The sequence below is a fragment of the Pieris rapae genome, chromosome 22 (assembly GCF_905147795.1).
Source record: "Pieris rapae chromosome 22, ilPieRapa1.1, whole genome shotgun sequence".
NCBI classification, from domain to species: domain Eukaryota; kingdom Metazoa; phylum Arthropoda; class Insecta; order Lepidoptera; family Pieridae; genus Pieris; species Pieris rapae.
The window spans coordinates 4,294,664-4,366,752 of record NC_059530.1 but is presented as its reverse complement, the minus strand read 5'-3'; the positions used below and the strand labels follow the sequence as shown (position 1 = coordinate 4,366,752).

The 72,089-nt window shown below is 32.8% G+C and overlaps 1 protein-coding gene across 4 annotated transcripts; it reads right to left on the bottom strand.

Moving 5' to 3' along the window:
- Positions 1-35,401: 35,401 nt before the first annotated feature.
- LOC110997017 (vascular endothelial growth factor receptor 1) lies at positions 35,402-70,661 on the bottom strand. Of its 4 annotated transcripts, XM_045633053.1 has the most exons (24): positions 70,288-70,661; positions 54,439-54,777; positions 54,177-54,289; positions 53,823-53,967; positions 52,950-53,089; positions 51,754-51,913; positions 51,044-51,161; positions 49,013-49,191; positions 48,724-48,872; positions 47,612-47,897; positions 46,767-46,910; positions 46,161-46,288; positions 45,417-45,597; positions 44,882-45,133; positions 44,081-44,305; positions 43,637-43,793; positions 42,791-42,882; positions 42,016-42,170; positions 41,550-41,672; positions 40,049-40,218; positions 39,334-39,478; positions 38,545-38,722; positions 37,745-37,794; positions 35,984-36,087 (listed from the first exon to the last, which is right to left on the bottom strand). In XM_045633053.1, the coding sequence occupies exons 1-23, from the start codon at positions 70,352-70,354 to the stop codon at positions 37,769-37,771; spliced, it is 3,672 nt and encodes a 1,223-aa protein (XP_045489009.1). In that variant the 5' UTR covers positions 70,355-70,661; the 3' UTR covers positions 35,984-36,087; positions 37,745-37,768. The 4 variants fall into 4 exon arrangements, with proteins under 4 accessions (XP_022120640.2, XP_022120641.2, XP_022120643.2 ...); XM_022264948.2 differs by lacking the exon at positions 37,745-37,794 and having other exon boundaries at positions 35,402-36,087; positions 70,288-70,659; XM_022264949.2 differs by lacking the exons at positions 37,745-37,794; positions 53,823-53,967 and adding an exon at positions 53,529-53,661 and having other exon boundaries at positions 35,402-36,087; positions 70,288-70,659.
- Positions 70,662-72,089: the final 1,428 nt, after the last annotated feature.

The window sequence follows — 72,089 nt, the reverse complement described above, 5'->3', positions numbered from 1 at the left end:
GAAATCTGAGGCCAAGCCACTGATTTATTTATAATAATAATAATAAGAAATTTCTTCCTTAGAATTGTCACTGGTCATCGCCGGAACGCCTGAATACATGAAGACTTATAATAATTAACGTAAAAAAATGCGAACGCCAGCAGGATTGTTATTAAATTTATTATTCAATAATTGGACACCTAATTTGAGGGCATTTAACAAAGCTAAAAAAAGCATAACACTATAGATATCTTCGCAACAGAATAAAAAATGTGAGCCGTAACGGGACGCCTGGCAGATGTGAAACATCGACATTATTTTGTAAAAGTAATATGCAGAAAAGAACAGACTGTGATGGGAACCAGGTGAAAGAAAGGAAGAAGAAAGAAAGAAAGAATCTTATTAGACACAAAATACATTAATGTTTCTATAAAGTAGAGTGCACTGGCCCCCACACTAGGATTCCCTGTGTTGTGGGCAGCCAGTCTCTTCCTTTTACATCTAAACGTTATTTAAATAATTAATTTTTACTTAACAAATTTATATCTATACTATTTTTGTACAATAAGAATGTTTTCTGTATCAGTATAGGACAGCTTAACAAGATATTGATTGAGTTTTTAGTAAAAGTATGTAAAGGTAAAAATGTCATAATGATAAAATAAAATATTACGATTTTTTTTCCAGATAACGATGACTATTTGTTGAACAAACATTATTTCAATTAAATATTTTTAATGTGAAATTTACTACTGCATTTAGACTGTATATCATATAGCGTGGCGACGCGTCGCCACGGCATGCGTCGCCACGCCAGAAATCGGTTTTAGATGTTTCACATCAAAACTAAATTTTACAATAGTAATTTTATTTCTTTAATTATAACATAATGAATTCAAAATTTAATATAACACGGCACACTATGACTCTAAGCGTCCAAAACAAGTGTCCATATTATATTTATATTCAAAGATTGAGGGTGAAATTTCGTGTGAAGTGATCCATAGCTTTGATAAATATTAATGAGCAAACCGATTGACCCTCGACTGTGCAAAGGCGCGGAAGTCGTGTGAACTGACAGCGCTATTCTGACAGAAATCGTTTGCTAATCGCACAGTTTATTGGCAAGAGTTGATATATAAAGATACTTTGTAAATGAAATGAAATCATTTATTTGCTAAGATAGTGGTTCAATTGGACAATTGGTCTGATTCCCAATGTATAGGTAAAGTACCAAATATCTATGCTACACATAAATTAGTCGGAAAATGAACGTTCCGAATAAGAAACTCTGCGTTTCATGACGAATAGTTTTATCTGACAGTCGTAAAACGCAACAATAGTGCTTATTCTATCAATAAGTATTAAATAGCTTATTTAAAACCTATCCGGACATTGTGAAACAGTCAAAACTTAACAAGAAACCCGTATAATCCGCTATATATAAATAGGCATGCAAATTACTACTATATATAGTACAAACATAAATTATTTATTTATTTGGAAACAAAACAGATACATAACATATAAAATAAACATATTGGATGTATCCACAATAGGTTTCACTAATATTAACAAATACTTAACATAACATGATAATAATAGGTACTTACCTATTATTATCATAATATGTTAAGTAATTTAGAAGTGGTGTCAAACTTATGATCTAGATACTCGCCCACGCTAAATTTAACACACGTCTTTACTTCACCTAGACATATTTAAAGTTCACATTACTCGTATTAAAAGCCTAATATTTTAAATCATCTGTCTTATTCTTCACAAGCACTATTATATAGATTTTTTTAATAAGGAAGTGTGCAATTGTGCATGGGTTAGTGCTGTCTTTTTTTATACAGAACTAAACAGATGCTTGGCCCCAATCTCACCTGATTTTGAGTGAGAGGTGGCCTATTTGGACGAAACGCCTGTCCATATGCCTGTTCAAACACCCTTATATATCGTTACTATAACATTATTGTCATAAGTATATGATCCCTTTGTAACATTTTTGAGAGTAAAAATAAAATAAATAATGGACAACAATAGAAACTTTCCAAATGCAACCATTTCTGTTTCTATGCGTCCACTGAAATACGAATTCATTATTAAATCGTACGATTGTGTTTCCATTTTAGATCCGTAATAAGCCGGTCCATTAGCACATGGCGTTTGCGGAGAGGAAACCTTGTTAGCGCCCGCGCACCACACGTCTCTGTTATGAAAAAGGAAAATCCATTTTCCGTTCATATAATATTGTTTTGTTTCTACACGTTGATTACTTTTTCCTTTTGCCAATACACTGTAATTTTATTTCGCTGTTATTGTTAGTAGTACGTGCGCTGAGGAATATTATGTAGAAGTTGCGGTGTCAGGATCGTAATTTGTACGCCATTGCACATGATCAAACGTGTGTAAATCTTAGTGAATTAATTATTAATTGTCAATTGTCTTTGAATACCAAAATATAAGTTAATAAAGATATAAATATATGTAAGCCTGGTGAGAGTGCTAACTCACTAGCACTAAAGTTTTGCTAAGCACTAGATTGCGTGCTATATGTGCAAGATAGGGATGTAATTTGTTCACTTAGGCTTTTTTAGTTTTATAAGTGAGGCGATTATCTAAATTGGCTTGATAACGCCCCGAGAGTAGAAGAAAGTTGGTTTGGTTGATCTCGCTTGCCTCGTCAACACTGTACGTGTCATTCTAATTTAAAAAAATAATAAATGCTAAATGCTTCTAATTTTCAAGAACGAACGAGAATGACAATGGCTATGGAGAAGCAATAAACTCTCCGCCACTCAATCAATCAAATCAAAAATCATTTATTCATATAGGTAATATAATGTACACTTATGAACGTCAAAAAAAAAGAAATATACATTACATGATTCTAATTTTACATTTACTGCCAGTTCTCAAATCAAGAGCGTAGAACGGAAGAGAAGAACTGGCATTAAACTCTCCGCCACTCTTTTTAATCGCCAAGTTTTATTTACACAATGTTTGTAAGGAGCTGCAACCATTACACCATGTACCATATGACATCTTGAGTAATAAAGAATAATAAAATAAATTAAAAACAAAGATTTGTCCTCTCCAAAGGAGCACGCACTTACATACTCGTGAGAACAACATGCAAACTCGTAGTATAAACTATTTCTCATTCTTTTTATTTATTTATTTAGTTTTGATTGCTAAGTATTTTTTATTATTATATTTGTAAAGCTGCAACCTTACTTCCTAAATAAAAAAAAAATACTTCTCAAATGTTGACAACGCAATCACAAAACTGGATGTCCATACGCTGCGATGACAGCCTTTTTTGGTTATTTTATTTAAAAAAAACATATGTGCAATTCACACATAGTAGAAGTGAAACCTTCAAAAACAAAGTTTTTATAATTAATCAAATATAAATTAATCATTTTCCACTATCGAAATGTGTGTGTTCTTTAAAAACAGTATATTTTAATGATACATTTTAATATAAATCTTTAATTTGGCAAAAACTAAAACAACGAAAGTTTAAAATTCGATCAAATGAAAAAGCGGCAGTAAAGAGAGGCTGTATAATGCCTCCTATCTCATTTTCTCCCACGTTAAATCTTATGAATTAATGTTTCTGTCTCTCTTTACCGCTGCATCCGGTTTGTAATCACGACGATTCTAAAGAAGTTTATCTATCTCATTTTCTCCCACGTTAAATCATATGAATTAATGTTTTTGTCTCTTTTTACTGTCGCTTTTCCGTTGCAACCGGTTTGAAATCACAACGATTCTAAAGAAGTTTCACTTCAAAAACCAGACGCCGACACTCTCTTAACAATATAAGTATAGCATACGATTTCACCTGATTAATTGGAATTTATCCTTTTGTTAGACTCGAGTGGAAAATATCAATAGTATATACTAATGTTTGGAGCCCGTTAACCAAGGAACCATAGACTATATACATACCATGGTCGTGATATCTAACAATGGCTACATTATCAAAGAAAAGATGAGTAGTATGCATGACTACTGCATTGCATTTTTACCAGCATAAATCTCATCATAAGTCCTACGTGGCGATATCAGATTGTGAAGAAGGGATCATTCAACCTAAAGGATTTATCTTGACCTTCTGGGGTCCACAGAGTGGCCCGAAGGCGCCAATTAGAAGAGAGAAGTTCTATATATCCTTATCGACCGATTATTAGCGATAGATTTGTAACCGCCTATAATAGATGCGAGAAGCTCTTTGCTACCAACCAGGTCATTAAAATATATACCGTTTTAATAACTACCTCCTTTGGTTTTATCCGGTTACAACTGAACTTAATATATAATTGTTAGCAAATATGTATTGGCGTATATGCACGTTACAAAAATAATTTTATATCAAAGTTTTATACGTTTGAACATGTGTTGCAATGGTTTCCATATTTTCAGTTTTATGTCTGAATTGCCTTTGCTCGTGAAATCATTCGCATGAATATTTTTAAGCAAAATGGAAGCAACAGATACTTTTACGATTAGTATACGGGTGCGCAGATTTAACATTTAAGTATCAATAACATTTTTACATCTATTAAGTTATTTTTTTATAGAACAGGGGTTAACGTGCAGGAGGCTTTTCTGATGTTAAGTGATACCGCATGAACACTCTCAAGGGGCCGGCTACGTGAAGAACACCACCATAGCGCGAGACTTGCGGATGGAGTCCATCTACGAGTTCGAGCACGAAGGGGATGTTCGATCGAGCCTCTCATTTTTCCCATCAAGTCAGTCGCTCTCCTAACTCTTATCCGAGCAGACATATTTTTTAATTGTTCTATTTCGTGCTATTTCCATTGTGAATTTATAATATACCTATATTGAAATCAATAATTTGCTTATCTTGCCGAAGTCGCGTACAAATTATTTGAAGATGTCATTAGATATGAGGGTGTGCAATTATTTAATCAATTACCATCTCAAATTCGCGATATTGGAGTGTTTGACAAATTCCAAAAAGGCAGTAAAGATGCATGTTAGAATGAACACAGTTGACTAAAATTAAGACGGCTTATGGCGACGTGTATCTCAAATATAGGTAATAACAAACAATAATTTTTCTCATGTATAATATTTTTTTTTTGTAATAAGAAAAAAAGTTCTTTAAACATTATCTCGTGTTTTACTTCTGATGTCTGGGCCTATTCCGACATATATATTGTTTTGTATTTTGATATCAATGTAAACAGTTATCGCATTGTAGTAACCCTTAGTTTGTTAAATAAATAATAACGTTGAGTACTGGGCCTCAGTTGTTTTGATTGATTTTCGATTATAAATGTACTACTTCAAACTAATCTTTAATTAAATTTGTACCATACAAATTACTGTGAATTCAAAATTAATACTTTCTACTCCATTTGTCATACTTAGACATTTCTTAATTAAAATTATAATTAATTAAAGGGAGCTAGCTTTATATATGTATGTTTACTACTGTAAATGCTTCTCTGTTATATTAATAGAAGGCAAAAGAAGTAAAATGCAATCAGCAAAGATTGAAGATGGATAGGATCCCTCTACAAACTTTCGCGTGAATTTACGCGACGCACCCACCAAATCGTCGCTACCTAACAAGCGGCCTCGCGAGGCGGACGCGCGCGGTAACCCCAAGCCTCCAAAGTGCTTAAAAACGGTACACAAATGAGGCGCCTTTGAGTAAACCAAAAGCCAACAGTCGATAGCTAGGGCACTCGATAGCTCGTCCGCGATTGCATTGTGGCTGCTCGCTCTGTGTGGACGCGCCTAATCAATCTACCCTAGCTTTTACTACAAAAGCGTACGACAATAGGCGTGGCACCTAGGGGTTTTAGGGGTTATGCGCAATAGCGAGTGCCAGATAACACTAGGCAGTCGTGCCACAGGGTATCCGCAATTTATTTATTTATTTATTTATTTACACTTCGTTGCTAAAGAATTACAAATAACACAATATATATAAATTACAAGGGATGCGACGGGCGGCCTTATCGCTAACAAGCGAATTTCTCACAGTAAAAAGTTGGTACAAGGATAATCTACATACAGTTTCTCTTTCAATGTAAAAAGGTGCTTCTTGCGAGAAATGCATTCGAAAAAAACATTCACTGATAGCTATAAAATCGATTCGCAATTGAATGCGTGACTTATTACCTAAATGTGTAATTAAAATAGACCTAAACCCATAATTGATTCAGAACTGGGCAAGCCTTTCATTTCTATAAAAAGTCTAACTAAAAGCCTGTCCGGAAGTCAATCAAACACTTGACATTTTTAAAATTGGAATCCGCTTCAAGCTTTATGAAAGAAAAAGATCGAAAGCACAACCAACAAAATGAAATTTCACATAAGCCGTTTAATACTTCAAGGATTGTAAGTGATGTTTTAACGTTTTCCGCTTTTAGAAAAGCTCAATTTCCTGAACTAAATACCCACTGAGGAATATCCACTTAATTACTTTGTTGAAAGAATTTTCGCCGTGCTTGCCACCATTAGTTTGTACGTGCGAAACTAGTTTATGAGTATGAATTATGAACAGTTTTTACCGTCGGGGAATATTATAGCAATTATTTTGACGTTGTGAAATTATTGTCTTTTTATTAATTTATATATATTAATTTTTATTTATCGTTGCATTTAATTTTGATCTTTTTTAAATCTTTTTTCTTCTATTGTATAATTATGAAAATGACCTGATTGTACGCGTTCCGGTACCGTGGTGGAAGGGCTGGCTATCTGTCACTCAGGTCTCCTGTTACAGAGACCAATCTCTCACATACACTTTCAAATGTTATCATCTTAGTTTTAGTCATTAAAAAAAATAAGTTCAGTGGTCTGTTCACACAAATCGAATTCCCTGTTACTTTATTTACTTTTGCTTACTTACTTTATTGAAATTTTATGTATGAAAACTTTTAATGTGTCCTTTTGTACATATGAAGGAAGCTTAAAATATATATGCTTTTATCTCTATTTGAATTTTCTATTCATAACGTTACTTTGTTAATTTAATTTGAGAAAACACGTTGAAGTCCCACATACACAGGGAAGCCAGCAGTGTTTGTTCTTTTTTCTTAACGTAAGTAGATGATAAAGGTTCTTTGCCAAACCTAAGATACCTAAGACCGAACCAAATTTTAAAAGGCTGGCTACACAGTCGCGACAGACCCTCTGGCATTGTCAGGTGTTATATATAATATATATACTCTGATTGAGTTTTTAGTACTTCTTTTTAGTTACTTCGTAGCTGGTTGTTTAATTTGTTCCCTTGCTAGCTTGCTTATGTGCTAATAAAATTAAAGTGTGTGTAAAATTTGTGGTGTCATATTTTCTTGTATATTTTATGCACACACGTTGTTTTAAAACTTATAAATAAAAAAGACAGCTAAAAGCTTTAAAAAAAGATAAACTTTCTTATCTTATTAAATTAAATTATTATAAAATATTAAAACATTTATTATAGTCTTAATTGTTTTTAAACAAATTAGGACTATAATAAATTAATAATATAATACTGGTATATAAGAGCTATATTACCGAAAAGCATTACTCCATTGGTTTATAGTTTTTCCGAACTATCAGTTTCCTGTTAAATGTTTGGAACTAGTTTGCTCTCTCCTCTTGTTTCACGATTACGCGGCAATTGCTTTTTGACTTATCGTATATATATATATCCTATTGTACATACGATAAACTATTAAAAGAATCAGTGGCGTAACCTATTTAGGTCCGGGCCTCAGATTGTATCTAATTCATAATCATAATATTGTCAATCTAATAGACATGTAGGTGATCAGCCTCCTGTGCAATACGTATGTGTGAAATACCTCAATACCTGTTTTTATCAAAAGAATTGGGTTCTATACAAGAACCTTTGCGATCGCATGATCCTTTAACCAGATAAATTTGTATGGAAATGATCATGTGACCTTCATAAGGATGTTCATTACATTGCCTGTCACAAAAGAAAGTCTGATAATGTCTTGATAGTGTTCAGTAGGGCCTTGAGCTCAGGACAATATCGCATGGACTCACAGTAAGTGCATAAGTGTGGATTATCAGTAAATAATCTTTCGAAGGAGTTCTACAATCGAGAGTACTATTTACGAACAGTCAGTCTGTTTGTTAATGGGAAATGCATATGACCAAGATTCGTTCGATTAGGGTGACAATTTGTCTAATAAGCCTTGCAAATAAATTCAGTGTTCAACTATTAACCAAAGGTCACGACTAAAGGTCATATGTACGGGATTTTATTAGACACAATACAAGTAATTAGACTTAGGTACTTCAAGAAAAGAGCGTACCAATTATTAAAAGGCTGGAGCACACTGGCAAGCCTTTAGGCAATGTGTTATGACTTAACATCTTGTAAAATTCCTGCCCCTTTCCCTACTGATACATCTAAAAAACATGCTATTTCCATCGCTAAAATCGTGTGTTTAAGACCGGCTATGCACCAGTTGATTTCATTACCCAAACAGGTAACTCCAAAGTTCAACCCTTCAACGAAAAACGAAACGTCATCATTAATTCTGGTGACTGGGTTGACGTGGTCCGAAGTTAAGTGGCTCGTAATAGAATGCAATAGTGAATCGTTATGGTTGTTCTCTGTTCCACTTAGGGCATACATAAAACTAAAGCACTACTATTTTTCTAAATTCTAATAATAATAATAGTATAAAGGAGAAATAGACGACATGGTAGAGTTGGCGCTAATTTCCGAATTTGAATTAATTTAGATCAAGCGATGCATGATATCTAATAGAATTTGTTTTTATTGAACCATATTATATGTAGTTGTGTAACCTGTTGGATTGATGATATGGTGATCCTAACATAAGCTCGGATGCGTTGTAAAGTGTTGACAGCGAGCAACATGTTTGCAGTGATCTCAAACAGCTGTCAAATAGTGTCTGTGTCACTCATATTATATTACACTAGCTTCGATCGACTTGTCTCTTGATATAATTTAATATAGAGTAGATAAACGGAACGCACGCACAAATCAAATCAATCAAATGTCCATTTTAGTAGGTACTATTTTTTGTATTCAAGTAAATCAAATCAAAAATCATTTATTCATGTAGGTAACATAATGTACACTTATGAACGTAAAAAATACATTAAATCCTTCTAATTTTACATTTAGTGCCAGTTCTCAAACCAAGGGCGTAGAACGCAATAGAAGAACTGGCAATAAAACTCTCCGCCACTCTTTTTAATCGCCAAGTTTTTTCTTTTACACAACGTTTGTAAGGAGCTGCAACCATTACACCATGTTCCATACGACATCTTAAGTAATAAAAAAATAAATTAAAAGCAAAGATTTATCCTCTATCAGTGGCAGTGGAGGCATCGTAAAATAGGCACTTACATACTCGTGGGATCACGCTAATACTTAGTTTCTACTATTATCACCGCATACACGAATTCAAGTACGGCCAGTCACCACAAGTAGCACCCGTTCACGAGCATTACGCATGGCCAGCCATCGGCCCCCTCGTGAGGCACGCGCCTATAACATACATAAAAATACAAGCCAATTAAATTCGCCGGCTATGACTTATAAGATATATATGATAAGTAATTGAACAAAAACTGACATTGACTATGCACCTGCTTCAGCTGTCAGTATGTGATCGCAATAAATGTGTAAACTTTATTAGGTACATAGATAATTAAGTATCCCAAATTATTAGCTTGTGTGGAAAAAGAACTGTGACTCATTGACGTTCTTTATGTTTACGATACGAAAGGAATCATTTTGATACTTTGTGAAAAGAAAATGAGAATATATATAAAGTCTTGAGGGGGATAGTGTGTAACCCGAGTGTACTCCAGGAACTGGGCTTCTTAGTACCTACGGGATATGTGCGACAGCGAAGGCCTAGGTTATTTCCGATACCAAAGGCAAGGACCAGTCTGTTGCACAGATCCCCGTTATCCAGGACGTTGCGACTACTAAATGCTGTCTCCGACACTATCGACATATTTGTATTTTCGCAGAGTGAATTCACAGTAGCGATATTGTGTAAATTATGTGTCTAATTTTTATGTACATTATTATATTTTTATTAAATGTTCCTCCGCATTGTCGTATTGGCATAGGCTGTAAAGATGATGTGTGTTTGTTTGAAATAAATAAATATTTTCTCTAAATTAATGCAGAAACCGAATACAAGACCCACGTAGATTTAATAAATGTCGACAACTGTAGTAGTTAGTAGTAAGTACCTACTCGATATTATTTGTTATATTCGATAAAATTCCTACAAGTATTAAGACTAAACGCCACTGAACAATTGTGTGCTAGCCCGTTAACAACGCGCGCGAAATATGTACCCTCACCAATTTAGGAGATGCTGGCTTGAAATGGACTACTGAACCATTCACAACACATCGTAAAACGTTTAAAAACACATAAAATATTCTCGTACACTTTTTGCAGGAAAGTAGAACATTTATATCGATCAATTATAAATCTGCACAATCAGTCAACACCAAAATAGGCATGCAAATGTCACATTCATTTTCATTAGTCATATAATAAATCATGTCTTAATAATTAGGAACATAGCCTTTTACTCAGAGATAATGAACGAATAATCGAACTTGTATAGTTTACATTTATATCATTATATTATATAATATATATTATGTCTGTGTGAGGTTGCTGCGTTTTTTATGCCGGCAGAATTGAATATTAGACATTTCATAAAGCTTTTCCGGTATAAAGTTTCATTATCAGCATTGCATAAAAGTGGGTCGAAGTATAAGGCAACATTCTGAAACGGCTTTCATGTGTTACATTCTAATACGTTTTTTGTATTGAAAATAAATTAATTGAATTATCATTGCAGAAGATATACTTAGATCTAAGTCTCGACTCTTAGTTAACTCAGTTTTTGATCAAACGGGGCAGATGGGCAAGAGGCTCCCTATTAAGTGAAACCGCCGCCCATTGACTCGGGCTCGCATGTTCGATGCCGGCCTTTTAAGAATTGGTACGCTCTTTTCTTGAAGGATGTCAATGCGAATTGCTTCTGAAATGCATCGCTGAAATGCAACGACGGCTGTCGAGGTAATACGGATGGAATTTCGTTTTCCGCCTCGATGTCTGATGATGAAACTTGAGTTGGCTGAACCTTAAGTTTTTACAAGAAAATAAGTAAGTCTGAACGTTGTAAGTATTAAAGGCCCGATAAAGTTCACGGGAGTGAGTGAAAAATAGATGAACGTTCGGCCCATTTATATATCTATACAAAAGTGTTATGTGTTAGACATAGGTTGACATTTAGATTGTGCGGTTGAAATGTGTATATTCCACATAATAAACTTCGATAGTCAGATAATGTCGTACCTGACCCAAAAACTTTTCACTGAGAAACTAAACTTGGAAACTCTGAGAACGTTAAGTATATTACTTCATTGAAACACTCAGCTAATTAAAAAAAGTTAAGCGTTTATTTTCCTAACTACACACTAGCGGGCACTTGGCGCTGAAACTTATGAATTTATTTAGACACAAAATTTTACCCAGAGCATTCATTTTTTGAATATTCTATTTTTGAAATTCTGTTATAGACTGCACTAGATTTTCTATTGTTTCTTTGCGAGATAAATTTCTAAATGTACCATTTGGAACCTACCTAGTTAGTAGTGTCAAATGTAGTTATTAAAACTACAGTTATATTTACATCCAAGTTAACATCATTTCTAAGTCTTGAACTTATGCAGTTTATATAGTTGTGTTTTGTTTTGCTTGGTGTTTTCTTACTGTTTAGATTATTTACGTCCGGGTCTGTTTGCCTTTCTTTATTTTCTTTATTTTCTAAACAAACATTTATTATTATTTTATAGATATAACCAGTCGTTTTCTTTTATAAAACCTCCATCTTAAACGTAGTTATATCAATATATTATTTCAAAACACCACAAAACTAACTAAATCAAAACTATTTAAATATTTTATTTTGTCCCTTATTAGGACAGGGGATTTCGACACTCTCCTGCTGCTTAGCCACTCGATTACAAATCTGCCTGATTGCGTGCCTGATAGGCTAGGATGTAGGGGACGTAAAATAAAAAAAAATATTTACAAAATTTATAGAACCTCGATAGACGAAATCGCGAATGATCTTTGATGTATCATTTTTAAAACAAGATTACTTTGATTACTTTAATGAACGTCATTTAAATTGTACCTAACATCTAACAATTGCTGCCTTAATGTATGACTCAGATTAGTTAGTTGTACACGTAACGGTTATATATAAGAAACAAATTCAAGTTGGTATGAGATTGACAGCGCCTCCAAAAGTTCATCAGGTAAGCCTCCTCCTTTCTCCTGCAGCACTTAAAAAAAGCGTATGAACCAGATCTCGGGAATACTTTTGCGAAAGCGACTTTTTACGAACTTTTAATTATACACATAAAGCTATTCATTCGGAACAAACACCGAAGTTTGATGGAAATCTTTAAGTGAAACAGTTCTTAGCTAAGTCCGCACTCAATCCATCACTTATAAAGTTATGACGTTACCAAGACGTTACCTATTTAATAGACAACCCTTTAAAACTTAAATTGCTTATTTATTTACTTTGAACGAGGTGAAATGTCCGTGAGACAGCGATCAATACCGACTTGGTGAACCGGTATAGTTTTTATTAAGACGAATAAAACTTTAAATAGATTCATAGCAAGCTTAGGTCGTAGAAAACCGTCTATTAATTTTCAAGTTTCATAACAGGACTTCGATTCTATGACATGATGATTAATGTTCTATAGTTTTTTTTCTACTCTTAAACGTCTCACATGTTAAAACCACGATGCTTAACTTAACAAATAACTTAACGAAATATATGTATTAGGATATTATTATGACCTAACCTAGCCAGATTTTTTTTTGGGCAAACGGGCAGGAGGCTCACCTGATATTAAGTGAAACCGCCGCCCATGGATATTCTCAATACCAGAGGGCTCGCGAATGCGTTGCCGGCCTTTTAGGCATTGGTACGCTCTTTACTTGAAGGACCCTAAGTCGAATTGGTTCGAAAATATATAATCCATGCAACTTCCTCACTGCGAGGGGATATTTTGTATCAAAAACGTCGAATGATTCTTCGAATACACCGTTTAATACAACGTTAATACAATTAGCAATTATCTAGGAATAGAACAAGGGTAAAGAATCACTGCAATTAAAATGACTCGTCGATTAATTAATTAATTATGAACTTGGCTCAAACATAGTTCAAGTAGAAGAGAATCTTAGAGATCTAATTATAATAAACTTTACTCGAAAGAGCAAATTATAGCATCATTGTCATCCCCAAATGCATGAAAGAACCTCAAAGTACTTACGCTCCTGGTGGCAAGAGAAAAGCTGGTAGACCGAGGCTGTGCTGAAGAAGCAGAAGATTGTTGGCTTTGCTGAGGCTTAGGCCCATAAGGAGCTGTACAGCCATTTGTGATGATGATTAGTATTCCTGGTGAAACCTTGGAACCTAAAATCTTATGAATCTTTATTTCTATGAAATATCGACGATATGTATGTAGACATATTCTGTATGTGGTTTATGTTACATAACAATACTTTCCGTTTCTAAATTGTTAATCCTTTTTGGACACAAGCGACCCCTTAATCTCGACAGTACAGGGTTGAACAAATTATATTTTGTAAAACATAGTTTTTAGTCCGTAAAGCCCGCTATTAAACGTTGTCAGAGGATTTTCAGTAAAAAGTGAGGACGTAAATTGTGCAACATGCCCGCAACAGCTCACAACTATAGTTTTGTCAAGCATACATAACTTGTATAATAAGTTTTTACTTAAGTGTCGTTATTTTTATTTATTATAACAGTCTATTGATCCACAGCGTTTTTAATATACATCCATAATGTGTACTGTATACGAAGAACAAAGACACTAATAATTTATTGGTTGAGGTGTGTGTGAGGTTGTGTAAGTTTGTGTATGCGTTTTTACAACTTAAAATCCAATGCCGCATTTAGATTCAGCCTTAGTGAGCAGGGAAGTGGGCAGGACGAGTGTGTAAGTATCGCGTTATATACTTCGTCGTTAGTATCGCGTTTACACACTCGTCCTTCGGCTGAATGTAAATGCGGCATATGTTAGAAAATATCTTATTGAATGCGCCATATTAAAGTTTACCGTGCGACTCTCATAAACGTAGTCGATCGGTGGATAGGTGGACGTAGGTTCGATCCCCTGTTCTGAACCAATTGATTTTCTGTATATATTTACGTACGGTGAAGACATCCATCGTAAAGAAACCTGCATGGCTCAAATTCAAAATCTATGATATCTGTCAGAAAGATGGCTGACCTTGTGTATAAAAATGATCTAAGAAACGGATGCAAAACCAAGACACACAGGGTCCCACTAGATTATAATTATTGGCTTAATTTACAGTTAATTAAGTCAGTAAGTTAATTAATTTAAAATATAAATCTATCGAATCGGTATTTTGTTCAAACACGTACAAACAATACTCTTTATCTTACAATGATAACATAGATTTTTAATATCAGTTTGAGTTTGTTCAGAAAGCAAAATAATTTAAAGGTTATTTTAATGTAACAAAAAGTGCTTAGCCTAATAATGATTGCTTAACGAAGTCGCCTTTATTAGTTAGATTTCTTTGTTTTGTTATTCTTTCTATGTGGTATTGACACGCCTAGATATTAAGATTTACAACCTGGTTTCTATATCGTTTATCGATCAAAATGGTTTTATTACTCATTTTTTCTACTTATGCTACAAGTGATAATAGTATTGTGATCAACTTGTGACATATATGGCGTTACGAGTCGCGTTAATATAAGTAAGTAATATAAGTTATAAATTGTCAGATTGTATATTTAAGACAAAGTTTAACAAAGTGACAAATAATTGTATTTTTTATACATGTTATAATAATAATGATAATGTAATGATAATTTAAACATTTGTGCAACAGTAGTTTAATAATGAAATCTAATCATTAATATGTCAATTGGAAGAGACTCGCTCACGACACAGGGTAGCAATCAAGCATAGTGTGAAGGCTAGTGCATATTTTTTTAACTATACATCCGTTTTACTGTGTAATAAAGACTTTTCTTTCTTTTCGTCGTTCCTATATTTTGACGTGTTACAAAAGAATAAATTCTTAAAAATTAAAATCTATGAATGCTAAATAATATGCAATGATATGCGTATAATGCTGCAGAAAGCATTGTTGCTCTTACGATGAAGAGACCTCTCAGGAAGAATGGGCCGCCTGCTTTATTCGGTTGGTCCATCGATGAACGATGAGCAGAGAGGAACGGAGATTACTTCCAAAAACAATAAAAGTATTGGGCAACTTTCTAAATAATCTAAACATATTTTGTTCTTCATTTTCCAAACATTTCCAGTGTTATCTAGGTATTATTTTGTTTAATAATTTTCATGAAATCATAATAAATAATCGTTTTACTGAGACCTGAGAGACCTGTTTCACAAAAGCTATTATATTTTTAGTCTGAAAAATCTCTTTGAATAGTGAATGAATAATCCAATCAACGATAATGAATTGTATTCAGAAAAATTTCATTGAAATTAAGTTAATAGTCACAGGTGGAGGTCGAACCGCGATCTATAAGGCTTTACAACAAGCGTTTTAGTACTTTTATTAAAGTAATTAATTAAGTAGTGGTAAATATACCCTAAAAAGGCCAAATAATAGTAAGCCAATATTGAAAAAAATCGCGATAACCGTGTGCTGGAAGAAGAAATCTTGGGCTCAGATTTCTGCATCTGTTACGTCGTCATTTGTTTTTCTAATAGGCAAGTAGGTGCTCTTTCTGTCCTGCTATATGCCGTCGACTTTTGTTCTCTTTGCGATGTTTCTTTCATCGTACGTGCAACTCTTAATTGTTACAGCTCTAAGGACACGTCTCTGAATCTATACAGCCCTGATAATATAAAAAATTAAAATAAATTTTAAAACTATTATTGTTTTTTGTAGTGCTATTTTGACCGTGCACTACGTTATTATAAAATAAAAATCGAAATGGTAATCTTGTCTAGAGGTCCTAATTATATTGATGAAAAATCATCGTTAATATTAAAAAACATTTAAAAAAAACATTAAAAAACCCCCCATTCGCTTCAAAATAATAAAAAATAATAATGCTAATTAAATAAATCTAAAATACCAGACAAAAAACTTTTAAAATAAGAATCACGTTCGAATTTCAAAATAATCCCTTATAGCCAATGGGTAATGAATTTTAATAATTCACACCGTTATTTGCGTCTAAGAGGAATATAACCTCGATATTAACATTTGCATTGTGAATTTTGGCAAGCTTCCCGCGGCGACGCAATTTTGAAATTCACTAGATATGCAAAAGATTACGTGCAGAGGCATCTAAGAAGTCATTCGGCTCTTCAACTTTGAACCAATGATTAGACTTTCTGAGGTGAGATACTCCCCAAACGTATTAATATTATAATGATCTGAATATGTTGATATGTGTGTGAACTCTTTGGTAAGTTAGATTAAACATGTATTGTAGAATCGTGTTCGAATTTTGAATTACGATTCTCATGTGTTGCTGGCAATTTGGATAACCATTTTTTTTATGTGTAGGGGCACGAACTAGCATAAGGGAAGCCCAAAAGAGCCAGTCATCGAGGCCCATGGACACCCATTTGAGAAGGTGCATTGCCGTCATTTATGGGAGGTGTGTACTCTTTCTTTAAACAATTGGAGGCCGTATCTCAGGGAAGGGAGCTACCGGGAGTCGATCCACAATTCGCTAGTTCGCAAATGAAATAAAGCCAGCCATCAAAGTGATGCTGACTATATAAGTACAAGTGGATTTCGTCAATCTAACTGATCGGTGAGTGAGATATTCAACAGACACTTTTCCTTATAAGTCTTCCTCTAGTCAATAATTTTGACAGATTTAGGGTCTGTTTCACAATGTCTGGATAAGTTCCAAATAAGCTATTTATTACTTATTTGTAGGATAAACAGTATTTTTGTGTTTCACGACTGTCAGATGCCAGATACGTCATGAAATTCGAAGTATCTTATTTGGAACTTTTATCTTTCGAATAAAAGAATGTGTTGCAACTTGCATAGCTATTTGGTACTTTATCCATAAATTGTGAAACATGCCCTTAATTTCGTATATATTTTTTTTGTATGCAAAAAAATAATTGTTACCCAGAAATTTATTTTATTGGTTATAAGTTTACTATATATAATAAGAAATACAATAAATCAACCAATTCTGCTTTAAGTGACTTTCAAATTATAATTCGAAGATTTCGCATATTTCGTGGGCGCAATAAAGAATAAATGTAGTCGTTGGGTTCACAGATCGCTGAGCTGTCCCAACACCTGTTTCGTGGGCGGCCGCCCGCCCGCCCTTTCCTACAATTCACTAATTTCACTTACTCCGCGTTCCTTGTGTTATATTAAAAACGTGGTTTTGTCTTGCTAATTGACTGTCAGGTAGTATTAATCAGAGCTTAGTATTTTATATAGCACATAAGGCAAAGTTGATTTGCTACTAATGGTTAAAAAATCTCTATAAAGTCGTTACATTGTTTTTTCTTAGGTTAATACAGTTCAGCTCAGCTGTGGTGACTGGTCGTACTTGAATTTACACGGTTTAAAATATGTCTTAAGTTTATTTTTTGTTTCAATTGATAAACAAATAGATACAGAAGTTTTTATTCTACTGATTTTAACTATCCGCCATAGATAACATGCAATCAAAGACACAAGAGTGGAGAGGAGGAGAGAGGCTAATGAACATATACAGAACTTGAGAACTAATTGCAAGTCATGAAATAATTCAATAAACGGAAGGCTGCAAATGCCTAGGCTTTCATTAATGTATGAACTATTCACCTCTATAATGCTGATTACGACCTCGAGTACCTATACACGCGTCTGGGCTATCGATTTTTTATTTGGAAGCTGTAGATAATGGAGGCTTTTATGCAAATGCATCCGCAGTGCATCATATGCCGCAAAGAAATAGAATGAACTATATTAATGGATACGGAATTTTTTTGCCTGTTTCCAGTCGGTAACTTTTTCTATGGCTTTCTGTGTGTGTTTGACAAAATAATTCATTATAAAGAGTTTTTTATTATTTTTTTTTTATAGAACAGGGGGCAAACCGGCAGGAGGCTCATCTGATGTTAAGTGATACCGCCGCCCATGGACACTCTCAATGCCAGAGGGCTCGAGAGCGTATTTGAGCGCTATCAGGAATTTATGTTATTACGCATTTATGACGGCTATAACGGTGTTATTAAAAATAAAAATAAATCAGTGGCGTTTCAACCTACTTAGATTTTTGTGTTTCGTGAACATGTGTTATTCTATTTGATGGATTGTAATAGCCATCCGTCGATACAAGCTATCCATGGTCGGATCGGTGTATGTGGATAGACCTTTTGTATGAAAATAACAGTTCAACTGTGCCAATATCCGATCTTAATATTTTATTTTCCACCAGTTTTTAAAATATTTAAAAAACCATTTGATATGTTTTAACATTATTTGTATGGTTTTATTTACTTTATTTGGTTTATATTGATTATCAAACATGAGTGTAAATAGCGAGGATTGCATTCTAACCATCGCCAAAAACATGACAGGTAGGAATAATCTAAGGCAAAGAAAAACAACGCACAGCGTAGTAAAAACATAATAAGCGAAAAGGTTTCATTATAAAAAGTTTTATTAGCATGACACTTGAAACAAATTTTGTATTCCATTCTCAGTTACAGATTATATTAAATACAAATTAAAAACGGGTAATTAATTCATCACCCGTCGCCTCATTTAGAAGGTGCCAGTCGTTTGCAAATTAAAACGAATTAAAAAGCTAGGACAGCACAATAAAGTTCCAAACGAAAAGTCTTTTTATCTTATTAAAGAAAGAAATGTGTACTTGCTCTTATATAGAACAAATACTTTCTTTTACATATATACTAGCAATACCCCGCGGTTTCTCTCGCGTAGATACGTAGTATCTATCGCGTATATATGTCTGCTAAGTTGGACTATAGATGTTTTTATTATCATTAAAATTTTATTTTACTTAGTTTTTCATAATTAATCTAATCAATACACAAATTTTACATCGAATATATCTAATACATTTTTAACTTCGTAACCTAATGTACATATAATGTCTATACAGGTATTAAAAAATTCTTGATTGCAACTATTTTTTTTAATCAGCCCAGGAATTTTTAACTTCATTATTACATGGTTAAAAATAAAAATTCAAAATACAAAACTTAACAACTAACTAACTTATAATACAAGTCTTACAACTTGTGTGTAAGGACACAAAGCATGTGACGTAGTTTTGTTTTGTTGTCATAATAAACAAAGCCTACGTCTATGGTTTCAAGTCAAAAGCACTTAAACGATACACACTTCAATACTAAGTTCTAATCTACTAATGAGATTCGATCTGTGTTGCGCCCTAAATACCAACTGTAATTGATACAAGACATCGAGTATATAGAAATATCTATGTGTTGACAATGCACTCGACACTTACTGAACACTGGTGTTACATGAATACTTATCTTTTCAAGGAGAGAAGGAGAGAGGAGGAGAAGGATTGGTGATGAGGATGGAAGTGGAAGAGTTTTGAGAAGGCTTCCGAATAGCATGGACTTAATGTAATCTTAATTTAGATTATTTATCATCATTACATTTTTGTTTTTGTTTCTGTTATGTATGTTTTTTCCTTCTTAATAGATTTGTAATATGTATTTTTGCCCTTTTTGCCTACCTTATGTAATTTAATCCATGTTTTTTTTCCTTTACTCACAGTGGTTATCTGGAATAAATCGCTCGAAAGCAATAAGGCTTTACATTAAATTAAATTATGTTTAATATTTTTTGTGTTAATAAATAAATAAATTATAAAATAATCCTAATTATATAGTACAGGAATATATGCTTTTATTTGTTATTCGCACTACATAATACCTACGTTAAAGATTTTTACAGCTCGTATAGATTTCCCATTGTGTTTATCGAATACTACTCAAATGATGTGTTCGTGCTTCTGTTTGCTTCAGTTCAGCTATGTGCTGCTTAAGCTATACCTTTTTTTATTAAATAGTTTTTATTTAGAAGTCAAATCAATTAGCCAATACACAAATAAGAAATGAATCATATGATTTATTCAACCATAAGAGTGATACATAAAGAACAATTTAAAAATGTAGCATAATCTATGGAAAACTGAAACATAACCTGTTCAAAACTTAATAAAATCACTTATTACAATATGTTTCGAACTACTTACTACAAGAAAAAAAGGACGGCAACCTAAGCATTGTGACAAGACAAGTGTCTATAAGCGGCAGATTTTTTATTTTTTTTTTATAGAACAGGGGGCAAACGGGCAGGAGGCTCACCTGATATTAAGTGATACTACCGCCCATGGACACTCTCAATGCCAGAGGGCTCGCGAATGCTTTGCCGGACTTTTAATTATAAATTATTTATTTAACTATTTTAATAATAAATTAGTTTACATAATATATACAACTTTTACAAACAAAAAATCCAACAAAATTTGTTCTCATATATATATTTTTTTAATTATATTTCTCCATTATTCAATGTTCCTACTGAGTTATTTTCACATTAGCAGCTTAGTTTATGTTTGAGGATTATAATTATTTCGAGTCTGGCAGACAATAGATCAAATGCCAAAAGCAACGCCGCGGATATAACCGTGAGACATTTAATTTTCTACGTGAAAGGATAAGGCAAGTAGATTTTCCCGAGCATCCTGGAGTCAAATTGTGTTAGCCGTAGGGTGACATTATAATCTACTGATGCGGTGAGTTAATCTCGTGATTTCCTTAATGTATTATTAAAAGGCTCTTAAAAAAATAATACATAACACTAAATTTAATGTTTTTTGCTAATATCATTAGCAATTATTATAATTGTTTTGTGGGGAGGACAGAAGTGGTTGAGAGTCTCATTTGATGTTATGTGATACCGTACATATATACCCACACTGCCCGAAGGCTTGCAATGTATTGACGGCCTCAATATCGAATTGTTCTAACTGAGCATTATCCTAAATATTGTATTAGTATGTTAGCTTTAAAGTATGATACACCCTGTAGAAAAGCCTTTTTTAAATTAGTATATTACTCAAGTTTTTACTGCGAACAAAAAAAAACATAAATACAACATCTATTGTATCTATGTTCCTTGTGCCCCTTTGTCTAATTCATATCCAGAAGGCAGGTTAATCACTTCACTATAAAAATATATAGGATCAGAAAAAAAACAAAACGTACATTTTAGTACCAATGCAAAATTTTACAATTAATGTTTAAAAACGCCTCATTGCTGATACAATGTCTGTCTTGTATTGATTATATATTTGTTACTAGGGGCTCGTTCCACCTTCATACTTCATACGGGGTGAACATTTTTTGGATATTGATATGTTATTTGATATTGTGGAAGATTTTTTTCGCAGCAAATTATTGTAGTTTTAAGAAGGATCCTTATTTTTTTCTTGCAAATAAAATAGCCTTTATTTACCTGTGTGAAGCATTCGAATGGTGAAAGAATTTTTAAAATCAGTCCAGTAGTTTTTGAGCCAATTCGTTACAAACATACTAAACATACAAATATTTCCTATTTATAATATTAGTATAGACATGTAACTATCATGTTACACAACACAAAGTAACGAACCAATATTTTATTTATAATTTTAATTTTTAAATAAAAACCTTTATGGCCTGTTTCACAATGTATGGATAAAGTGCCAAATAGCTATGCAACACATAAATTATTCGAAAGATAAAAGTTCCGAATAAGATACTTGGCATTTCATGACAAATAGCGCTATCTGACAGTCGTGAAACGCAAAAATACTGTTTATCCTACAAATAAGTAACAATTAGCTTATTTGGAACTTATCCGGACATTGTAAAACAGGCCCTTAAGTTAACAACCTTCTGACAACTGACAACAAATGTTCTGAATATATATCGGATGAATAAAAGTTATATATTGTTTCCAGTTCAGTATGTTAACAAAATTTAAAAAGACCATATATACAAAATGATGTTTGTCGGAGCAATGATGTTACTATCAGCTGCTATTGTCTAGTTTAAGAGATTATTAAACCTTAATTTAGGCCTAAAGGTTAAAGGCGGAAGAATCTTTAGAGATTCTTTCGCTAACTATTAGTAGTTACAGAATATAATAGCCAGAGACTAGAATGCAACCTGAATTTCTGTGGCTTCAAAACTCAATGGTCGAAGAAACTCAACTTTCTTTAGAAAACAAGTTTCAATCGGCTTCAACTTGAAGATTATTTGCAGTTGCTTTTTTATAATCGTTTCGTGCACAAGGGGCTTATCAGCTTTTACCTTTTAAATGTCTATAGTTTTTAATATTTATTTATTTATTTATATGGGTATACATTCTAAAACAATGTGTACACATACACATCAATTAGGTACTTTAGAACTTAAGCAATATAAACAAAAAATAAAACAAAAACAAATTATTAATAATAACAAAATTAAAACTTAAACCACATAAGCCTGCAAAAACAAAGTTACGGAATGTTGGTAGACTGTTGTAAAACACATGAATATTTTCATCAATTTTTGTAATAAAGTTGTAAGAGCGAGATAGCCTATTCACTGGACCTTTAAAACTAGCAGATAATGAAATGTTTAAAAAGTTTTATTATTAATATAGGCTTTGTATAAATTTTAAAACATCTTCATAAAGTGTTTTATGAATTAACTACTCCTATGATGATCCAACGCAAGGTGGCTGATTCGCACGGAGATTTCCAGCAAGGTTCCGGAATAATTTCTATATCCCACATAAGCTGATGCATTTAAAGGCTATATACTCTGTGCATTATACAACTGCAAATGTAAACGGATCTATCAGATCATGGATACGCTTACGGCAAATAATATAAAATTAGTTTGTATATTTGGTCTTATCGGAATACCATGTAACATTTATTTTTCATTTCTTTATCAATATATACATACTAGCTGACCCGGCAAACGTTGTTTTGCCATGTATATTATTTCTAGGAAACATATTTTGAATTCTACTAAAATTAAATTATAATATTTCATTGCAACTCTATTGCGGATCTGTGGATAGATTAAAAAAAATAAAAATAGGGGTTGATCGTATAAGATTGAAAATTGAGCGAGATATGCATTTTTAATAAAATAAATTAATGTTTATAATTAACAAATAAAAATAGGGGTTGGTCGTAGAGGAGTAAAAAATTCAGGGTCATATGAATTTTTTATTCTAAGTCATAACAAAATTTGAAAAAATCTTTGAAAAAAATAAAATTTTTAATTAACAAATAATAAATAAGGGTTGATCGTAGAGGGGTGAAAATTTAGGGTTACATGTATTTTTGTATACAGTATCTTAAAAAATGATAACGAAACATTTTGTCAAAAAAATTATTAAAAAAATATAGGGGTGGACCCACCCTTAACATTTACTAATATTTCATTTTACACAAAAAATCTCTTAAATCGTTACGAATAAGCGTAAAGTGCTTTTTGTCTTACATATCTTTGTGATTATGTATACGAGTCCATTAACTTGTGTGATTCACAAAGGCATTAAGAGTTCAAAGGTCAAAGGCTGTTTCAGAAATTAAAAACCGTGTAGGTTTTCCAATGGATTTTCCGCGAAGGAAAATTAATAATCTCTTTTAAGTCAATTTTGTTTGTATTTTATTTCGCGGATGGCACCTTTTTTAGTGATAAAAAAAAACATCTGAACCATTCAAAACATTTATTTTTTTTATAGAACAGGGGGCAAACGGGCAGGAGGCTGACCCGATGTTAAGTAAAAAACTTGAGAACGGCTTGACAGATCTTGATCGTCTATTTGTCCTTAATTCCCAAAATATAGAAATAATTGTTAACATGTCATATATGCCGGAGGTGGGAGGGAGAACGTAACGCTTCGCTATCGCATTCTTTCTTCAGCCGCACACTTTACTTCGGACCACGTGAACCCAATGGCTCGGGCCTGAACTGAGTATCGTCAGAATCACTACATAGTATAAAACAAAGTCGCTTTCTCTGTCCCTATGTCCCTTTGTATGCTTAAATCTTTGAAACTACGCAACGGATTTTGATGCGGTTTTTTTAATAGATAGAGTGATTCAAGAGGAAGGTTTGTGTATAATAACATCCATTAAATAGTGGAAAAGTACTGTTATTTTTGATGTTTCTAATCTGATGTCGTAAATAATTACAGTTTTTCTGTAGTGTATTTAGTATCGGCATTGCACCCGTGCGAAGCCGGGGCGGGTCGCTTGTTGTTTATAACGGCTACGTTTCCTTCGTTGAAGAGTCCAATCTAGTGCCTGTTGTGCCAGCAACATTCTGTAATTGTTCATTAGAAATCGTCTCGGGCCAGAAGATTCCCAGGATCTATCTCAGGCATCGGTCACCAAAGACCTGGATTCATTGCGTGATAAAAAACACAGGAACCTTAACATACACAAACTAATATCGTTTATCAATTCAAAGTGAATAAAATGAGAACTGCAAAGACGTCAATCATACGACCAGCGGAAGAACCATATTTCACGAAGACAAAGCCATTATTATTTAACTCCAGGACCAATAATAATAACCATCGAAAGCGATGATGTGTAGAGAGGAACGGAGATTACTTCGAAAAACAATAAAAATATTGGCAACTTTCTTCATTAAGCCGTTTTTCACTTTCTAAACACTTTCAGTGTTACATAGCTATGTAACATATATACGTACGTACTTACATACGGGCAGGATGTAAACCTGATGTGAAGTGATAGCCCTTTGACATTCTCAATATTAGAGGGCTGGCGTGTGCCTTACTGGCATTTATGAACGCTCTTTTTTTTTATAAAACAAAGGGCAAACAGGCAGGAGGCTCACCTGATGTTAAGTGATAACCGCCGCCCATGGACACTATTAAATACAATATTTTTATTATAACTATAATATACATACGTTTATTTTGGAACATAAGATCATCATGTTATCACTTATTCCACGTCATTAATTTCGAACCTGTTGGCATTCCTACTCATCGGCAAAGAAGACAGAGGTTGTTGGCCGAGAGAAAAAGCCGGCGTAAAAAAACTCTCTCACGGCTCGCGAGTGCGTTGCCGGCCCTTAAAGAATTTGTACGCTCTTTTCTTGAAGGACCCTAAGTCAACTTGGTTGGAAAATAATTCAGTGGTTCCACAGAGAAGTGGTGCATAGCAAAATCTTAAAAATGGTATGGTATACATAGGATCGCTTATTAGCCATACCATCGTTATGGCATTTAATTGTTTTTATAATAAATAAACCAATAGGAAATAAAAATTCAACAAATTACTATCGAATGTTAGTAATTTGTTGAATAACTATCATTAGATAGTAATAATGTATCCTAAATAATAATGATAAAAGGTCGTACAAATGTCTTCATAACACAAAGATACTTTCAAATAAATGATGTCGAATTTGTTATTTCAATAATAAATAAGTTTACTCGATTATATGAATCATTTTCCTTAAGATACAAGTAAATACCCGCGGGTGATCCCTGAGTCCAATTTATTAATGAATTTAAAATAAGAAATATCTATTACAGCCTTGCTAAATGCTATTTATATACTCTTGGGCTGACGTGGGCAGACGCTAATTAAATATTTAAGTTCTCTGTTTATCAATTATTATTATTGTTGATTAAAAATATTGTAAATACTATATACTTGTGTTTTTAAAAAATAAATAGATTTTTATTTTAATTTTTAATAATATAAAAAATATAAACTAAGGCATATGATATAAAATGTTGTACTTTTATGTACCCCCATGGGTAACAGCCTCCTCCTAGAACAACAATTATCTATTTTTTGCTACCGAGCCATCTTTTTCCCGGCGTTATCTCAATTTTGTTTGTACATCTGACACAAATACAAAACAAAATTATAAAACAACTGTTAAATTATTTCTTTTGAATTAACGCCTTAAGCGAATCGATTACAAGTATTATAAGTACAGATATCAATGGAAAGAAGAGTAATAAAAATAAGAAAATTAGAAGCGTAAAAATCAGACGAAAAGCAAAAGTGATAGAAGCCTGACAATATGCCCTAAAACAGAAGTGGCAATGGGCGGGATAATAAAGCAAGATATACTGATAAATCCTGGTCTATGGTCCTTCAAGAAAATATTGTATTAATTCTTAATAGGCCGGAATCGCACTCGAGAGCGCTCTGGTAGTGAGAGTGTCCATGGCCGACGGTAACAATTTGTACTTAAAACTCGATTTATAAGTGGCGGAGAGTTTCTTGACAGTTCTACTTGACTTCCCTTGACTTGGGAATTGGTTATAAATGTCAATTTAGAATTAATATAACTTTTCCGACATTCATAAGTGTACTTGCTTACCTATATGAATAAAGTTATTTTGACTTTGACTTTTCATATAACATCAGATAAGCCAGGGTTGTTGCCAGCCCTGTTTTATTGTTAGACTAAATGTCATATCCAAAATCGTGGGTGTATGTCAGCCATAGGATAGACATCAACTTCTTGACTTAAAAAAACTAACATAGCAAGGGCGAACACAGTTTAATCCAGGAACATAATATACGTCTTTTAAACAAAATACTTTTTGCGACAAACTATCTGCGCTACTGTCTACCAAAGCTACAAATGAATACTATAAATTTATCTTAGCAAATTACATTCCGTTAGAAAGCTGTATCCTGAGTCTAATTTTTAAAACACACAGAGCGCTCCCGTTTGATATTAGGCTGGTCTTAAAAAGAAATAGGGATGTTGTCGTCGGTCAGACCGTAAGGACCGACTTCGCTAGACGCAATATGCAAGCATACTATACCTATAATAAATTAAATAGGCTGCTTAATATCTACCCGCTCACCGCCTACAACCTTAAAACCCTAATAAAGGACTGGCTTATGAACACGCCTTATGCAGTGTTAGAGCTTACTCATTCCTCACTCACTCACTCATTAACTCACTCACACATTTACACCCACACACTTACTCATGCACATAGGTGTGATGATAACGGTTCAAAAAAGAAAAATAAAAAGGAAACGGTTCAAAAAAATAGGTTAAATAATGTCATTATTTTAAGTAATTAAGTTTGTTATGGAAAGCTGGGAACCCTGACACAGGTATTTTTTACTTAAAAGGGTTTCCAAATCTTTCACTTTGAAAAGAAAATATGCTTAAAATGAATAAAAACTGTTATTATTATTATTATAATACGGTTTTATCAAATTCATTATCAGCACATAACTCAGGAAACAAGCATGACGTATCAAACTAAAATTACTATGAGAATCCATCAAAAATATTAAAGCGTTTGACACAGTACCTTCGAGATTCTTACAAATTTGTATTGTTTATCCAAGCACACGTTGACCAAATAATGAATATTCATAATGAAATTACAATATCTGAAATAAATTAGCATCTCATTACAATAGTGATTATTTGGTTCAGGACATACAATGGATGGTTACGGCTATCATATTCTGTATATATATAGCGAAAAACATGCGAAATAAATCAGTAAAATTTAAAATGTCTCGTTTAACATTGTTGCTTCTATTCGCGCTTTTTGCGATGGCTTTCGCAGAGGACGCATCTTCGGCTGCTCCGTCATCAACATCACCAGCTCCAACATCAACGACGCCAAGCCCGGCCACACCAAAAACCACTCCAAAACCGGATAAAGCGCAAGTATGTTATTCGTTTCCGGTTTAGATAATTCTTGTAATTTAAATTCTTAACCTTTCTATAGAGAGATATTAAATACCAGTTATTAGTTATCATGGAGCGCCAATCTATCAGCCTTAACAAAAATTATAAAATATCTTTTTGTAGTTTATATTTGTAAATGAGGTAAACAGGCAATATATCACTTTGAATTTGGGATCTCCTAATCCAATGTGATATATACATTGCCAGAGGGCTCGCTAGTGCATTGCCGATTAAAAGGCCGGCAACGCACTTGCGAGCCACTTAAGTAACTTCCTTTATTACCGAAAGCATTATATTTTCCTTATTATGTATGTATATCTGTGATCTTTGATATAAATAATCAGGAAAATATAGTTCTTTAGTCTGCGTTGGAGTACCTACGAGTTACTATGATAAGCGATAAGTTTGCCCCTAGTTATGCATAAATGTCGCAAAAGTATATTTGAGGTTTGGATAAGGATTTAATAACATTCTTCTCTTTACAGAATATAATAACAGGTCTGGTGAAAGCTGCTTATGATATACCTAAAGGTTTTTTTGACGCGTGCTCAGATGTAAGTATGGCAAATTGTTTTCCCTTTTTATCTTTCATCTTTCGCTTTTGAAGTATTTAAGTATCGTTCTTTAGACATATTATATAAACTACATATTTGCGTGTTGTTCTCACGAGTATGTAAGTGCGTGCTCCTATTTCACCATGCCTCCTGCTGATAGAGGACAAATCTTTGTTTTTATTTATTTTATTATTCTTTATTACTCAAGGTGTCATATGGAACATGGTGTAATGGTTGCAGCTCCTTACAAACATTGTGTAAAAAAAATTTGGCGATTAAAAAGTGTGGCGGAGAGTGGCGGAGAGTGATTGAGAACTGGCAGTAAAATTAAAATTAGAATCATTAAATGTATATTTCTTTTTTTTTGACGTTCATAAGTGTAAATTATGTTACCTATATGAATAAATGATTTTTGATTTGATTTGAATACAAAAAATAAAGATTTAAAACTATCAATATACATAGCATCGTACTAAAATGGACATTTGATTATGCGAAATTTTGTCTTAATTGGTGGTTTTATTGTTAACAAGTTTGTTTATAACTACGTCAAAAATACACATATACAAAAGACAAATAATGCTTTTACATATGTTCATTAAATACTTCGTAATCTATTTGATGTTGTTTACAGTTCAAGAAGGCAGTGTTTGGTGGATTCTTCTAATACAAAAGGAAACAAAGAAAAAAGACGCGCAGAAAATCAACTACACAATTGTTAATTTTCATATTTAAGACGTAATAAAGACTGTTTACGAATATGATTTTATTTAAATTTAAAACCTTGAATTATATTTGTAATATACAATAAAAGAATATTAATTAACATTCAAGATTACTCTAGTATTTTATTACACTTCTCCAGTTACAAAAATCAATTTTTAAAACAAATATAGAAATGTTCTTCAACTACCTAGTACTTCTATTTAATAATCTTGGATTTTTTTATGGAAAAGAGGCCGAACAGAAGCTTATTGGCTATTAAAAAGAAGTGCTTACTGGCTACCATGGACACATACCAACACCAAGAGATTTAACAGTGTAATCCGTACAAAGGCTTCATAATCATAAAGCTAAGAAAAAACACCTCGCCTGGAGATGATGAAGGATGTAAATTGAAGGAGTAATTGATGGTTGACGGGATATTGCTTGCTGACTTCCGCAACTGATTCCTTTTGTACTGCAGTGATTAGATGTAGCTGACGTGTAAACAGTTTATTTATTTTTATCTAATCTATATATTTATTTAGTTAGGCGTATTATATGCTTTAAGAGGATATATAAGGTGGCAGGAGCCACATGGATTAGGAAAGCAAGAGATCTTTGTGGAGAACACTTGGGGAGGCTGAAAAGCAAGACGATCAAGAAACCGGTGTCTAATAGGAAATAATACCTATGATAATATTAATATTTACCTTAACTAAATTTAGTTAATAGGTATATAGAGTAGAAATAAGATGAAATGTAACTTAACAAGATTGTCAATAAAGGCGATATTTTTTTTTATAAGCTTTAGGTAATGGTCCTGTTCTATTTTTTCAATTACGTGAGAGTTACTAATAAGATTAGGATAAACTATTTGATTTGATTGCGCACATCGGAGTACCAAGGTAGGAAAACTAGAATAGCGGTCTATCCTCCTTTCTGAACTTTTTAGACCTTTTTCTATATCCAGACCAAAAAAAATACTATCGCAACACATCATTAGGAATTGTTTTTTAAATAAAATAACATATGAATTATTATAGCCTCTTTTTTTATCTGAAGGTACTTACCCTTAATTTATTCAATAATTAAGGTCAGACAAAGACAGCCACACGTCTTTTTGTAAAGGTAAAATTGATTGAGTAGGTAATCTTGATATCTTTTTTATATTTAATAAATCATATACATATGTTCTATTTAATTTTAAAATTCAAAGTCATTTATTAATTTAGGTATCACAATGTACACTTATGAACGTCAATAAATAAATATTGAATGCAAAATGCTTCTAGTTTCACATTTACTGACAGTTCTCGAATTAAGGGCGTAAACGAGAAAAACTGGCAATATACTCTCCGCTACTCTTTTTAATCGCCAAGGTTGTATTCATTGGAATGATAGTAAAAACCTGTACTCTCGGTTCCTTCGAGGTCGGAACTAATTACTTTGCAGCTTATGTTCACCTTATATTCAGTATCCATTGTAGAGCTTCTTCCAGCCTCGCTTATTATTTCCTAGTAACCTTTATCCTATCAGTGCTTTTTTATTTAAACTTAAGTTTTGCGCCATAGCGAAACTAAAGTTTTTGCTTAAAACTTTTTGAACCATAATAACATGTTTAAATTCTACACTGTTATTATACTGTTTCTTTTTTTTAATTCATACAATTTTGGCCTTTTCTTGTGTTGACCAGTTACAAAAGTTAGGTTTCTTAAGATTTTTTTGTTGTTTTTCCTCGGTCTAAGGACCAAAAAAGTCTTTGAAGTGAACACAATTTATTCATCAATAAATGAATCATAAAATGTGGCTACGTATCAAGAATAAATGGTGTATGCAATAAAGTTATTAATAGGCCAATATGCTTTTGTGAACACCGTGTGATCTTCAAAGTATGCCTGGAGCATCACATCAAATGCGGACGTTGCAGCTTCGATCCTCAAAACAATATTAAATAAATTTCGTACACAACAATGTAGTCACTGTAGTAACCATTGCTGTACACTGTAGTAGACATTGTCAAATGCACCATTAGTAACAAAACAAATTAAAAACTATATTTTTAAACATTCTATTTTATTATAACCATTCAGCAAACTTTTATCAAAAGTCTCATTTTTCTTCTGGGTCTTAAAGCACGTAGGTTTTTTTAGTTAGTATATACACAATACTGCGCGAAATGCACGTGTGTATTTACGTTATGTAGTATTTTTTATTTGTATTTTATACTGTAAATATAGTAAGTGAATATAGGATTTATTACTTCTTTTAAAAAGAAAGCAAAGCATCACGATCTGTTTTTTTTCTAATTACAATAATAAAACAACGGCCCGTACTCTATGTACTTGTATATAAACTAAAGCTTTCGAGTCACAAAAATAAATTTTCAATTCAAAACCGATTCTGAGATTAACGCGTTCACCAAACACTCAGCCTTGTAGACAACAATGTTAGTATAGCTTTATCACCTGAATCCCTTATTATACACAGGTTTTTGAAACATGTAGGCAGTTATGTAATATGTTGTCCTTATCACTCTCATGCTACTTTGTATATCAAAGTGACAAAAACTTATTTTAACAAAAATTCACGACCTCACCTTTTTGTTGTAATGTCAAAACAAATTAGCTCAACACGCGTAACTAGTTGTTTAACAATGCTCATGGCTAAATGTTAAATTTAAAAGAATTTTCTTTAAGGATTTCATCAGTGTGGCCATGGATTCGAGACTAGCAATAGTTGTTGGTCTTTGCTGCTGCGTGCTAGTTGCGTCTTCTGGAAACGACACTGCATCGGAGGCCGCTGTCTCCAAGGATTATTATCGGCCTAGTGGCGTGAGTATTGCTTCACTTGGGTGATGTAGTAGCCATGTTCGTACTCTATATATAAATTACACTCCAGAACGAAAAAAGTTTTTATGAAGTTAAATTGAACGGGAAAACTCAAATGAGACATTGTAACCGTTCAGTTATTATAAACAACAAAACGTAACTGATAGTTATTTTGTCTTTGGTTTGTTAAATAATAAATAAATCTCAATATACAATATTAGGTATATGTATGTGGAAATAGCAGAAAGGAAAGAAGAGCTGGCAACTATCCCAGACAAAGAATTAGTCTAGCTATTCAAAGGGGGAACACTGTCAGTATCTTCGGAACCTTGCCTAAAGGGACTACTTTTAATAATATATTTTTGTTATTAAAATTTAAGGTTTGTTTATGTTTAAGATGTGTAAAGGAAATTAAATATACTTAACATTATTAATAAACTTAGATATTGATATAAAATAATATATCATATGTTCAGGTCAGCTACTGTTTGAAATTGTTCTGGCACACTGTTCGTAAAACCAAGATCTGAACAAACGTTCATTGGATTTAAAGAACTCGTGTAAATCAAGTGTTTCGGACAATGAACTTGTTCATGTTTTTGTCTCACTCTCGTTACACATGTCTGTCTCTTTCGGTCTTGGCCTCAGATTTCTGAATCTGTTTCATGATGATTTTTAAATCTAATAGGCAAGTAGGTGATCAGCCTTCGGTGCCTGACACACGTCGTCGACTTTTTGGGTCTAAGACATGTCGGTTTCCTCACGATGTTTTCCTTCACCGTTCGAGGAAATGTTAAATGTGCACATAGAAAGAAAGTCCATTGGTGCATAGCCGGGAATCGAACCTACAAACTCAGGGATGAGAGTCCCACGCTAAAGCCACTAGGCCAACAAAGCCCTTTATTTACATATAAATACTAGCTAGAAATAACCAAGGCGGTAACTGAAAAGAGAAATACAATTTATTATATCTTTACCTTTCAGACCCTCGCCAGTGTCGGAAGGATGTTTATTGACATACCACTAGGATTCGTAGAAGCACTGAAAGACGTAAGTGTATAGAATTATATATTAATAAATAAATAAAAAATACCCGTCTTAAATACACTGAAAAGTATTGGTACAAGTTAATAAAACATCGGCGTCTAAGCGCTAATGTGAATTTTATAACATGTCGGTCAATGTCATGAAAACTGCCAGTCTTCACACAAAATCCTCTTTGTCTATGATACTCGCCGCAAATCTGCATCATTTGATACCTTGATTGACAGCACAGCTATTGTGCTATCCTTGAACATACACATATTGCGAATTGATACCCTCCTTTTAGTGTATTAAGTTTGTTGAAATACCTTAATATGAAAACTACTATAAAAATAAAATACATAATATACTACATATATACATAATAAATACTAAGGATTAAAAAAAAAAATCTTAAATAAAATGATGCCCTAATATAAATATACTTAACAAACATTTATTTTCAGGCAGCCGAAGCGATTGAAAGCGTTGCTGTTGCTCTAGTCAAGGGTGTTTTTAGCTGAGTGGTTAAAGACCTATTACTCTTCTTCGTTTTCTTCATTACTGAAGGTAGTGCCTATCGATAAGCCCTAACCAATATATCGACTTGCTGCCTTCACACTGCTGCCAGCCCTCTTGCCGCGGGTTTAGGAACCCACAACTGTTTTATCTGTGGTAGGTGATCGACTCCAACTTCTGCATCATTCCTCCCTATCAATTCCAGTCCGGTAGTCGGTACTATCCGGTTCTGACCTGGCTATCTATATGTTACCCGGTGATAATGAAGAATTGTCTCAAATTTTCGAAATCGGTCCAGTATCAAGAATATTCGTTACAAAAATAAATATATATATTTTTTTTATTTTTTTTCATACATAAGGCTATGCTATGTGCCAATAATTATTTTTTTAGTTATTTTATGAAACGTGTTCGTGACGAAAATAAAACAACATTTTTATTTGTATTCCTTTTTTAAACAGCCAATCATACATTTAATTCAATACATAATTTGTAAATAAGAACTTATAATGTAATTAAATCTATAATTAACAAACATATTATTAATTAAAATAATTATATACATAACAAAAACTTGAATGTCAAGTTTACGAATATAGCTGATAAATGCAAATTAATTTCTAAATTACGCACACCGTGTAATTAGTTGTAAGACCTTTTGAAGACCTGTTTTTGATACTGTTCAACTGATTTTGTATGAGATTTACCGATAACACTACATATAAAAAATACCGTAACTGCTACGAGACGTCGATAAAAGAGAAAACATAAAGAACATCCTTAAGTTTATTAAAATTTAGCAAATAATGTGTCAAACTAAATTTCACTTATATAGTATGAAATATTGAGTGCCCGATGGCAATTAAAACTGAACAGAAGCAATAACATTCGTTGAGAGGTCAGACTGACATGTGATTGAAATGTATTTGACAGTTTTGTCACCGCAATGCGATAACAGTCCTGAAGTTTGTACTATTTCACCTTTACTTTAGTTTGAATCTTCTTTTGAGAAGTATATTTCTGAATAAAATTGATATTTTTTAACATAGATTTCAAAAACCGTATGGAAAAAAAATTTACTGTTAAAGTTTTGACGTATGACATTTTACTCACTCATTCTGTGCATCGGAATGTATTATAATATAATATGTAATTTTGTCAAGATCTTAAAGTTTGGTGCTATCGGTGTTTAGTCAAAATGCCTTAAGTTGTGTATGTAGAAAGTTAAAAACTTAATTTGTATGAAGACAGTTTTGTCTACCAATTTTCATACAAATTAAGGCACCTTGATTAAACCCTCTGAAGTGTTTCTATGTATCAACATTTTCAAATAAAACGCCTATCGAGATTAATATACATATAAAAGTTATGTTAACGTACAATTTTTCTATTTTTTTCTTCTTTTAGGTTTTGTAGGAGCGCTAAAGGATTTTTCATACACAGCTGACATTTTTATTAACGCTTAACAATACCGGTTCTCGGCGAACAATTTTTTGTATAATTTAAGTAACGATGTCATGCTATAAACAAATTACACGGTGCCATAATGAGGAATGAAAAATATATTATTAAAAAGCAGTTTATCAAAGAGATATAATTATATGGGCCGAGTTACACAGGATGCATTTGACAATTTCATAATTCCCTATATATTATTAAATCTCTTTGGTAAAAAATATTTACAATAAGGAAATTATTACATAATGGTGGGGTAAACCAAAATACTGGTGGTAAATACTAAATATATTTGTAGGTATATTTACGGTATTCCTTATAAAACTATTTGTAACTAAGCGGATATCTCTTAATAAAATTTGTACACGTAATAGACAATAGGAGAAGAAACCTCTTCGGATAGCAATTTAAAAAAAAGTTTAAAATTCTTCAAGCCAATTTTTTTCACTATTTCTTGACATAGAGACGAAAAATGCGTGAATTTATAATCATCTGAACATTTTTGGAATCGGAATATTAAAATATTGTAATAAATCAACTGTTTTAAGACATTTATGACTAATGCCTATATTTTAAATTAATCAAACCTAAACCATGGAGGAGCAGATTCGGAGTCTTCTCCAAGCCATCAAGAATCTACGTCCGTAAACGCAAGACAAAAACGACACTAGAGTATTTTCAAGCTCAAATGACAAATGCAAACAAAATTCGTTTAAGATCGACTAGAGATATTCTAGCACTAAGAGTAATGAGATTTTACCAAAGAGATTACTTGACTAGACCATTGGACACCACGTTGATGTAATTATTTTTGTGGGGTTTCTTATCGATATCGTACATAATGTATGTCGGATTAGACGCGGCGATATTCTTCGTGTTCTTATTGCAATCTTTGGCTTCGAAAACCTCATCATCATTTTGAGGGGCCATGTTTAGGTAGGCATCGTCCGATTCTGAACATGAACGAGCTGGGAGATTGTTCAATGTTAGCATCGGTGTTCTCTCCTCTGGCCATTCGTTGACCTCTATTTTTGCGTTCAATTTACGAGCGTCGAAATCGAATTTGGTACTCGGTACACGAGGACTGAATATGTGTTGACTCGGCGGGCTCATTTGTAAGTAGCCTTCGTCATCTATAAAGGAATTATTACGAGGTTAGTCACTTTATGGTGCAGTGAAAGATAGACTGGTGTACCCGTATTAAACAAAATTGAAGGACATATTGGAAAATAAGTAAGTGCATTTTTTTAAAGGCCGGTGAAGTCATGAGTTCTCTGGAATTAAGAGCGTCCATCGACAGCGGTATCACTTAACATCAGGAGAGCCCGTTTGTATTCTGTACTATAAAAAAATTCACACACTTGATACAGAGATAATTTTCTAATTTGTCTATTAGATAAAAATATAATCTATGTTTTGCATAGTTATCTATACTTGTGATAGACAAAAATGGCTTGATTCATAGACTATAGCAGTATTGACTTTGTTTTAATTCTTTGTTTTAAGTCTTACCGGTTTATATTATAGTGCCATTGAATAGTATAGAATAAATAAATATTAAATTGTTCTAGCCCCAGAAAAGTTTCAGTTTAGTTCATGTCACACACACGTAGAGAAGTTATATTATATAAAGAATTGGGTATATATATACAAGTAACGTTAACTTTATTCAGTACTCTTAGCAGCTTACAATAAAATAGTCAAGGAAAACAGTTTTGGCTCTTAGCAACGGTTTACTGGCGTATATAAGTTCTCTATTGAATAGTAGGAAGACTGTACAAAACATAAGTATATAATAATTATGTTTAATTATTACAGTAAATTGTAATTATTTGATATCACGATTCTCAAAAAATAGACTGCCATACCTGATGCCATCAATACAGAACATGAGTACCAGAAATTATAAATAAATAGACGTGCCATTTTTATTGAAAGTTTATAGACGGGGCACTACCATGATAGCGACTGTACACAATTTTGATCAAGCTTTTGATAAAATTAAACTTGGGCAGTGCCGCGTCAGCGTATTTAGTAACTATAAAGGAATTATTTAGGTTAGTCACTTTAAGGTGTAGTGAAAGAGTGACTGGTGTACCCGTATTAAACAAAACCATTTAAGGGCATATTGGATCGTATTTAGTAACGAACATATTGTATAAAGCCTGCACTCTTAGCGTCATATTTAGAAACGAAGTTTGGCGCTACGCTTTAACTATTGTTGTAGTATTGTACGTTAAAAACGTGCATTTTGGACATACGGGAGTCATAGTTCCTTTCAGAATATCATCATTAAATTTCAATTTCAAAGAAACACAAAAATTAATAGTTTCTTGAATGTAACAAACTTGAACTATACACGCCGAGGCCGATTTGATTTTTTTACTTTTATATCTGTTTTAAAACTAAAGTATTTGGAAAGGTTTTACAATAACGAACTAAATCTAACAATGAGAAAACTACCTGGAACCTATGCAATCTTTTGATGAAATTTGCATTTTTGACATGCCTAGATAGAATATCATAAACACTTTATAAGCATGTAAGCTAAACAGAATGAAAGTTTTTTTTTAATTAACAGTTTTTTTTTTCAAAAAATTTCTACAATCCTCTACGCATTAACTGTAAGCTTACCAAACTAAATCAAAAGAGTCATGCTAAGAGTACTGAATAAAAAAAATATTAAAACGCGTCGTATTTATTCCCAATAAGTTTCGAAGCTAAAAAGATTGGCAAAAGGTTTTACACTTATTGTTAGTTACATCAACCATGCCTTATACATTTTATTACCGTATAAGAATCTCTTTCGCGTGATCAGACTGGCGTATTTTCCGTTTCGTCTGACAAAAGGAAAAATGCTTATATGAAATTGGTAGAATGTCGTTTAATAAGATTTATTAAAGTACGATGTGTGTAACACGGAAAACATAAGGTTTTCTTCAACATTGAAGTTGATACATTTGAAATCAACAGCTATAACTCAGCCAGAAATATATAGTAAAAAATCAATACAGAAATTATTCTGTATCCGTTCATATTTGTCATATACTTGTGTAGCTTATTAGTCCATTAAAACGTTACATTTTTTAGGCCTAACCTTGCGTTTTTTAGACGACGCAATTTTATTTTTTTGATGTGTAGGGGGGGTAGTGTAAAGCTAAAACCAAGTTTGTAGGGTCGCCACCCTTGTCCCACGGCCGCCATCTTGAAAATAGGGGTTGAAATGGTATTTACGATATATCTCTTAAACTATTTATTTGATAAAAAAAAAATTGTTAACATTTTTTGTTGCAAATTAAATTCTCTACAACATTGTCCCAGTAACTTTTTGTCGTAGAACTATAAATAAAAATAAAAAATCTTCAGAAATTCGAGTTATTCCCAGTTTGACTTATCTGTGACGTATAACGTATAAAAACCTATATTTTCATTTATGATTTTTTTTGATAACTTTATTAGTATATATTTACAATTTATATAGTACTCCAAAACGTTTAAAATCTTTTATACAGATTACCCTGAATAACACTTTATTTATACTATGAAACATAAACACTAAATTTGTTATAATAAATGAGGGTAGTTCTTACCATGCGCCAACATCTTGGGTGTTGCAGATGGGAAGAACTGGTTAGCATCGTTGGCATAATGATGGGGGCTGGGAGTGACGATGTTGTTATAATCCGGGGCCGATACCATCGCTAAATAGTCCTCTTGATCTGATCTCGCATTTATATCCATGTACATAGCGTTCAAGTCTACGTAATGCTAGAAAAAAAAATGTATGTACAATTTATATACGACAATAAATTTTATATCCGAAGTAGTTCATAGAATTGATATAGAAAAAATAAAAAATATAGAAAAGAATAATGCAACCGGGGATCGAATTCACGTTTTTGTATAAATAAATAAATCAGTGGCGCTACAACTTCTGTAGGTCTTTGCCTCAGATTTCTGAGTCTGTTTCATGATTATTTTTAAATCTAATAGGCAAGTAGGTGATCAGCCTCCAGTGCCTGACACACGTCGTCGACTTTTTGGGTCTAAGACGTGTCGGTTTCCTCACGATGTTTTTCTTCACCGTTCGAGCAAATGTTAAATGCGCACATAGAAAGAAAGTACATTGGTGCACAGCCGAGGACCGAACCTACAACCTCAGGTAAGAGAGTCAACGCACGCTGAAGCCACTAGGCCAACACTGCTCTGTCAATTTTTTGTATTCAATTAGTTTCTTTTGGTAAATTTTAGTGTGTGTGTGTGATAAGTCTCAACTAAGAGATTTATTTTTCCCCGTTCGCAGAAATATGAGCTTAAACTGCACAAAAGAAACTACCCATGTTATGAACTCACGATACAATTATAGTAAAATGTCTTACATTCCGAACATTATCCTCGAGGAAAGAACCCAAAATAACTTGCAGTTCTGAAAATGAGGGCCTCATCGTGGGCTTCTTCTCCCAACACTTCAGCATGACGTCATACAGCCTATCATCAGAATATGTAGGCTTCTCCAGACGATGTCTAAAATCATACAGTTTTAACTTACTCAAATTATTTACCAAAATGTTTATACAATATAGATAAACATGATAAATAATGTAAGGATAAATATTGTGAAATTAATAAATTAAAAAAAACAATTGAAACATTACTAATTGCAATACATGACGATAAAAAATATAACATTTAATTATTCTATTAATTAAATGTTATATTTAATTAATATAACATTAATTAAACTTTGGGTATAAACAATTTAAAAAATATACATTTTTTGAAAATTTTATTGACAAGATTATATTTCCGGTTGTACTTTTTACTGTATAATATTTTAAACACACAGTTTCTACTGATTTATAATATATATTATCATTCTTTATGTGACGCCAAGAAATTTTTAATAAGCCTCCATTAGCCATACTTAGCGTGCTTGTCCCAACGTTAGGTTTTGGATGAATAAGAAACAGATTATAAACAGGATGAAAAAGGCAACGGTGGATGGTGAAGTGGGTTTGTATAACCGTACCTGGACAAAATCCAGAAGTCTACCCCTTTGTGAAAATGAATGTATAAATAAATTTATATAATTACCCCGCAGAGAGCCAGTTAAGCAAGTTTGCCGGGCTGATATTTGGATAAGGCGTTTGTGCAAGTGAGAATAGCTCCCATAGAACAATTCCAAAGGACCAGATGTCTGATTGCGTGGAGAAGATGCGGTCCACCATACATTCTATGGCTAGCCATTTTACCGGTAGAGGGCTCTGTAAAGAAATAATAAATTCAAATTTATTTCTTTTTTGACGTGACAACGTTTTATAATTCGATAGAGCCGGCTGCACGCACGAAAAAACATGACGCATGCGGCGTTACCTCGCTTTGAGGCGTTCCGTTTAAGGCAAGGAAGTGCAAGCGAGATCGCGAAACAAGCGACAAAGAGGCACAATCCTCCGCATTCGGCTGCGTTCGTTGAAAATTTTACATAATTGTATTTATGCGTACAAATAAATGTACTAATCAATTCAAATGTGAAAATTGTGAAAGAATTTAACTGGTTTTTTCTATGGAATGGAAGGCAAACGGCCAGGAGGCTCATTAGATGTTAAGTGATAGCCCATGGACACTCTCAATGCTAGAGGGCTCGTGAGTGCGTTACCTTCAAAGAATAGGTTCGGCTCTTCTTTGAAGCACCCTAAGTCAAATAAGTTCGGAAATACATTAATATAAGTACATTTTTCTTATATTAAAAAATAAGAAATTAATTAAAACTTAATCATTTTAAAAAAATTTAAGAAACGAAGGAAATCATTTTAGCGGCTTTTTGTTAACTTTTTTACGTAATTAACTATGTACGTAATGAAATTCGTTGATGATCAGCTTCAAGGTTTAGAAAATTATTTGAAGGTAGTACATACACTACTATAAACGATGAATATATATTATTTAAGTAAGCTCCACCTAGATTATTATATGAGCACTATTATAAGTTAATACAACCTAACAAAAAAACTGGTTGCAAAATGTAATAGTTTTATTTTTCTTAACAATTACTTCTAATTAACGGTCAGGGGCTTTGTTTATTTATAACCAAGATATCTATATAACTAATCTAGTAAACCACTGAAACATGGATTTCTTGAGTTACTTCTGTACGAATAATATACTATCATTTCGCGCCATCTAGTACCGAACTTGTGCAGTTATCATAATTGCTACATAGCAGAGCGCCATATGTGCTACTTTCATGTTAAATTTATAAACCCGTTGTTTAAAAAGAAATTGATACTTATAAAATGTTAAACCATATTTAATTTTTACTCAATATGTCATATGGAACATGGTGTAATGGTTGCAGCTCCTTACAAACATTGTGTAAAAAAACTTGGCGATTAAGAGTGGCGGAGAGTTTATTGCCAGTTCTTCTCTTCCGTTCTACGCCCTTGATTTGAAAACTGGCAGTAAATGTAAAATTAGATTCATTTAATATTTCTTTTTTTTTTGACGTTCATAAGTGTACATTACCTATATGAATAAATGAATTTTGACTTTGACTTTAATGTAATGTCGTGTTCTTAAAAGCGCAGAAACTACTTACGTTCTCTTGCTTTTGATATTCATCGTTTTTATAGATGCTCCTTGCTAGACCAAAATCGCAAATCTTCACAACATTATCTTCGGCCAATAAGACATTTCTCGCTGCCAAGTCACCATGTAGGACCTGGAATGAAGGTTTCATTTACATACCCTTTTTTTATTACAATAATAATTATCTGTCAAACAGTCAAATATTACAGGATATTACAAGGGCGTCGCCAGAGTTTAGAAAAAATCTGTCAGTTTTATGGAGAGCGAAAAACAGGTGGGTTACTGATTTTTTTCACCGTCGCCTATATACACACCACCAATAGGTTCTCAAATGCGTTGTTGGTCTATAAGGTGGTCTCTTCTTCGTTCGAAAATACCTGATATGTCAGCTCATACCATGTTCCGTTGTACGCGCTTTTTTCAATTAAATTTGAATTCGTATATCTTCTGTAAATTATTAATATTGATTAACCCACCTTTCTACTGGCAAGATATTCCATTCCCCTAGCAATTTGGAAGGCCCAAGCGAGGAGGTCTCTTGATGTAAGGGGCCTTGGCTTTCGACCTTCGTAAATAGAGTCGCATTCGTAGTTCGACCGCCATTCTGGTTGGACGTATCCCGTTTCTGAAACTGAGAAAATTATGGAAGTTATTTTTTAAATTTCAATGATTTAGACGTTTCTTGTGGGTTGGTGGAGCGTGATGCTTATAAAGTATATTAATAAAATAAGTATATTTTGCAGCAAAATATACTTATGAAAGCAATTGCCGCTTTCACGTTCACCTAAAGTGTTCATTGTCTCTTTTCATCTCAGCGTTAACACTATTTGACAGAAAGAGACCAAAAAGTATTTTGGAGAAATGGACGGATTTAGTTTTTTAAAATACAGAGGTTTTTTTTTTACAGGAGGCTCATCTGATGTTTAGTGATACCGCCCATGGACAGGTTGGTATAAACTTTTATCATATATTGATCTTTGGGGCTGTCTGCCTGCCTGCATGTCTTCTAGAGCATTTACTATGGAAAGTTTTTTACTATGGAAAGTTTCACGAGAAGTTTTGAAATTCATCTTTGTTCTGCAACTGAACGTTTTGAGGTACTTTTTTAATGCAAAGCACCACTCTGTGGAACCAGCTACTCGAATAGAGCGTACAAATAAAAGGTCAGCAACGCACTTGCGAACCTTCTGGCATTAAGGGTGTCTATGGTCACCTGTACCATTTTATTTGCCAGTTTCAATAAAAAATTACCTTTTCTTCCAGATCGGTTAGTGATTCCCGAATTTAGGCTTGTATGGTCCGTTGCTTGAGTGTGGTTTGAGCCGTAGTAATCAGAATGCATTCTGCGAACAAAATCGGCTTTACAATATCTGCCAAAGTATTAAAATAAATATGTATTTGCAAAAGAATGAATATAAACACCAAAAAAAATATTTTAATACTCTTTAGTCACTCTTAATATCTACCCGCTCATCGTCTACAACCTAAAAACCCTAATAAAAGACTGGCTTATGCACACGCCCTATGCAGTGTTTGATCTGCTTTTGAGGCCCACTATGTAAATCCACTTTACTCATTCACTCACTCATTCACCCACTCATTCACTCACTCACACATTTACACCCACACACTTACTCATGCACTCAGGCGTGATGATAACGGTTCAAAAAAGAAAAATAAAATAGGTTAAATTATTTTAAGTAATTAAGAATTCAGTTTGTTTATGGAAGAGCTGGGAACCCTGACATAGGTATTTTTCACTTAAAAGGGTTTGGAAATCTTACACCTAGGAAAGAAATGTACCCACTTAAAATGAATAAACACTTTTTTATTATAATTATTACTACTGAAGTATTCAATCAAGAAAATTAGAAAAGATTATAATGATTTCTTGGAGATGGAGATGAGAATGGAGATAGAGAATTTAAATTAATATTAAATTTTTGTGTAACAATGCATAAAGTGTATTTATTTTTATTTTATTTTTTTTATTTATAAGTGTCAAAAACAAATTTTAAGCGATATTAAATACTGTCTCTAAAATATTTTAAGACATAAATTATTATGATGATTTTAATGATATTTAAATTTTCTTACCCACTACTAGCAGTGCTGGAAGAGAATGCTTTGTTGACTTTACCCAGGCTCTTCTCTTTATCATCAGTGAGCTGGTCGATAAATACTTCCCGATGGCGGATCAAATAGTTGTGTATGTTACCAAATTTACAGTATTCCACTATAACTATTAGCTCCCCTGAAATTAAATGTGATTTGTGAACACCTTGTATACTTCCCGGCGATAAATATTGCAGTTCTTTGGAAAGAGACTATGTGCATTGCTTTGCCTCGCACACTACCATGACGTTTAAACAGAACGTGAACAAAAACAAAGCAATATACGTATACGATAAATATAATAATTGATAGTTATGGATATATGCATCCAATATTGGGAAATGCGGAATTTTGAAGGATATTTAATATTTTCCTTATTGTTTACTAATAAATGAACTATGGAGGCAAACAGAATATAAAACCTACTTTTCCCGGCATTCTTCGTACAAGCTCCCAATAGGTTGACAATATTAATATGTTTTCCTAAATGCACCATAATCTTCAATTCAGAAGCCAGAGCTTTGATGTACATGTTATCTGCGGTCTTTTTGACAGTTTTGACAGCCACTGTGGTGGATTCTTCTGCATTCACTATGCCCCTGGCCTCGGCTTTGTATACCACACCGAATGCTCCTGCACCGAGTTGTTTACCTGAAAAGTTCAATAAAACTGGTAACACTTATAGAATACTAGTACATTAATTTAGATTATTGGATATAGATATAGTGATGTACAAATATTATTTTTATTATTTTAATTGTTGGCTTCAAATATTAAAAAATTAATCATTAATGTCACATTAAAATTTGTTTAGTTTTTTTGTAATGTTTTTTATTAGTAAGTTTCTGTTTTGTTTAATATTTCTATGTTCTCTTTGTGTAGGTCATTTTTGCCTATACGTGCTTGTCACAATATAAAATATATTATGTGGTTTTTGTACCAATGAAAAAGAACCACAAGAAAGCGCCAAAACTCTTTTCTAGACAAGATGGCGTCGCACCAATCCCTGTGACAAATTTGTGCAGGAATTAAATAAACAAGAATACACTTAAAAAAACTAAAATCGAAAGGTGATTTTTCAGAAACTATTTCGATCATACTTATTTCAAATGACCGATACTAGAATATAGATTAGGCTTATATTTTTCATACAGAACTGGACATACGATTGGCCAAAATACCTGACCTATTGGCGTGCGCGCATTGTCCAGGCGATATTTAACTCACCTATTTTCAGTTTTTCCGGTGGAAACTCAAATTTATCGTCATAAGGTAAGAGTTCCGCTTGTTCATCGATTCCAAGGTCCGGGTTAAGGGACTTCGGCACTCCTTCTTTGAAGTATAGCAAACCAGCTGCCGCTAGCTCCCTCTTAAATTGCTTCATCTTTCGTATCCTCCATGCCAAATAGGCAATTAGTATTATAAGTAAGAATACAATAACGCCTACACAACTCAAAAGTCCTTTGTATGTTGGTGTTTCTGAAATTTTTATATTAAAATGGTAACATTGCAACGTAAGATCATCAATACAAGATTATTAGAGCTGAACACTTAAATTACACTTCTTCAAAACACGAAACTGTCGCATTAGTGTAAAGCTATGAAAATGCTTATAAGAATTTTAATTTAAGTATTATAAATGTTTAAATTTTTAGTTGATAATGTTAATATTAAAACTGATTTTATTATGAAAGACAGTAAGACTTTGTCTACAATCATAAGTACAAATTCCGCTGACAATGACATTTATATAAAAAAGTACCTTTCATGTACAGATTATAAGTTTTGCTCTGCGTTTCTTCTCCGCTATATGCTAGACACTCGTACTTTCCTTTATCATCCTCTGTCATACTCTTTATTCCCACCGTTGAATTTAATGTAGTACGATTCATCATAAATGTAATGATTGCAAGGTTCTCGGTATCTTCAATGGGAAATCCGTCCTGAAATATGTTCAAATACATAAAAATAACAATAATACACTGTTTATAGATACTGTGATACAGGATTCTAAATCTCAGGTCATAAATTGGGTATCATTAGATGTCAAATTATTTTTATCTCAACAGAAGTTTTGAATATTAATTTTTACAGTTGACTTTTAAAACAGTTTCATGAATCTTTATTTTAATATGGAACTCGTACGCTATTTCATGTTTTCGATTTTATAAATACAGTTACGCAAAAAAAACAAAACGGGAAAACGAATCGTAGCTTTTGGAAAAAAAAACAAATGCTCCAGTAAAATATAATAGCTGTAAAAATTTAATTTGTAATTCCTAACCAAAGAGACGATATTTTAGGTCAAATTCAAAACGCCAATTTCACATTATGCAATATTACTATTTAATGACTTGAATTTACGCGCATCCTAGCAATGATTACGAAGATGACCTAAAATAAACACCATGGTGTTAAAAACTATGGCAACCAAATATTCGAAATTTGAAAACTCGTTTGTCAACTATAAAATGTTAACAATTAAATTTTTTTTAAATTCTCTTACCTTATACCAGGTGACTGTGGGAGGAGGAACAGCATCAACCTGGCAAGTAAGTTGGATTGGTTGGTATGGATTTACTTGAACGTCCATCTCCGTCTTCTCCGGAATTAGAATAACAGGCAACCGTTGTTCTACAAATATGCAGAGACATTAAAAAGCAGTAAAAGCAGTAGCAGTATTTTTCGCGTCCATAAATAAACGTTTGAAATATTATTTAAAGTTCAAATTAATTCTCTTTTTTAAAAAATTATGACTTGTGACTTCAATAAATGGAAATTCAGTTTTGTTTTATTATAAATGGTTAGTTTAGGTTAGTCTTATTGCCTAGGAACGTTTAGGAAACTCGTTAAACGTTTCGTTCACTCACTTATCGGGCGAAACTTTAGCAACTTGATTGAAATCGATGCTAAATTAACTGTCTAGAGATTCAATTAACTCTGTGATTTAACTACTTTACTGAGACTGATATATATAGAATATGAGTGATTCAAACGCAGACAACTGGCTTATAAAACTTCACCGTACAAACGGCAAAAATACGAGTAACAAATTACTTCTGCACGTCTATTTCTCTCTCTCTCTTGTCATCTTACCAGAAACAATACATACCTATGACAGACACATGCGTCATATACGATTCCTCGGAATCATCATTCTTATATCCCACACACGTGTAGTTCCCAGCATCGTTTAATGTTATTCCATCAAACACCAACGTGGCGACAAACGAGAATTGTGTCTCGTAAAACTTGGCTGTAAAATAAGAAATGGGACCTATATAACACGAAACTTATATCTTAAAGGTCAAATGATTCAATAGTCATGATCATTTAGTCTCGTGATAATCAGCATTTATTAAAATCGTTGTTTTAATTATTGTTGCCTTGATGAAGCAATATAAGGTAATCGTGATGATTTAAGAGATAGCTAACATCGGTCCAGCCGGTCTTGAGTGATAAGTGGTGTAACTAACACGACTTTGTTTTATATATTTAAAAGTATGTAAATATAATTATATTTACATACAGGTGGGGCGGCAGCAGAGCAGGCGGAAAATAATACAAGGCTCAAATCTAAATGTCTTTTCCCTAACTTTGATTTCGTTTCTTTTGGAGCAGAGACTTGGTAAGTTTGAAGTGCTTAAAGATAGTTATAGACCGTTTATACAGCGAGGAGATGCTGCCAGTGAAAAAGATGCACAGCCACGGGTACCAAACTTTTTAAGATTGTTTTAATTTTCTTTTTATGATTATGTAGGTTAAGAAAATTTTAATTACTGTATATTTTTTTCGATCTCATCTTATTGACTTATTAATGTAAGGAGTTATGTAGTATATGTATTTTTGTGAACAAATATAAATCTTGTCAAAATTATCGGTAATTTTTTTTTTTTTGGTTTATTTGCCGTAATGGTAGAAAAGAAGATAATTATGGCATTAACCCAAGCCACTTACTATAATTATCCATCAGTAGACCTTCCCAATCAATCCACGACACGTTGGAGAACTCATATTTCGAAGCATAGCACTCCAATTCAACCTTCTGATTTTCAGAGTACCAGCCCTGACTGTCCTTTACTCCAAAACCGTCTGGCACCTCTTGAATGATAAATCTCCTCTCTTCAGAAACGTGACCCATGCTGTTTGTGGCGTGGCAAGTTATATAGCCAGATGCACGCGCGTTTATTTGAACTTCTGTCGATGTTTTTATTATAGATTCGAATTTAGTGCGTTTAGTCACCTGAAAGGGAATGAGAGATGTTGTTTTAGTCTAGGAATTTAGTTGATTTTTTTAGTGTTTGACAATCCGGTCCGGTCAGCCCAAGGGCTGAACGCCAAAGTTTTGCGTAGATTTTTTTTGACTCTCGATATCTCCTACCACATATATGAAGAATGTGACACATACTCTGTCAGCATTGTTTTTCTGTCCGCGTTGGCGGCCTTTAAGGGAGGAGTAGCTCGAATTTGGAATAGTTGGAGGTCGTATCTCTCAGGGAAGACCCCCACCCGTAGTCTATTCCGCAGTTCGCTAGTTCGCAAAAGAATGCTTTGTGAAACGGACTGTGCAAGATTTCCAGCCAAGAAGGAGATCTATTTGAATTTGTAATACTTAAATAAGGGAAATATGAACTTATACATGCCCACCTGGCTCGGTTGGACAGAGTGGAGAGAAGCTACTGCACCTTCTATAGATAATTGTCTGAGCGAATTTTTGGATAAAACTTATCATTTTTTCTTTTTAGTGTATTGAACAATCCTACCAATATTCAGCCAAGCCAGAATTTTTGTAACCTCACTTCTATTTTCTTAGTCTAATTTGACCGAACTATTTGGCAAGAATTCTGTTGGTTATATCAAACATTTCATATTTGGATGTAAGTGCTTTATGTATGACAGATGCGCCGCATGAGTGATAAGTTAAAAAATGGATCCTATGACGTGCCTCTATATATATAGAATGAAAATACAGTGGATAAATTATAATAAGCCAAATAAAAATACTCATAACTTGGCCTAAAGGTCATACCAGGCCATAAACACCAAAAAAAATATTGACTAATACACACATCAAGCCGCTTTTCCTGACCCTTCTCATCAGTGAACACCATATCTATAATGGGTTGTGGATACCCAACTGCCTCGCATTTTATTGAAGCAATTTGATCCTTCAAATACTTTCTCGCATCTTTGCGTCCAAAATTAATCATCGGTACACCTGGAATATATCAATCTCTCGATTAACCTTCCTTAAAGGTTCAACGAATAAATAAATATATACTACAATTGAATCGTCTTCGAGTTTTGAGCTACCATATTTTGCGATTCATTTTTCTTTATAAAAATAATGTGACTTACCAAGCGGTCTAAGATCGTAAGTAACGTTTTTTGTTACATAATCATTTGTTGCAACGATTGTATAATTTCCTGTGTCGTTTATATTTAAGTTTGAAATGGAATAATCCACGCTTCCACGATCAGCTGCCAAATAATATTTTCCAGGTACAACCGTTGGCAATAGTACTCCATCGCGATAACTGGAAATTATAATGAACAATTACATTAAATAACAATAGTAAATCGTGGGTCTCAGAAACAAGATATGTCAGCAATTTACTAATTTATTTATTGAAGTTATACTTCTTTTGGCGCGATGGAGAAAAATGATGAGAGTGAATTTTTACGATGCGCGCGAACACCAACACCTAAATTTGAAATCGTAAAGTTAGGTCTAGGTGGCATGAAAAACGATAACTATGTTCAAGTTGTATATTCTAGTATTTTTATATTTAGAACACGTGTTTCGTAACAGTACAATTAAACAGTGTGAATAAATAAAAATTATTTTGGTGTTTTTAAATCAATTTCATATACGACGGTGATAGTATTTACTAATAATAATTTATTTATTTAAATAAAAACTTTTTGATTAATTTTAATATTTATCGTTCATCACTATTGCATTTTAGTTATTTTTTTCCACACGCCAAAGAAGTATAACTTCTAACGCGTGTACATAAGTACACACACTCTTTTTATATGCTATAATTTAACATATGTTATTGTATATAGTTTAGTGCCAAAACTTCCAGGGTCTTAAGTGTTCCCGTTCAATATAATAACGCTTTAAGAATGCTGTTGGAATGCGATGCTTTTGCAGTGCCTCACACACCATACTCATACTGTTGACTTCACCATACTCGTTCTGGGCAAAGAACAGTAAAACTAGTATTGTCTTTTATTAACATAACTGTTACACATTTAAAGAAAAACACTTTTTTAACAGATTATAGTTATGTATTATTGTATTTAAACTTATAATTATTTAGACATCATTTTAAATTTAAACCGACGTTTCGCGTGCTTTACAGCGTGCGTGGTCACGGTGACTGGTGATGTCTAAATAATTATAAGTTTAAATACAATAATACATAACTATAATCCGTGAAAAAGTGTTTTCTTTAAACAGTAAAACTTTTACGCAGATCCCGAGGCAGTAGGAACAATATCCTCAGTACAATAGACTACTCAAGTACTCAGTGGCAAATTGTCAGATTGTGCGTATGGTTTTGTCTCTCAACAAAGGCGCGTGAGTTAAATTTTTACGGAACGTCAAGATGCGCAGCGTTTTTGTTGAAAAAAAAGGGAGAAAGCGATTGAGAACGTTTGAGAGAGAGTGAGAAAGGGAGATCGAGAAAAAAAAAGGAATTGGTTGATGTATTAGTTTAAAAAAAAAAATTTGAAGGCAGTTCTGTCGCATAAAGTCTTGTGCAGTAAACGCAGATTTTTTATTTATTTATATTATCATTAGCACCTAAACACGTACACAGAGTAAATATATAACAAGTACATGGAGTGATACATGATCAGCTATTGGGGCTTTTACCTTAGTAATAATTAATTTACAAAGAAGTTTCACTTCTGACTTTTTTGTACGTACTAAACCCTTTTTCGCACTCCACTACTGCTTTGTTTAAGAATAAAATAAAGCAACTCTTAATGTCCTTACTCTATACTATTATTATGTGTGTTGTTGTCATGTTTTATTTTTTGTATCATATGGTTGTATAAGTGTAACCTGTTGTGGATGCATCCAGTGTGTTTGTATTGTGTTTTATTTTTGACTTTGTTTTTATTATAAGGATATCTCTGTTTGGTTTCCGAATAAATAAAATAAAATAAATAAATAAAATGAACCTGTGGTATCGAATTGGTAATTAGGTAATTGTTTACTTGACCTCAGGATTGAATGGATCAATCCTGGTCTATTGTTTCACACGGGCCCAAGCCAAGTGTATTATTTTTTGATTTTGGGTGTCTTACTATTTTGGGACTATTATTTTTAATTAAAGTGCGAAGTGACTTTTTTTTAAAACACATATGACTTACACAGTGAAATTAGCACGCGGATAGTCCGAAATCTTCGCATGAAGCTTTATCATCCTTTGCTTTGTTTCCAGTGTGTTCATCTGATTATGTGGTTTCGTAAGGTTGATAAACCCTGCATCTGGAAACAGAAATTTATATCTTATGGTCATAAATATTCTACATACTGACCGACTGATAATCAACGCATTCTAACATATGCCGAGTCTAATGTGGCACTATTTTACTTTTTATTTGTTATTATTGTTCATAAGCGTTCAAATTGACAATAGTCTTTTAATGTTCATTATATAACATACAATTCTTAAAAGACGCAATTTTTTAAGCACATTTTTCATTTTATGTAAATACATATATATTACTATATAGTTGGCGCCCGCTAGTGGGGGGCTCGTGACAACAACTTAAAGATGAGTTGGGCCCATTTTTGTTGAAAGTGTTCGTATATTTTTATATATGTGTGTGTTTCATTAAATAAAATTATTTAATAAAAAAAATATTCTTTCTATTGCAATCTTCTTAAGGACTAAAATGTATACAAACTAAGTGTTTCAAATTGTAAGGATAAATTATAAAGAGAAACGTAATTTTTGGATCCCGAGACAACAGAGTTACATAGCTGTTATGTACACTATCCGAAACGAGAATTCGCTGGGAATCGAACCTTATATATTTCGTTAATTTAAATACCACTTATATCTTTGTATACAAACCTTTGTATATTTTCGTGAAGTCTCTCCTTTCTTCCCCATTCCTATTCCTAGATAAACATGTGTAGACGCCAGCATCTTCCTCTGTTGCGTTAACTATAATTATCTTCTTATATAAATTGCCACCAGTAGCCTCTTTCTCGTTTGTTTCATTCAAAACACTCTGAAAATTAAAAAGTAATTCATGAAAATATTCGTATTGTGCAGCAATAGTTAAGAAAATTATTACATGAGACTGTCCATGGCACTTAACATCCTTTTTTAGTATATAATTTAGTGTTTTCTTTCTTTCTTTCCTATGTTCGCAAGGAAAATACATTTAATTGTCTCTTTCTCAAATCAAAGGAGCAGTGTTGGCCTAGTGGCTTCAGCGTGCGACTCTCATACCTGAGGTCGTAGGTTCGACCCCGGCTGTGCACCAACGGAATCTCCTTCTATGTGCGTATTTAACATTTGCTCGAACGGTGAAGGAAAACATCGTGAGGAAACCGACATGTCTTAGACTCAAAAAGTCGACGGCACGTTGATGGCACTTTTTTACTTATTCTGCATATATTAATGTGTTATCTATTGTTTAGGGCTCCATGATGCAGTTTTTAAAACACTTTTTTCTCATTACTTTATCTGACAATCCAGGTTATTAATTAGCTTTTAATTCTAAGAAAGGCAGGCGTGCTTTCTTATAAAAAACAGTTACGTTTATAGTAGGTTTAACCGTACAAGTGAGTGCACTTAGACGAAGACAAATGGTGTATAGCTGGGGATCGAACCCATGGCCCTCAAGTATGAGAGTTTCACCCTGAAGCTACCAGAACAAACTGGCAATTTAAACTTGTTTTTATTTTCTTTTTTTTTATTTATTCCACATCATTATATTAATACTAGCTGATCCGGCAAACGTTGTTTTGCCATGTATATCATATCTAATAAAAAATAGGAGTTGATCGTAGAGGGTTGAAAATTTAGAGTTGTATGTATTTTTAATGCTGTTGATACAGTTGATAAAAAAATAAAAATTTATTGAAAAATTAAAGAAAGTATTTAGGGGTGGACTACCCTTAACATTAAGGGGGATGAAAAATAGGTGTTGTCCGATTCTTAGACAGACCCAATATGCACACAAAATTTCATGAGAATCGGGAAAGCAGTTTCGGAGGAGTTTAACCACAAACAGAAGAATTTTATATATAAGATCTTACCTTCGAGAAGGGCAGTTTCCATACAAGATACACAGCAGTATTCTCTTGATAAGTTACAGTACAGTTAAGTGAAAAAGTCTCTCCTTTAATGAAATATGGCGATTCACCTTTTATGCTCGGCGTAGGAGGTTTTTCAATTTCTAAAAAAATAAAAAATGTGACAACTGTGAAACTATCATCTCGATACATAATAATAATTATTTTAAAGGTAAAATTTGCAAATTAAACATTTATAATTGTAACCACAAAACAAACTTATTTACTAAAATTAAAACTGATACAAAAAAATGTTATTAAAAATATTTTCACTTATAAATCAAATACGTCAACATAAATTCAACCAAAGCAAACAAAAACAATGAATTGTAATCAAATGTATCAAACTTAAATTAACAAACTTAAAAAATGTTAGTAAATTAGTTGTTAGAAGTGAAACACAAAGAAATAACGCAGAGCAAAACACCAAAGAGAAGAAAGCGGTAAGCTTCATGTGAGTATAATACAACCAAATTAAAAATACAGAACAAAATACTCAGTGACCACACCACGCCAACATCTATACCAGCTATTTCTACTTACGAGTACTCACTAACCGCCATAACATTAGGTCACCGCGCTGTGAAGTACAATTATAACTCGGCTCTTTTGCTTTCAATAAAAATCCAATCTTTGGAGAGTACTTAAAGGTATCTGGTGGCTTTTGGCTCTGCAGCTATTATACCATAAATATTGTTAGTCAAAGTACACACTATATTCTTCAATTGTTTTTTTTTTTAAATCAACCAATTGAAGAATACAATTTGTTACCACAAATTTATTTCATCATAAAATAATTTTGTGGTTCACGGACATGTTATAGTATTAGACACCTACGTTTATGTACAAACACATCTTTCGTTGTGGTAATGTTTTGTCTCGTGAATTCACAATTGAAAAATGTTATTTGACTATCCAAAAGTTCGCTATCGATGGTGAAACCAATTTTCGGGCTATAACTATATTCGCTTTCTGGAAAGTCCTGGATATTAAGAACGTTGTTATAAATCAAGCAATCAGGTACTTAGATCGTAAAAACATGCCCAGAACTAAGTTGGAGTGAAGCGTTAGTTGTACTATTTGAAAATTTTAATCACTTAACATCAAGCAAAATGTTATACGGCATGCAATATAAGCAACATTCTATTTCGTTTTTAACTTCGCCTATTAAACTCATTGTTACATACATACCCCTATTAATTGTACAGAAACATCGGGTGTTGTGGGTTTACATTCTATTACAACCTTTGAGTTACCAATTGATATCAACATTTCTCTGAATGGTGCGAAAAGACTATCCGTACCTACAATAATTTATACATTAGAGAATTTATCTATACCAAAAACATATTTACGAACTAGCGAGGTCAATTAAAGCATCAACGTTTTAAAGAATTGTAACCCGAATCATAATAACGTTATCATTTAATCTCTTTTAAAGAACATTCCTTACCATTCACGTATATGTATATGTAAGCTACATGATCTGTATTAGTAGGTTCCTCTCTTATGTTAGTTAATATAGCAGTTTCATTGACGCTCTCATCAAAACAGGCATAGTAACCAACAGAAATCCTGCTGACATTAACTAATTCTAATGCCGTTTCATACTTATATTTAGAGTCAGATAGTGCCACAGTTGTTTGCTCATTGAACAATTGATTGCTATATTCGGGCAATTCTTGTTGTTTTATTTGTACTTTTTTATTTGATCTGCATATTATTGTGAAATTTTTTCCCTTCTCTAATGTTATTTCCTCCGTGGAAGGAATTATTATCGGCCCGTTTGTATCTGAAACCAGAATTGTATTACTAACATTTTATCGGTGTGTACAACCGCGCCTAAGTTTAACATAATGAAAGGGAATTAACTTTTCATGGAAACTTCCCTGGACTAATTTGTCAAACGCGTAATATCGCTTATCGAGTTGTTCATCATGTTAGGACAAACATGTGAACAATTTCATTAAAGGGATTAAAACGATTAATCTATTAGCGTACAATGAAAGCTGGTTAGGACCTGGATAAGAGAAACCTCTATTATTGAGAGTTGCAATAAGGAGCCGGTACTTTTTCAATGAATTACCTCTGTAATAAACTTTTCAAACCTGGTTTTAACTGAGGTGAGATGGATTGGAACAGGTTTTAAGACATGTCTTTCGCACATTATTAGTTTTTTTCTTTATAGAACTGGGGGCAAACGGGCAGGAGAATCATCTGATGTTATGTGATACCGCTCAAGGACACTCACAATGCCAGAGGGCTCGCGAGTGCGTTGCCGGCCATTTAAGAATTGGTACGCTCTCTTCTTGAAGGACCCTAAGTCGAATTGGTTCGGAAATACTTCAATAGTTTCTCTGAGACTTTGACCAAGGAAAAACATGGGTAAGTTTTTTTTAAATAAATATTATAACGCCAAAAAGGCGCATTTTTATTAGCATTTCCACCTCTACATACATATGTATAATAACGGTACATTTCTGTAGGCCTCTGTAAGTGAGACAACTATAATTTTACTACCCTCAATAATTGGTACATAATTCTTGGTCACTTGAGATCCTAATTAACCAGCTTTCACTGTGTATGAAACGTCTTATGTAAGTCTTTGATAACATGATTTGATACTGGACATTGTTGGTTGCATAGTTAGTGGTCACGTGATGATAAATCTAGCATTAACCAAGAAATATTCGTGATCAAAACGGCACTTCATTTTAAACCTTTTTGTAACTGGTGATTCCTAAGAATTATTTACGAATCTGTATTATTGTTTTTTTTTTTGTCGAATTGTAAAACTCTTACGGGTTTTTTGGCTGTTAAAAATAGAATTATTAACGCGCGTTAACACTTGTTTTTAGACTCCAAATAAGCTCTAATTTACCATGCCACATTGCCCCGCGATGGGACATAGTAACTACTATGTTGACTAGAGAACTAGTCAAAGATTGTATTATTAATAGATACTGGTGTTTAAACTTTTAGGTTTACACGCCGCGCCGGTTCGCAAGACATTGTTTCACCGTTCAAGCAAGACCTTATAGTATGATAATAAAAACCTATTGTATATATATACCTTGTTAGGTACATATACATATATAAATATACAATAGGTTTATCGAACAGCTGGGGTTCTAACACACGCTTAGACTAACACATAAATACTAGTCCATCGTATTAAGCCTTGTTCTACATCACAATTGTAATAGATTAATTAACAAAAACACTTTTAATTTGCCTGCGAGGGTGTGGTTTTGGGGAATTAATCCTATCAAACGAATAATTGATCTGATCAAATTGTGGAAACACAATCAATTAAGTTATTAGCACCCCGTTGTTTTCTTGTTATGGTAGTAAATGTGTTAAGACTAGGGTTGCATCCGATACCGATACCGATATATCGGCGATACTTCGTGTTTGCCGATATCAATTCGACTTAGGGTCCTTTAAGAAAAGAGCGTACCAATTCTTAAAAGGTCGGCAACGCACTCTCGAGCCCTCTGGCATTGAGTGTCCATGGGCGGCGGTATCACTTAACATCAGGTGAGCCTCCTGCCCGTTTGCCCCCTGTTCTATAAAAAAAATCGGTATCGGCGATATTTTAATTGCCGATACAATAATACTTGTCAAATATCGCGCTTTTAAAAAAATAATGTAAGCGCGCAACTTGTTTGATCTCTGTCTCTATCACCTGCTTTGTCCCCGCGGGTTCCACTTCGCTGGACACTTTATTTGGCTTTTAACTACTATCGCGTGTAGTATTTTTTCGATATCAAATCAAATAAAATACAGAATTACAAAAGCCTTATCGATGCTATCGATGCTATTTTAATTATTAACAGTTATTTATTTTAATTTAATTAGTCTTAATTCTGAATTTTAATACTTAAGTTAATCTTATTCAAAGATTGTGAGTGTCTATATTTTATACTTAAAATTAAAATCTTTAAACATATCTTGATATTTTTTATCTTAATTTAACTCAATAAGCGTTGGTACAGGTATCGGTATCGGAGATATTTCTATTATAGTACCAGCATCGGTATCGTATCGGCAAAACTACGTATCAATGCATCCCTAGTTCAAACTGAATAATGATCTATAACGATACATTACAGTACCGATGTGATAAAATTAAGTTTATATAATACATTCCTTATATTAAGGAATATTTCTTATTTATAAAAAACACAGTGGTCAGACTGCCACATAAAAAACATAGATAGCAGTACGGTTGTAATTAAAATTTACTGAAGTGCCATCTAGAGTTTTGATTTATTCACTTATTTTTCCTAGACTGTTACAGAGTGTTTTTTTATACAGAAATTGGTAGGATAAACGGTTTTCCGTTTAGTATTCACAGCCGGGGATCCAAGCTACAACCGCACTAAAGCCACTAGGCCAACACATACATAATGATTCTAAAAACGTTATTCTTTTGTTTTCAATCGAACTGTTTATAAAACATTATCACAAAACGCAAAAGGAAGTCTAGTATCTGAATACGCAGTATCCTGTCGATAAATTAACAACGCTACAAGCTCTGAGCTGTAATAAGAATAAACATTGTTAACACCCGAAGTGAGTTCGTTCGTTGTTACTCTGATAACTGGACTATACATTTGCAATTTAAATTTTGGAAATTATCGCGTAAACATTCAAGTTATTGTTACATGTCTTCTTTTAGAGGCCCTTCAAGTTTAAGATGTTCCAGGATCTTTCATTTTCAGTACGATACCTGAAGGATTCAAAACAGACATTTATAGCTATTATTTTTAGATTTTTGTTTGTTTTTTGTTTTGACACTTTATTGTATTTACCTAATTTCGCTGGTCGTGTCCACATGTTCTAGGGACGGCACCGCTTTTTTTATATTTTCGTATGTAAGGTGATGTTGACATATTGTGTTTGTCCTAATGTTGTGGTCCAATAAAAAAATATATGTAAAAATAATTCTAATATAATAATTTCAGTTCAGTTCAATAATGCATTTAAAGTTCCAGTGCGTTAATGTTTGGTTATGTATATATTATATATTTAATTTCATACTCTAAGCTTACCTACTCATATTTTAACTAACACAAATATGTGGACTTATTATTGTTTGATTGAATAACAAAATTATTATGAATTAAATATACGCTGAAACGGAAAGTATTCTTCTTGTACCACAGTAGTTTGTAGTTTTAATTGTACAATTGGAAGTGTTATGTAGAATTTATTAGGTCAAGCTTATAAAACATTTATTGTCGAATGGACTAGTTGCCCACAGGGTATCCTAGTGTTAGGGCAAAATATATTATTAGTAATATTTAGGATTATTTTATTCGTAAGAGACGAAGGCAAGCGGACGGATCGAATGTCGTTGATCCGTTGGAAAATGGGACGGGCTTTAGTATGATACTTCTGATACTCCTGCGGACAAGCAAAAAACCGCGGCCGCAGAACAGAAGAAAATAATAAATAATAAAACGACATAAATATATTTCCTCCAACTTCGATATTGTTCCCTTTGGAGTAGAGACTCTTGGGCCATGGGGTTGGAGTGCACAGGCGCTTAAGATTTAAGTTGGCGCCTGGTAGACAATACCTGTGACTCCAGAGCTAGGACCCTAAGGAAATGCTGCCAGCGTTAAAGGAAATCTGCCACAGGCACCGAACTTTTTAAATTTGATTTGATGTTTATTTTTTTATATTACTTATTTAAGATTAAGAAAATTTTAAATACTGTATACTTGATTGTAAAGATATTGTTATTAACTATACATCCTTTTTAATAATATTTAATAATGTGTTTTCTTTTTAAATGTATAAATCAAAAAACCTCATTTTTTCACGTATTTATATAACACGAATGACACGAGGAAAACATTGAATAGATATTAAATATCTAGACTTAATTAAATTGGCAATGTCATTTTATGCGCAGTAGTCTATTTGTTTCGTTTTATGCAAACAAAATCCAGTTACGTGCAGAGAGTAGTACATTTATTTATTGGTATTTATAGATATACATACACTATATGTTAACCAAGTAAGGAAAAATATCAAAGTGTCTGGAAGAAGCATTTACGAGTAATACCATCCATTTAAATTTATTATGTAAATATATATGTCACATCTAATATATATATATATATATATAAAATTCTCGTCTCGGGGAGTTTGTAGTTAAACTCCTCCGAAGCGACTCGGCCGATTGTCATGAAATTTTGTGTGCATATTGGGTATGTATATACAATATATATATATTTTTTTTAATTTATAGATATTTTTTTATGATACAGCATTAACAATACATACAACCCAATATTTTCAACCCTCTACGATCAACCCCTACTTTTATTTGTTATTCAATTGAATTCATATAAAGAAAAATCCACAAAACAACCTAAAAAGTTTTCATTCCGGAAAACCGAAAAGTCTTTGGTATAGTATAGAAAAATGTTCCGTGTTGGTATGTACTAAAAAGGTAGGCATTAAGGAGAAACGAAGTTCGCGGGGCAGATAGTTTAAATATTAAAAACTTTTTCTAACGACACTTCTTACAAATATGAGAGCTTGTATATCGCATAAATAGCTGAATTATTACGATCTATGAGTTTTAGTGTGAAACCTTTTTGCATTGCAAACAAAGGTCGACAACACACTAACTAACCTCCGGTGTTGCAGGTGTTACACTTACACTTATTCCAAATCTGCTAGGTACCCTCCCATAAAAACATTTCCACGGAAAAATCCGGAGCAACGCCGAGTATAGAACGTTAAACCGCAAAATAATAAGGATAATATAGTTTTAAATACTTCGCTTACTATTTAACCCAGTTTCTTTCCAGTAACTCTAAAGTATTTATGTGATTTCATTCATTAATAATTAACAAATATTATTTTTGAAAGCTTACGGTATAAGAGGAAGCCAGATTGTCGTAACATTATTTATTTTGCTAAAAATACAAAACAATTAATCAATATTAATTCACGAGAATATAATATAATTTAACTATTAGCAGTAATGTAAATCTCAGTATTTACCTTCTTTTGGTTTCTATCTATGTTTGCCATAGTATTTTTGTGATTAGATGATTTGAAATTTTAAGACTACCTAGAGTATGCTGGCTTTTATCTCTGCCTCTGTCTTATTTGCCGATGAGTAAGGATGTCTACCGATACAAATTAAGAATAAGTGATACCTGTATCTTATATTCCGTAATAAACATATTATATTCAAACTAATAGAATCTAAAAACAGCCTTCAAACAAAGAAATCAATATTATTAATTACCCCTAAGCTTAGTTTAACTACTGGTTCAAATTGAATGCATATTTTTTGTTAGGATAGTGTTAATCTAGTAGTAAGAGGTTAGGTTAGGTTTAAAGAGGGAGATTGTGTTTTAAAATCCCAGCTACTTAACACAGTTTACACGATGGGGTAAACTGATGACATAGCTCGTTTAGTATCGAAATCTTAAAATCACCTTATATGATCTCATGAGCCTTCAGGGTAATTGAGAGTATATGTATATCAACCTATCAGAACTGATACTATTAACAAATCGAATAGTTACTGGACCTGATTTGAAGACAAGACAGAACTAAAACTCAAAGAAGAACCTACTTTGGAGTAATTGATGAAAGTAATGATCGCCATCTAACAATGGAAGAAGATGCGAGTCATCAAATCTTCTATTGGCTTAAAGTAAAAATATTATAAATACGGGTCACTGTTTTCTTAATATATCTTTGTTCTTGGCGCGACAGACAATCCATTATTCAGAGGATGTTCGCAGAGGCGCAGAGGCGCGGAGCAAGGCTGGCTTTATTAACCAGGACTTAACGTACAAAGGACCAAATCGGTATGTCGGAAATTGAGTGCACGGTACATTTGTGGTTTTAATTTGATACGAAAGAAACGAATAGAAATATGATAACGTGGGATTTTCCTGTTTGTTAAGGAAGATAACATAATACTAATTTAAACATTTTTTACGGTGTGATATTTTTTTGTTTTATCCGCTTATTAACATTTTTTAAGTAGATCAGCGGGCAGAACACAACGAGCCAGTGCGTTGCCAGCCTTTTCAGAATAGGTACGCTTTGTTCTTGAAGGACTAAAAACAAGTAATATTTTTGAAACCATAAATAAGAAAACATTTTGTTTCCAATAGACCAGTAGATGAGCTTTCTATCCTCGAAACATGCCTTCGACCCAAAACGTCGACGGGTTTTTTCTTACTTTGTTTGCATACAACCAAGTGCGCATAGAAAATCCATTGATGCATAGCCGGGGATCGAACCTACGACTTCAGGTATGAGTCGCTCTGAAGGTCAACGCTGCTTACATGTTTCTAAATCGTTAAAGTCCTAATAAAATACAAACTAATTACGTATTGATTATAATATAATACACATTGTGACCTTGACCGGTCGTTTCACGACATTTGAGAACACAAAACACATTCATGTTTTGCGCACTACAAAAACATTATTATTATTTGGTGCGCAATTATTTTCTGACTGAGATAAAAAGATTTTAATATTTAAGCATTTAAACTGTTGACGAGGATTGGTCGATTTAAGAAATAGCTTTTCCAGAAAGAATACGTTATTTGTATGAAAATCTTTTGCCTTTTGTAATTCAATTGTTTTTGATTTTACACAATATCCGATAAGTCATTTCAGAATCGCTGCAATTATTATTGCACCAACAATAAATGACACAAAAAATATCTGTCTTTTAATTTCAGCCAATAATAATAATAAAAAATTAATGTACCTACTCTTCGGTACTGAATGATTTACCGTGGCAGAAATTGTTACCGCAAATTATTAATTTAGTTGGAGCATTACCTGCATTTAAGGGAACTTGCTTGGATATCATATCTTCCCGGGAAGACCCCACCGAGAGTCGATTAAACTGTTCGCTATTTCGCATACGAAAATGTCTATTGAAGCAGACTGTGGAAGATCTCCTCTCTCTCTATCTTTTATTTACCCACGAAATAAAATAAAAAGCCAACACTGCTGTATTTAAGGGGGCATGAATTAATATTTATCCAAATTAGGGACGTAAATTTGTGTCCTTTCTATTATTATCCACTGTTTTGATTTGTTTTGATATTTTTTTTTTCATTTTTGTCTAAGTAATTTTATGTCTTATGTAGTTTTGCACTTCTGTCGCTTATTTCATTTAAATTTTTCTCACAACCTGTAATAAATTGCTCGAAAGCGAGACCTCCAGTTACCCTCCTTTTTAATTTATTACATACTTGTACTATATTTCTGTATACAACGATGTGTTAATCAATAAATAAAACGTAAATTGTGTGTACGTAACCCCCTATAAATCGCCAACCGGTTAATCAAGAAGGCCTGACCTACTTGGTACTAGATGACGCTTACCTTCAAGCCTATAAATGAATAACAAAACAGATAAAGAAATGTTAAATCAATAGGATGTGTCACATCCATCATTTGAAAGTATTATTCACAATTAAAATATAGTTCATAATTGAAAGATGAGTATTCATAATTCATTTCAACTTTTAAGTTCCGTATAATAGTGGCGACGAATTGGGTTATAAATAGATACCATTGAATTGAATTAAATATATATTTATAAAACTTTTCTCTTGCCGCGCACCATATTTTCATGCAACTAAATTAATAACTAAAATATATTATTAATTATTAGGCAAGGTTCCGAAGATACTGGCAGCGTTCCCTCTTTGAATAGTTATTACTAATTCCTGTACGACGTAGATGCCAGTTCTTCGGTCTCCTGTGATGTAGACTATCCTTTGGGATTTTTTTTTATAGAACAGGGGGCAAACGGGCAGGAGGCTCACCTGATGGACACTCTCAATGCCAGAGGGCTCGCGAGTGCGTTGCCGGCCTTTTCAGAATTGGTACGCTCTTTTCTTGAAGGATCCTAAGTCGAATTGGTTCGGAAATACTTCAGCTTCCCACTGAATTATTTCCGAACCATATTTATATATTTATTTTTATGCGAAAAAGTGAAAATATACAAATATTTCTCAATAATGAATCAGATCAGACAGTTAACGTGAAAATCTCGTGACTCATGGTGAGTCATCGCGTCTCAAGACGGGAGTCTGTAGTAATGTATCGAAAAACCATAAAGTACAAACTACTGACTCACTGATAGGATTATAGTACGAATGTAACGCAATGCTAATTATAATAAACTATAGGAATTGTACGCTAGTTCATAAAGAACATTGCTGTAATCAATTGATTAAAAATATTCATTGCTGACCTCGCGAACTACGGTTCTTTAACCTACCTATTTAGTATATACACATATACAGTATATACATACCAACATATGGAACTTTTTACCATAGACTTTTCGCTTTTCCGTAATACAAACAAATAAACAAAACAAAAATATCTTTATTCATATCAAACAAGTACACTTATGAACGTCAAAAAAAATTAAATTAATTGCGAATTTACATTTACTGCCAGTTCTCAAATCAAGGGCGTAGAACGGAAGAGAAGAACTGGCAATAAACTCCTCCTCCTCCGTTTTTTTACACAACGTTAGTAAGGAGCTGCAACCATTACACCTTGTTCCATATGGCATCTTGAGTAATCAAGAATAATAAAATGAATTAAAAACAATGATTTGTCATGTATCATAAAATCATACTCAACAAGATTAAATTTTTCATCACTTTTATTTTATTTTCCCAATTTTTTTCTAAAAAAAATCCATCTTCAAGTTGTGCATTTAACAACCTATTTTTCTATTCATTTTTATTTATGTATAAAAATTAAATAAACCTTAAATTTCCCATTAATTCCTTATGCATCTCTTCCTTTATTTATAGGCAAGATGGATGAATGACGATGGAGTGATTAGAAGTCGCAACGGAGAAAGAAATTTGTTACATGTTTTGAACGCACTTCCCATTAGGTTAAAGTCGCACGCATTGACCACTAAGCTAACAGAGCATAAAATAATATATATAAATTAATGTTATTGTGATATGATACAGTAAATTCATTTATATACATACAGTATTTTTCTTATGACAACATGTTAATTCCTGCTTAGTACGTGTCGGACATAAATAATCTATTCTTAATAAGCAGAAAAATTGAATATATAATAATATAACTAAAAGCATCGAAGTAAAAATAACCTATAATCAATTTCAAAAATTCTTTATTCAATGTTCAATAAAAATTAAAACTGCTACATGTCCAGTGTACATTAATTACTGGAATGTAAAAATAACCTATAGGCCAGTACGCATAAGCACTGAAACGCCAGATGGAAAGGCATTTGAGTTTCTTAAATGTATCCAGGTTGCTGCTTACTCAGAAAAAGTACGAAAACTGTGTGACGCCACACGGAATCTGTGACGGTAAGCATGACCCTAGGAAAATACCCAGAAGGCCAATATTATTTCCAACTTAGTTGCGCAGAGCTAATAAAAAAATGTTTTTTGTTTGTTTATTTGGTAAATAATATAAAGAATTATAAATTCAGAGAATTACTAGTATATATACGGGTTCATTATCACATTTTTAAGTAGTATGGAACGAGGCCGCATACTATTAATATAATATTATTAATAGTCTGACCTATTGATCAAAAGTAGTCTTCAATTAGTCAATTATCATTAATTCGGTGTTTTGTGGTTACTAGTACTGAGTTTCTACTTTTATTTATAATAAATGTATTATATCACTTATTTCTTTCTCATCTCAAGTACAAATATTAAGTAGCGCGATCAGCATGGTTAAGCGATAAAAAATCGGTCATAATTGTTATCATTTTTTTGGCGCGTTAGGAAAAAATAAAATAATTTTGGAAAAGGTTTTTTTCTTGTTACGGCAAAGAAGTATAACTTCTTAACCTTGTACATAAGTACACGTTCTTTTTCTATGTAAAAGGGGGCAAAGTGATACCGCGATACATTGCAGCATCGCATTGCCAGAAGCTTCCGAGTGCGTTGCCGTCTGTTTAGAAATTGGTACGCTTTTATTGAATTGAAGGACCCTTAGTCGAAATACTTGGTTCAGCGGGCAGCTGGTTCCACATTTAGCAGACGCTTTCAGCTTAAATCCTTTTCCTTTTTATCTCGATAAAGTTTGATATACTATCTTACAAGATAAGAAGTTATGCAACATTTTAAAAATACTTTGCATTGTAATAACGAATTTATCACACGTAAGGATAAATTTAAAATTCTTATATGAAATTAAGCTATCATTTACTATAAAGATTTGACTGGAATCAGATTGGAATTGCAATTAACACATGCGCCATTGGATTCATATAAATCACATGAAAACTGTATTTCATTTAATAATGTGCAAACTTTTAAAAATCCAGCTGCCTTATAAAGTAGACTCATTAGGACGGTTTTGTTACCGATAACAATCTTTACAAAATCAGTGTGAGATTGAGATTGGAACCCTGTTGGTTCGGATTAAGGTACAGCTGAGGTTCATCATCGGACGTCGAGGCAGAATACAAAATACCATCCGTACCACTTCTTCATCACCTTGAGATCTTTCGTTACACAACTAGCGTTTCGTAAGATAGTTTTTGCAGTCTATCACCACTATATGGAACCTGTTGCCCATTTAAGTATTTCCGAACCAATTCGGCCTTTCAGAAAAGAACGTCCAAAACCCTAATCGCCGGCAACGCACATGCGAGCCTTCGGGTAATATGAGTGTCTATGGGCAACGGTATCACCTAACACCTTTTTGCCTTTTTAAAATAATACCTTGTGTCAGCATCCAATATATGTTAAACGCACGGGAGTCGTCAAACTTACTGTTGATTTCTTTTAACTATTTTAGTGTTTCTAAACCTTACGCCAACATCGGTTCGAGAGTGTCGGGTGGCATAGGACAGAGAGTGCTAGAAATTTCTCATTTCGGAGACTATGATACTTTTTATGTCGAGTGTGAATGAGAGAGTAAATATTAAACTATAAACAATATTTAAGTATTATACAGATAAAAGTAAATTTATTTTATCTTAATGCATTATCAGGTAGTATCTTCTCACGTGCATTGTATTTGCCATAATAAGAATTGTAAATATTTCTTATACATAATATTAAAAAACAACATTACAGCCTTAGCTCATCTTCGTCCGGCTTGAAGGACCAAAATTTACATTTACGTAACGAATGAATGCAATGAAGCAGTGGAAGACAGTGCCTGCGTCCGGCTAAACTCTTACAACTACTATTTATTCTCTTTACCTTGATGAAATTTACATTTCTCTCTTTCTTTGAATTATAAAGGAAACTTGAATATTTCGATCGTCCGTAACAGATATGGCCAGAGGCACGCCTTAGTTGAATATTTTTAGACCATTGTCTAAAATTCATTGCCACCCATCGAATGACGTCACTATAAGAAGATTGTACATTTATAACATTTCTGGCAAATATCTGCCAACTGTTACTATAAGGCACAACGTAAAATTCTATGATATATAACGTTTACACGAATGAAAGAAGGTAAAAACACGTTGTAATGTTTCAATTCTAAACAAACTATAAGTACGGAAGGGTTATAGTATGTTGTAATGTTTATTAATAAAGTAAACAGGAAAAATATCCACAAAAATTCCTTTATCTACATAATTCGGTTTATTTTTATTACATAAAGAAGTTTGCTTCGACATATTTTACTTAATAATTATTTAAAATAATTTTGTTTGTCAATAGTAAGAAACGAGCGTTTCTTTAAAACGGTTTGGTACTCGTGATCAAAATACTTTTTCTTTTGGTGTCTATTCTGTCTGGCATTCCGATTCCTGACAAATATTTACGTTTTTAATTCATTATGTAATTATCTAAATTGACTGAAATATTGAAATATAATAATAATTGTTGAGCGCAAAAACTTGCTAAAGAACTTGCTGTGCAGTTTATTTATCTACTATATATACATTGTATATACATATTATATTTTTTAATATTGAGATAATGTGGTGCAATAAATAAAAATGGTTTAAAAAAGAAATGTGTAATAATTTTAACTCGCAAAATGTCGTACTCCTATATAATTTTGTTTCATTTCAATCAATTAAACTTGAAACGATTATATATATAATGATAAAACTGGGAAGTAATATAATTCAGTCTATTTTTTTTGTAGATTATATCGTCTGTGGTAGCTCTATAGTATACTTTATATATATATATATATATATATATCTATGTATTATTTGAAAATAGAAAAGACAAATACGATAAGACACGTGATATAAATCTACAATCTTATCTTCAATAATATAACTGAATGATAAAGTTTTTAGTATAAGTGTGTTTGATACATCTTCAAAGAATATTATTTATTTATTTTTTCAGTTATGTATTGTGTATATGTAAAGGTTTACCCATGATATTTGTGTATCTAAAAAGCCGTCAACTTTATTTCTTTTCCGCCCGCATGACAACGACATAGGATGGAAACGTTTAACGATAAGATTTTTTTCAAATAAATTGTCTGCCCAAATGCACAATTTAACATTACGATCAAGCCAGCAAGTCCTAATTTACTAAAAGTATTTTATCTTTATTATAACATAAGAAACTGTCTTATAACACTACCTACAGCCTCTATTAAGGGGTAGACACTCTGTTTTAGTGTAGGTACTATTTTTCCACTTACAAGTAAGTAATAGATAATTAGAATAAATAAAAAGAATGTTATATGCCGCGATTGCTATATTTATTATTATAAATAGGGCTATACTGTATACATAATTGTTTAATTATCTGTCGTTATGAACAACACTAAATTCTAACGGTGAAAACTCTATCCATTTTATAATTTTTATTATCTACACTATTGAAATGGGTTTAATTATTATAAGTAGTCTGGCTTGACATGTGTGTATAGTCTGTCGCAGGATGACGTAATCAAAACTATAATCAGGCCACGATATTTAGTCAAAAATGTTTTTATTATTTTATATTTGTTTAGAGTTTAAAGTTAAAAACCTTTCGCGTGCAATTTGTTAGTTTAACATTCGTTAGTTAACCAAAAGTATTATATATGTTATAATATAATTATTTACAATACTATAAAACATTTTTCAAGCAAAGCGACAGTCATCCAAACCTTTGTTACCTCCATAGACATTTAAAAAACTAAATCAGTTTTACTATATTAACGACGACGATAAATAGCATTAATACTTTAGTTAAAACAGCATAAACGAACTGATTTAGTTTCACTTTCAACTATAGTATGGACAAAATATTTAGTAAAATATATTAATTCATAGAACGTATCCAGACCCAAGCGATTAATTATTATTAGCTGGAAATATTAAGTAAAGCGTACTTTATTTCTACAGCGTTTCTATCGACCTTGCTCAGTGTAGTCTTAATGTACGAATTTATTCTACTGACTATTATCAAAAAAACAGGCTAATTCTTACAATTAAATCCGTACTCTGAAATTAAGAGTCGAATCTTAGTACTTCTGTATTATGTCAAATACATTGTAATTATTTTTTATAATTAATAATAAAAATCTATAGGTGCAATATTTATAAATATGTGAGCACCATGTATCTAATAATAATTTAGTTATCATCTGCATTATTTTTTTAAAACATCATGCGCCTATTTTTTTTACTCTGGATGGGATTCACAAATGATTATCAAATCAGATGTACAAAATATTATTAAAAACTATTTTAAAAGAGATATGGAGTTTCTTGTCTATTATCCTTCATATGAATCTTTTGGAAGGAGAAATTAGTAATTAGTTTTTACAAGTTATTTTTTTGCCTTTAAAATAGGCCCAATTCTAATAAAAACAAATGATTTGACTTTATGACTTTGACATTACAATTAATTTCTCAGCGCTAAGTCTCGACTCTGAATACCCTTAAACTCAAGTATGAGTAACAATATTGTTAATTTAATGTATATACTATACGAGTAAGTACTGACAGTGTTATGCGATGACATCAGTATAGATTCTAGCCTAATAATGGAACAAGGAAGTAATTTTTATGATTATGAATTGCTATAACTTGTTTGCCGCGTAGTGGCGTAGGTAATAGTACCATGTTAAATATTTCTCTCAATCCCAGCGAATTATTTGGTAGGCAGAAAGTATTTGCCTCAGACAATATTATATCGCTGATTTACAGCCTTAGCTTTAATTTGTTTTTCATTGTTGAGGTGTAAATTATATTATTGTCATCTCCATTGTACCTGTTTTAGCCGACATTAAAAATTGAAGAAGTTTAACAATTCGACTTGTTATTGTAATTTTAATATGCGCATAGTTTTGTATACATTTTTAAATAACCAATAATGGTAAAAACCTTAATAAGTACTACTTATTGTTCGACCCAGCGTGTAGATGGTTAAAAGTTATGATTAAATACTAAAATAGGACAGATAATATATCTAACAAATTAGTTAATGCCGCTTGATATTATCGAAATTGAAATCGTAACTCATACGTTTACAAATAGTACAAAGAGATTTATGTATAATTTATTTATTTATCAGAGAATGATCACAGTACTACTCCTGTGAATATATAAGAACTAGTTAAATGAACGAAGCCTAGTGCAAATGAATTGATCTAAATTTATTACGGACATTAATAATTTTAGCGATTAAACGGGCCTTATAGTAGGAATTCTTCGCATTCCGACGGTATTTGAAAACTTAACAATGAGCCAAAAATACACTTGCAATGTTTTAACATAATACGCCACGAACTGGCACCGGCCATACCACTTACATATTTTTGATTTGAGATAAACATTTGTTCCGTTACAAATCGAATAAAAGGCACGTTTTGTTGAATATTTATGAGTCACCACGTGTATGCAAATTATTATAAATCGCAAAAAAGATTTGATTTCCTGACTCTAATGAGTCCAAACTTTAAACGGGAAGTTTCCACTTTCGTAAAATAACGAACGTTAATTCTAGCTGTAACATGTTTAAAAAATATATGATGTAAACAAATTCTATAACAAGGTGTTTCGTGTACTGTTTTCCTCAGATTCACCTTGCTTATTTAAATGTAAAGGTACTTATAATTGAAATGTTTTGTTGGAAACGATGGTTCCATTCTCGATGCTAACTAGATGTGTAAAGTATTATTAAATACTGTATTCCTTTACACAAATGGCTTTGACATCTATACTGACTTCTTCGTGACCTTCACTCGAGCAAGATGCAGATTAGTGTTTATTGCTATAGCTACAGAAGTTATCGTGCTAAGAAAAGTTAGTTTACTCAGTTTTAACAATTTGTTTTCAAACCTGCAGTTGTCAAGCATATTAATTGTAATCCATATGGTAATAGCAGCCAAATCCTAGAGTTAAACATTTTGGCAATTTAAATAAGATTTATAATTCGCCAATCATTGTAACACCATTTCTATTTTAAACAATCAAGCGCAGTCTCAATCACAATTGATAAACTTTGACACTGAACACTGATTCACTGTTTATACGGTAACAATTTCACATGTCGTTAATTGAATTGCACTTATCACGAAGTAATTAGGTCACAGTAAAAGTTTAGTATACGTTGTGTGTTACTTTTTAATCGTTAGCGAGCGTACACGACCGGTTCGCTACAAACTTTGTGTCGGAATGTCGCATCGCAACTCGCACGATACACGAAGTTTTGAAGACTTCGAGCGCGTTGTGTTCGCGTTCGCTGGAGTTGGGAGCGCCAAGAGTGACCTCGCGCGGTCAAAGCGAGATAACAATAAGGTTATACCAGCTGGCGTATAATACCGTAATGTCTGCAATCAAGATAACCATTTTACATCTATATAAATTTCATTGACTAAATAGGTAGTTTCACTATTTATTGTTGTATTTTATAACTTTTTGAAATACGAATATGTTTGAAATCTTAAAACATATCAATTATAGCTATTAATATTATTATAGATGACATTCAATTATAGCCCTAATTCATTTACCGTTTCCTTCCAATGAAGTCTCATGGGTCTAGTAAGGTCAAAGGAGAAATAAAATGTTAAACATGTTGCCTATACATACCTTATGATACAATTCATAATAAAAACATACGAAATACGAGTCTAAAAAGTCAATGAATCAATGACAACATTACTTTTGTTTTTTTTGGCTGAACAAAGTTACTTTTTTTTAAATAAAAGTTATCAAAAAAACGATGCAATTTGACGCCAAGTTATATAGGATTGTAACGCTTAAAAATATATAATAGTAATTATATATTGAATTGCAAACTGGCTGAATTACAACAATTGCATTATTTATAATTAGTTATGACTGTATTATGTTTTTAGTTTGGTTCCTATTGTCTTGTAGAGCAGTGTTGGCTTAGTGGCTTCAGCGTGCGACTCTCATACCGGAGGTCGTAGGTTCGATCCCCGGCTGTGCACCAATGGACTTTCTATGTGCGCATTTAACATTTGCTCGAACGGGTAAGGATAACATCGTAAGGAAACCGACATGTCTTAGACCCAAAAAGTCGACGACGACTTGCCCATTAGATTTAAAATGATCATGAAACAGATTCAACAATCTGAGGTTAACCTAAAAGTGGTTGTAGCACCACTGATTTATTTTATTTCTATTGTATTACCGTAAAAAAAAGGAAATAAGAAAAATAAATACATATATATCAAGAAAATATGAGAATATGGTTGTGATAAATCAAACACACTACAACATAAATGATACGCCATCACAAATGCTATGGTTAATATTTTATCTTTGCACAATGATAATGTCTGATAACATTATGATAGGATTTCTAATTATTATACATCGTGTAATTGTTTAACAACGGGTTAATTTTTTGGTTTACTTAACTCCATTCAAAGTAGTACAGCAGTTTTTAGAGTATTTTATTTCTGTGTGCTCCTGCGCAATTTTCATAGTGAGATCGATATTAGATTCGTAAAGATTCTTAGGCCTTCAATTCAATTGATAACGGGTCTTCTGACAAAAGAGCAGTGTTGACCTAGTGGCTTCAGCGTACGACTCTCATACCTGAAGTCGTAGGTTCGATCCCCGGCTGTGCACCAATGGACTTTCTTTCTATGTGCACATTTAACATTTGC

Excerpts from the sequence above, each read along its gene's own strand:
- LOC110997017 (XM_022264948.2), bottom strand. The coding sequence starts at position 70,354 with ATGTTTAACTCTAGGATTTGGCTGCTATTACCATATGGATTACAATTA. Across the intron at positions 54,778-70,287 it reads AATATGCTTGACAACTGCAG|ATACAAACGGGCCGATAATA; the intron begins GTTTGAAAACAA and ends TTCTGGTTTCAG. Across the intron at positions 44,306-44,881 it reads ACCGGAAAAACTGAAAATAG|GTAAACAACTCGGTGCAGGA; the intron begins GTGAGTTAAATA and ends TGAACTTTTCAG.